This window comes from Ipomoea nil, unplaced genomic scaffold (genome assembly GCF_001879475.1).
Source record: "Ipomoea nil cultivar Tokyo-kokei standard unplaced genomic scaffold, Asagao_1.1 scaffold1576, whole genome shotgun sequence".
Classification (NCBI taxonomy): domain Eukaryota; kingdom Viridiplantae; phylum Streptophyta; class Magnoliopsida; order Solanales; family Convolvulaceae; genus Ipomoea; species Ipomoea nil.
Window position 1 is genome coordinate 1088824 of NW_017618004.1, and position 72089 is coordinate 1160912.

Below are 72089 nucleotides of genomic sequence, written 5' to 3' on the forward strand. Positions count from 1 at the left end.
ACGAAAAAGATATACCAATATATATCAACCAAAAAGAAAATATAATCCTTAGATTATAGTTCCAAAACAACAAGAAAGAACGGATTTTTGCTTAGAGCATAATCCAAAACAAGAAAGAAGGAGAAGGAAGAAAGATTCGTACGAGTTAGGCAAAGTGCCTGTCTTTCCTTAAAACCTTATTTGCCACCTCCCAAAAGTGCTAGGAGCGTTGTGGCCTAGGTTTCCCAGGATAAAACGTACAACGGTTCGACGTTTGAGCACCCAAACGAACGAACCCGGCGAACAAGAGCATGGGATGAACGCAGCTACAAGAAGGGAGTAGGAGCAGAGATTTTGGAGCTGGGAAAACAGAATTTCAGTGTTGTGTGTGTTGTTTTCAGTCTGTGTGTAAACACTGCTGCTACACCCCTTCTTATATAGGAGGTGAGGAATCAATAGCATTTAGTTTAGCATTTAATCCACGATTTGTAACACCTGAAACAGCCACCATTATTGAGATTTAACTCAAAAACTCAAAAGGTGGAATTAATACAAGATTAATCCTGTAACAGTCCAGAACCAACGAATGGTCCGCGCTGTTTCAGCTCAGTTACTTTCGGGATGCACGAAAGTTCGTGCTTCAGTGCACACGAGACTGAACTCTCGTGTGTGCTCACATCACGAGAGTCAAACTCTCGTGTGTGCTCACATCACGAGAGTCAAACTCTCGTGCAAGTCACACGAGAGTTCGAACTCTCATGCAAGTCACACGAGAGTTCGAACTCTCGTGTGACCTCATGACAGCGCACGAGAGATCACTCGTGGTGTGGCCATATAGTGTTGGAAAACTGTACAGAAATTGGCATAACTTAGCCCGCAAGGCCAGCCAGTTTCCGGACGACATTCGTGCCCCCTCTCGTGCAAGTCACACGAGAGTTCGAACTCTCGCGTGACCTCATGACAGCGCACGAGAGATCACTTGATCTCGGGTGATCTCTCGTGGTGTGGCCATATAGTGTTGGAAAACTGTACAGAAATTGGCATAACTTAGCCCGCAAGGCCAGCCAGTTTCCGGACGACATTCGTGCCCCAGGTGCCGGCGCACACGAGCTCGGGCTTGAATCAAGCCTGTTCGATCTCGTTTCTAGTTGGAATTTGATCTCAGGTGATCTCTCGTGGTGTGGCCATATAGTGTTGGAAAACTGTACAGAAATTGGCAGGCCAGTTTCCGGACGACATTCGTGCCCCAGGTGCCGGCGCACACGAGCTCGGGCTTGAATCAAGCCTGTTCGATCTCGTTTCTAGTTGGAATTTGATCTCAGGTGATCTCTCGTGGTGTGGCCATATAGTGTTGGAAAACTGTACAGAAATTGGCAGGCCAGTTTCCGGACGACATTCGTGCCCCAGGTGCCGGCGCACACGAGCTCGGGCTTGAATCAAGCCTGTTCGATCTCGTTTCTAGTTGGAATTTGATTTACAAACCCCCCCCCCCCCGCGCGAGAGAGCCTCTATGCTATACAATTCTACAAACTCCAAAAGGGCTCTTGTATAAAAGGGGGGTGAAATCCTCTTTCCAAATCAATGTGGGACAAAGCTCACTTTTCCCTTACATTTTTCCAACTCAATGGGTCTACTTTGAGAATCAATATCTCATTCACCCATTTTCCGTTTTGAGCGTACAATATATCAATCTCTTTGTCTCACTACGAAGAACCCGAATCCACTTTGACCCGATCCAAATCGGAAGTGGACCCCACTGATAATTGTACCACAAAATAGCCACTTAACATGTCATTTTATGCCATTTTAATGCTATTTTTCCAACAGAAATGGCTCTACAGTAAACTTTTAAAATAAAAATAAAAATATAGAGGTGTTTTGGGAAAATCATTCTAAAAAACGCTAAGTGAAAATATTGTAAATTGCAATGTTTGTATTTTCAGTGATTTAGAACAAATTGTTGCTTCAAACTGTTGAATAACCAAACACTTTCTTTAGCATTTTGATCTTTAGGTTACATCATATTTACCAATTGTCCAATATCTTTGGGTTACATTATAATTAAAAGTAGTATTTTCACCAGTGCAATGCACGGAATGGATTTGTTATAATATATTAAGAATATTTGAATCGATATATAATTATTTAAAGGGATAAAGTACAAATAAGCCACTGAACTATTTGGGAAACAACAATTAAGCCATCGAACTCAAATAACCCTCAAATAAGTCATTGAACCCGGAAAAAAAGAGCAAATAAGTCATTGAACCTTGGAAAAAAGAGCAATTAACATTTTTTACAGGTTAACTCCAGGTTTTTGCTGATTGGATTGCCAAATGCTTATTTTATTTACGTTTATTATTTTTTTATTAATATTATCCACTTGAATAGTATTATATTTTAAAGTAATTATAATCAAAATAGTTTTGTCTTGTCGAGATTTGATTTATTTATTTATTATTATTTTTTCACTGGATCTTTTGTTTAAAAAATAATAATAAATAAATAAATTAGATCTAGACAAGACAAAAACTACTTTGATTATAATTACTTTAAAATATATTACTTTGTAGGTGGATTATAATAATAAAAAGTTCATAAATAAAATAAACATTTGGCAATCCAGTCAGCAAAAACCTAGAGTTTACCTGTTAAAAATGTTAATTACTCTTTTTTTTTTCGGGTTCAATGGCTTATATGGGGGTTATTTGAGTTCGATGGCTTAATTGCTTTTTCCCAAATAGTTCAGTGACTTATTTGTACTTTATCCCTTATTTAAATTAGAACATTAAATATTATATAGTGCAATTAAAGATATGGTTTGGATCGTTTATGTATTTTGATGTTATTATTGTTTGAATGTGCAAATAATTGCTCAAATTAATAGCTAATGTCTAGATGTACGCATGCGGTACTATAACTTTGAAGATTTTATTTATCATTGTTTAGTATTTTCATAAATTAAGCAAATATGCTCGTTCTCTAACAACTTAGTTATAGGAATGAATTTCTATCATAATTCATATGTATGAAAAATATATTTTTTGTCTAGATATATAACAATTTTTTCATTTAAAATAAAACATAATATCACCGATTATATTTACACATTATTGAAATCTTTTTGTAGACAACATTGGCAGTGACAACACAATCTTGTCCATCATCGTCTAGAGCTAACACCTTCGGTCGATCATGACGGGTTACTCGGGTGAAAATATATAATGGTAGAATATCACTCAATTAGTGATCCTTTTATATTTTCAGTCAATTAATAATATCAGATTCATTTTAAGCCAATTATTCTTTTTTATTTTCAGTCAATTAGAATTCAAATGCAGTAATATTTTTACCTAATTTTCGTTCTATTTTTAATTGATGATGTAGATATTATTATTGAAATATTTCAGCGTCATTTTTAATTTACCTTTACTGTTGTTTAAAATATGCATTTACTATTGATGATGTAGAATATTATTATTGAAATATTTTCGTCTAATTTTTAATTTTCGTTCCATTTTTAATTAAAATGCAATGATCTGACCATTTTTTTAGTCAATTATGATCCTCCGACTATTGTGATTTTCCAAAATTAGTCATTGTCTTTTAATTTGAATGAAATAGACCATTGACTATTGAATTTGTTCGATCGTTGGTCCTTCTGTAAATATGGTGTTAGACAACCGTTCAGTAAAGGGGTAGAAGCGTATTTTCCTTATTTATGTTTGTCCTTCCTATTCGACGACCTCAGTAATTTCCTAAATTCAACCGTGGGAGCAGGGGAGGTGGATTTGGCGAAGAAAGCAAAAGAAATTCCGGCAGAAATCGGTGGCAGCGTCAATAAACTTTAGCTTTGCTCAAAATTAGGTCTGATATGGATGCGGTTTTGAGAGACTCGAGCCTTAAAGGCCCACTGTGGGAAGAAGTGTTTGTTTAATTCTTCCATCAGCTCGAGGTTTTCCAAGAAATGCAAAGCGAAGTGTTTTGAGGTGGTCCATATTGCAACATTGAAGTTTGTGTTGTTCCATCATGCAGCATCCCTGAGAAGTGCAATAATCCATCATGTAGTTGACTATGTGGGTATATTGCAGAAGAATGTAGAGGAGGCCTGAGTTGCACTCCTGATTCTTCACACCAGACAACCTCAGAATTTTGAGAGATTGGATCATCAAGTATTGGTTCAGACCTGTTTACTACAACATATGCACTCTCATTGGCAGATGGAATCATCAAGTACTTAGAACAAGGTTCAATCCATGGCAATTGGGATTGGGTGTTGGCCAAAGCTCCCATTCCCTCTGACCCATCATTATCAACACATGTTGTAATTAGGATATGTTCTTCACTTCTTCTCCTTCCCTTCATTGCCGCTTTACATTCCCATTCCCTTACTGGTTTCCACTCTGATCATCCCTGGAAGAAACAGACCCAAGGCCATCATCATCAAAACCATTCACATCAACTGCTGGGATCACTAACACAACTACTTCTCTTATTTGGCCTAACCAGAACCGAAGCCAAAGCCTCACTTGTACTGCCTAACCCAATCTCACTGCAGCTTGCTTCCACTCTGCCTAATACACTCAACCAAATCAAGTTCTCCTTAGTAGTCATCCTATCCTGCAAGCACTTGAACTGTCGAACCAGCCTCCTAATCGTTGCAAAATCCGGAGACATGTTCCTTATAACTGCTGTCAGAACACCAACTTTGAGAACGTGTTTAATTATCACAAAAGGACCAAAGAAGGCCGCGCCAAATCCGGCGACAAGACATATCGTTTCTTCGATTAGCTCGAGGCTTTCCACACTCCTTCACAGGCGATGCCAATGGTGGTCACGGTGCCGGTTGGGAATCCTCCGCCACGACACTGCCTCAGATCAGTTCACTGTTTCATCGGGGTAAAACACTAGTTCCGCATTTCAAGCGCCGTTGAGGCCGGCCTTTGCGCTGATTCTAGCAGCGAACAATGCGGTCCCGACCGGGAACCTCGTCGGACGAGGATATCCAGCGACGGCATCGGAAGAAGCGGAAGTTGAAGGAGTTCTTCGAGAGGGTGATGGGGGACATGATCTTGGAAGTTTTTAGAAGCCCTGGAGAAACAAGAGTGAGATTGGACGGTTAGAGAGAATGCCTAGAGGGCTCAAGAGACCGCGAGGATAAAGTGCGAGCACGATATTCTCCTCCCACATCTGTTAAGGAAATTATGAGTCTTTCTAAACATTTTAGATATGGGGTCAAAATGAGCAGATGGTTTCCCTTTGTTTTTTGTTTTTGTCTTTTTTTTTTTTTTTTCTAATTTTAATTTTATTTTGTATATAGTTTTGTTTTGATTATTATTATATTATTAAATTATTAATATTATTGTTATTGTAATTTTATTATTATAATATATATAATAATAATATTTTTTTTTGAAAAGAGCCTGTGCGGCATTTATTGAAAGTAAGTTGAAATAGAGTCTGGCGGGTCAGAGTGTGAATACATAGCAGCTGAGTAATTAAAAGTCGAAGTTGCTAAAGTGTGTGCTAAGTAATTATCTGATCTAGGAATAAAACTTAATGAAACATAATCAAAGGAAACTTAATACACAATTTTCTGTTAAGAAGTCATCTGTTGTGCAGCCAAACATTAAAAAGAAAAACATTTTTTAAAAATTAAAAAACTAAAATAAGAAGCCATTAAGCTATGGACAAGCAATTATATATGTTTGAAAAAAGAGCATTACTCCTCTTATAAAGAGGAGCTCAAGAACTCCTCTTTCCAAATAATTTCGATGTGGGATCAAAATAATCTCACATCATTTACTTTATATATATATATATATATATATATATATATATATATATATATATATATATAATTTTAACTAGTATTGTCACGTGTGATGCACAGTTAAGAATTGAAGATTTGTTTATAGCATTTCAATTAACCAAAATAAATTTATTTATTAAACGCCCATCCACTACGTTAAAGGTATTTGACGAACAAAAAAAAATAACAATTTAATATTTAACAAAAAGTAATTGTCATTCTATTTATGTAAATAACAAAATATTACACATTAAAACATTTTATGGTAAACAACATTAGTAGTTGACATTAATATTAATATTAATATTATTATTATTATTATTATTATTAACACTTGATTACTTTTAGGTATTATTATTACCACTTATATTATTATTATTATTATTATTATTATTATTATTATTATTACTTTTAGGTATTATTATTACCACTTATATTATTATTATTATTATTATTATTATTATTATTATATTATTTTCCTGTCAAGTTCTGTTAGTATATAATGACCGTGAGGCACAATAATAATATAACCATAATTAAATATTCTTGTATTCTATATATTCTTCTAGGATTTCTATTATCATCGTTAATATTTCCATAGTTTACCATAATTACATAATTTGACCAATACAATGAGTTTGGGCGGGAAAAAATGCTAGAAGGAAGATTTTACTTTTAATTATATATAGATATAGATATAGATATAGATATAGATTTTTACTACATCTAAATTTCTTAAATTATGAACTTCTTTATTAATAATAATTTATTCAACAATAATGGTTGTATTAAATGAACACTAAGCAAAACACCTAAAGAACTGGTACCGTTGATTCATTTATTGATATTGTATATATGTGCATTCATTAAATATATTAGAACATTTTGCAACAAAAATACTTGGTTACTATTTAAAAAAAGTTGGCAGAAGTGTCAAATAGGTTCATCTACTACTGTGGAGTGCTCAATTCCCGCCACAAACTTAATTAAAGTCTAATCAGCCACACTTACCAGCTAAATTTGTTCGATTGACTTTTTTTGCAGGTTGCTAACCCATTTGCGATGATGTGTACCGGTTATGCTTACGTGGCTTGTTTACATGGTAAAAAATAACAAAATAGGCCGGGCCAAATGGCTAACCAGTAACCGGATTACGTTGTTCTGGGCGAAAAGGTCTTTGGATTTTTGGTAATGGGAAGCACGCTCTGACACGCCCCAGGCCACCACCGCCTGTACTTTCATCGGACCTTCTTTGAGAATTTTCGCAAACACCTGGCAGACACCGGCCATGATCATGTGTTCGACGCTGTCCTCGTCATGGCCTAGTAGCCCGATGGCTCTCGCCACGTTTTCTTGGCCTTCCGGCTTGCCTTCCTTTAAGAGCTTTAAGAGTGGCCCGACTCTGCCTTCCTCGATGATCAGCTTCCCATAGCGATCATTGTCGCGGCTCAGCGAAACCAACGACGCCGCGGCGTCGAAGGCGTCGTCGAGGGAGCTGGTGAAGAGTATGGCAATATGTTCCCATATTAGACAGATAATGGGCTCATTGGCGGCTATGGGAGGGATGTCGAGATACTCATCGACGCGGTCGTCGACAGAGGCGGAGACGCGGAGGAGCCACGACACATCCCCGATGGAATTCTCCAAATGGGATTGCATTTTCCAGAAAGCGGAGGCGGGATCAGGGTAAAAATGCGCTTCACGACGTCGTGCGTGCGACACTTGAGGACCAACGCCAGAGCCTTCTCCATAACCTGCTCCGTGTCGTCGATGATCTGCTGCGTGGGGCGCTCGTAGAGGTCGTTGCTAGCACGCGCTGACTGAGGAGAAGGAACGAAGGACGTGTAGGGTTTGAGCGAATATATTCCATGTCATTAATAATATTATTTTTCACGTCAACCAGCTGGATAGGCAATCGGTTAGCAACTTGCAAAAAAAAGTCAATCAAACAAATTTAGCTGGTAAGTATGGCTGATTAGACTTTAATTTAGTTCGTGGTAGGAATTGAGCACTTCGCAGTTGTAGATGGACCTATTTGACACTCTGGCAAAAATGTTTAGTAACAATTATAATGAATCTCTCATATTGCATTGTATTTATATACTATGAGTTACTTATTTAAATAAACAAATTTGACATTAAATTACTTATGTATGAACTTCTCATATATAATTAGGGTGAGCATAATTACCGAAAAACCGACAAAATCGATAACCGATAACCAAACTGACCGATAATTTCGGTTATCGGTTATAAGCCTTAAAAAAATTCGATTATTCAGTTATTTATCGGTTATGAAGGTGTAATAATCGCGATCACCGAATAACCGACACTATTATATATATATATATATATATATATATATATATATATATATATATATATATATATATATATACACACACACTGTAAGTATATATACAAATTTACATTAACTAAATAAGCTTACTGAAAGTTAGTAAGTTTATTTAGTTACTGTAAATTTCTACAAATCTAATAAGAGCCAATAATGTTAGGTCCTTAATTGGAACAAAAAAGTGTCTGTACTTGTTTCTTAAAATGAATGATTCATATTATTTTGATTTTAGTATATTTTAATGATTTTCCTTATTTTCCCTCTATTATATTATTTTTTTCCCCTTAAATAACCCTAAATTTCGTTAGTATAAATTTTAGTAACGAAATATTCCTTTAACTATTTATTATTCTTAACCTACTCATTAATTTATATAAGAAAGGTCTTAGGTTCGAACCTCATCCCAATTATAGTTGGCATAATTGTTAAACATATATTATGAATATGTTAAAATGTATTAAAAAATATATAATATAAAATTTAACATAAACTTTGGTCAAATAATTAGCCCGACTAAATTTCAAAGTTGAGCATCAAAGATTATAAACCAGGAACAACTTTTTTTATTTAAGAGAAGGGGAATACCCACAAGAACCAAGAACTACTTTAAAATCATTTGATTTTTCTTGAATTTTTTTTTTTGAAAGAAAAAAAACAAATTTGGGTTAAGTTTTTTTTTTTTTTTTAAATGTTTAATCAGTCTTCTTTTGATTATTTAGAATAAAACTTAATATTTCAATTGTGTTTTTGCATTATTGGAATGATTTAGGTCATTATGGTATTAATATTTTTTGTATTTTTTTTATAATGGTACAATTGTACATTACTTTACAAATATTATACTATTATTTTTTTTATCGGAAAAAATTGTTCTTACATCATTGTCAGACCTGTGCGGCCTAACTACAAAGTTGTTGATCATAAATATAATTACAAATGGACTCTAAAATGGTAGGATCATTTTCCAATTAATTGAGAATGTTAACATCCTACTAGCTCTAGTTGAACAAGTTTACACATCAAAATTTTATCAATGCATTAAACTTCTAAAGAAAATGTTAAGTTAATTTTTACTATATCATTATATTAATATCTATTGTAACTATATATTTTGAATTATTTATTATCATCCTCTATTGACAGCAATTGTAGCAATTGTCATGGACAAACTCTCAAAACAATTTGTCTCAACAAGAAATGAAAATTAAAAAAAAAATTATTAATTTCATTATTATTGATGAAAAGTATGTACGACACTTTATTACTCTTATTAAATTAAATAAATTAGTAGCTATAACAAAAAATAATACGTATGCATTTAATTAATTTATAATTAGATGTCTATACTGCTTTATTTAAAAAAAAAAATTATTCATTATAAAAAATTTAAAAGAAATATAATTTCATTAGTTATATTATCTTTATTTTCTACAATTCAAAGATTCATTACCTTCAAATTTATTAATTTATTATAGTTACTACATTGTTCATTGTCTTCTTTTTACATTTTTTGTGCTGACTTCTTTTTACATTATCTTGTAATTAAATATCAAATTTATAATACAAAACATGTTATATATATTTATTCACGAAGTATTTTATACAAATATAACAAATATTAATATTTTGTTCAATACTTTCACATGATAACCTACGACACACATCTCACAACACATGAAACATATAGGGAAAAAACTACCACTACTAAATATCAATAAGTGTTTGTAAGATAAAGAGTTCATATTACAACTAAAATCTCAGTGATATACACAGCAAGGCAAATCTAAAGCTTCCTACACCATAATCTCATTGCATGATGAATCCCTCTATGCTGCCACCAGTAACCTAATTGCACATGATACACTACCAATAAAAAAATTAAAAAAACAAAGAGGACATGTATTAAAGATGAAAACAATGACAATGCTACCCAAAAGAGAATTAAGAAGAATTAGAAAAATTTAAACAAGTAGTTTATTTAGACTATTACTTTAAGACTAAGTACTTAGACTAGCGTTATTACAAAGTTGCAACATCTATTTTAGTGACAATTATAATCAATCTCTCATATATTATCTTGCATTTATATACTTTAAATTACGGATTTAAATAAACAAATTCAACATTTATTTACCTATGCATGAAGATCTCCTATATAATATTGCATTGATATACTTTGAAATACTTATTTAAAAATAATTATTGGACATTATTCCATTTGCGCAAAGCTTGTAAAAAGCTAGTGTATATATACGTACAGTAGCTATATATATATATATATATATATATATATATATATATATATATATATATATAGAGTTAGGTTCATATGAGAACACCTCTTCAAGTGAGAACGTGGGAACAAATCTTAGCCATCCAAGCTTTAATCTTAACGGTGTTGATGAATTAGTTATTGCCGCTTATATGTTATGCGTTTAGGGGTTTTTGTGTAATTTAAATTGGGTCTATCTATTTTATTAATGGTAAGCCCTGATTTAATGGTTCAGTATTATTTCTTTCCCTTCACGATTTGTCTATTTGTCTTCCCAAGCACGCGTTTTTTTTTTGTATTCATTATTTGGCTTTGGTGTTTGCAATTATTCTTCTTCCGGTGGAGTCTCGGTGGTTGGTTTCATTTTCGCATCATATTTTGGGACCCAGTATGTTGTGTTTCCAGGGGAGATTTCCATGTCACATGTTGCGGTGTCATTAGTATTTTCGCTCTCACCTGCTACATATCAAAACCAATTCTTTTGATTAAACTACACTTCAAATAAGAGCGACTCACAAATAAAAAAGCAATATGCATTACAAAAAAACAAATCACAACAAAATTGCAAACTGTGAGTCGGAATACTATGTAAATATTGCTTGGTCCATCTTCTTTTATTTTAATTATACCCAAGCTCATTACTAATAGGTTGCACCCGTCGCCTAATCATGTACCACACACCAATAATACTATTTCAACTTTACCACTTCTCATTTGTTTGTAGGGGTAAACTGTGTACCCTCCACCCCAGATTGCACATTCCATATCCTCATATTGCACACTCTCTCCCTAATTATTACTACAGCAATACTGCTCGTTCCGTCTTCTTCTCTTTTTATTATACTATAACTCATTTATTTTAGGTTGCACATGTCGCATTATCATGTACCACACACCAATAATTGTATTTCAACTCTACCACTTTCTTATTTGTTGTTAGGCTTATACCGTCTCCCATCAACATCGATTGCACAGGCCATATCATACCGTTGCTCACACCGCCCCTCAGGTATACTACGTCAATTATGGTCGTCTCTTTTTCATCTATTTTTATTAAACCCTACCTCCTTACCAACAGGTTGCACCCGCACATTATCACTCTGCACACACCAATAATACTACAAACACTTGACCACTTCTCATTTCTGTTAGTATTATACTGTATACCATCACCCCCTGAATGCACAAGCTGTCTCGGCTAGTTGCAAACACCATCCCACACGAATACTCCATATACACTTAGCGTTCCGTTTTCTTATTCCCTCTTATACCCCAACCCATTTCGAACTTGTTGCACACAACCTTTTATCGTTTAGCACAGACCATTAACATTACAAACATTATACCACTTCTCATTATACCCCAACCCATTTCGACCTAGTTGCACACATCCTTTTGTCATTCTGCACACACCATCACACAACAATACAACTACAAACACACAACTACCGCACTCATAAAATCATAAAACTAACTTACATGTGTCGTCGGTCGCAAACGGAGGAGAAGAATCCATTACTACTGTGTTCTTGCTGCTCAACGCCGGTATATTGCGTGATTAATATCAATCATCCGTTTATATACTATTTTTACGATCATAATTATATGGAAATATTATTAAATGCGATTTCAACCATATAAAGATTATTGCTACATTACTAATTTGCCCTCTATAATTATTTCATTATATTCTATTCTATGTTTATTACTCAATCATGACCATTAGATTATATTTCACGGATGCACAGAATGTGTTCTTACGTTCTCACCTAAACTCATGTTCTCACTGGAACCCTACCCTATATATATATATATATATATATATATATATATATATATATATATATATATAATATTACTTGTGAATGTTCGATTATTCGGTTAATCTAATAACCGACCGAAACCGACATAATTGGTTTCGGTCGGTTAAGAGTGTATGTTTGGTCGGTTATGGAGATTTAAAAAATAACATAGGTTATTTAGTTATTGGTCGATTATTAACCGTAACCGACCGACGCTCTTCCCTATATTTAATCTTGAATTGATATACTTTCAAATATTTATTTAATTATAAACATTGAACATTAACTCATTTGCGCAATGCGCGTGTAAAACTAGTACTAGTATATATAGATACAATACAATAGAAGATAGAGGCAAATTATATCGTGCACCAGAGTGCACAATGCATTGTGTACTTTGAGAGTTTATGTGCATTATGTCAAGAGTTTTTGTGCATTACATTAAAAGTTTATGTGTATTACATTAAGAGTTTATGTATATTATGTTAAGAGTTTATGTGTATTATGTTAATAGGTTATGTGTATTATGCATTATGTTAAGATTATTTGTATTATATTAAGAGTTTGTGTATTCTATTACTCGTTTTTTTTACGCACTTTGCGCGAGTAGGATAATGTCCAATGATTATGTTTAAATAAGTATTTCAAAGTATAGGGGATTCATTATACAATGAGATTATAGTGTAGGAAGCTTTAGATTTGCCTTGCTGTGTATATGATTGAGATTTTAGTTGTAATATGAACTCTTTATCATATAAACACCTATTGATATTTAGTAGCGGTAGTTTTCTCCCTACATGTATCATGTGTTGTGAGATGTGTGTCATAGGTTATCATGTGAAAGTATTAAACAAAATATTAATATTTATTATATTTGTAAAAAAATACTTGGTAAATAAATATATATAACATGTTTTGTATTATAACTTTGATATTTAATTATAAGATAACGTAAAAAGAAGATAATTGACAATATAGTGAATATAATAAATTAATAAATTTGAAGGTAAGAAATTTTTGAATTGTAGAAAATAGAGATAATATAACTAATGAAATTATATTTCTTTTAATTTTTTTTATAATGAATAAATTTTTTAAAACAAAGCATTATAGACATCTAATTCTAAATTAATTAAATGCATATGTATTATATTTTGTTGTAGCTACATACTAATTTCTTTAATTTAATAAGAGTAATAAAATGTCGTACATACTTTTCATCAACAATAATGAAATTAATGATTTTTTTTTTAAATTTCCATTCCTTGTTGAGACAAATTATTTTGAGAGTTTGTCAATGACAATTGCTACAATTGCTATCAATAGATGATGATAATAAATAATTCAAAATATATTGTTGCAATATATATTGTTATAATGCTATACTAAAAATTAACTTAAAAATTTCTTTAGAAGTTTTCATGCATTGATAAAATTCTGATGTGTAAACTTGTTCAATTGAAGCTAGTAGGATATTAACATTGTCAATTATTTAGAAAATGGTCCTACCGTTTTAGAGTCCATGTGTAATTGTATTTATGATCCACAACTTTGTAGTTAGGCCGCACAGGTCTTACAATGATGTAAGAACAATTTTGTCGAATAAAAATAATAATAGTAAATATTTGTAAAGTAATATACAATTGTACCATTATAAAAAAATACAAAAAATATTAATACCATAATGACCTAAATCATTCCAATAATGCAAAAGCATAATTGAAATATTAATTTTTGTTCTAAATAATCACAATAACATTAATTAAACGTTAAAAAAAAAAACTTAACCTAAATTTTTTATTATTATTATTATTTTTTTAAATTCAAGATAATCAAATCATTTTTAAAGCTCCTAATTTATAATCTTTGATGCTCAATTTTGAATGCTATATATTTAGTCGGGCTAATTATTTGACCAAAGTTTATGTTAAATTTTATATTATATATATTTTTAATACATTTTAACATATTTATAATATATATTTAACAATTATGCTAACTCTAATTGGGATAAGGTTCGAACCTAATACATTTCTTATATAAATTACTAGTTTTTTACGCGCATTGCGCGATTGGATAATGCCCAATGTTTTTTTTTAAATAAATAGTTTAAAGTATATCAAGGCAAGATTATATTGGATTGTTCATGCATAGATAATTGAATGTTAAATTTGCGTATTTAAATAGGCAATTCTAAGTTTACAAATGCAAGCTAATATAGTTAAGATTGATTATAATTGTCAATAAAATATTTGTATAGATATACTTGAAACCAAATACGGGACATAAGGGAGAGCAAATAAAAATTAGGGCATAAAATATTAAATATATACTAATATTGAAGAGCTAACTGCTGATTGCCAAACAAGGACATTGCGAGATATTTTCCCACTTCAATTTGTTGTGTGATTTGAATACTCTTTTTGTTAATAAATCCCTCAAGTAGTTCATATGATTGGCTTAATTTTTTTTTAAACTATTATTATTATTATTACTATTATTATTATTATTATTATTATTATTATTATTATTATTATTATTATTATTATTATTATGTATACCCTTAGGTCATTTTACATGTTAATCTAAACAGTTAATTTTTTCAAATATCTTTTACCAACAGTTGATATAATTCGTTGGTCAAATTCGCTAATATAATATGCTAACGCTAACCGCTAACTGCTGATTGTCAAACAAAGACATTGTGAGGTAGTTATCATTTCAATTTGTTGTGTGATTTGAATATTCTCTTTGTCAACAAATCACTCAAGTAGTTAATATGATTGACTTTATTAATTATATATATATTTTTTTAATTTTTTCATGGTATTAATAAAATACTTGGTAAATAAATATATAAGATTATTTTGTATTATAACTTTGATATTTAATTAAAAAATAGTGCACAAAAAAGATAATAGACAATGTAGTGAATAAAATCAATTGATGAATTTGAATGTATAGAATTTTTTACATTGGAGAAATATAAAGACAATATAACTAATAAAAGTATTTCTCTTAATTGATTTATTGATAATGAATAAAAAAAATTTTAATAAAGACATTTTAGGGACAATGTAGCGAATATAATCAATTGATGAATTTGAATGTAAAGAATTTTTATATTGGAGAAAAATAAATACAATATAACTAATGGAATTATTTCTCTTATTTAACTTATTTATAATAATAATTTTTTTTTTAAATAAAGACATTGTAGACACATAATTCTATTCTAAATTAAAGAAATGCATATGTATTATTTTTTGTTGTAGCTACTAAATTATTATTTAATTTAATAAGAGTAAAATAGAGTACTAATTATGCCAATTTTAATTGGAATGAGGTTCGAACCTAATACCTTTCTTATTGAAATCAATGAGTAAGTTAACGGTGAACTAACAGAAATTAACGGAAAAGATAATATTTAACGGAAAAGTTAACGGATAATCATATTCATTAAGGATAAATTAGAAAATTTAAAGGAATAAAATAAAATCTGATCAATCTGAGCCATTCATTTGATTAAAAAACTTGACCGCCATTTTTTCTACCCATTATAGACCTAACTCTCTTGGGCTCTTATTAGTATAGTAGATAGTAGAAATGAGTATGTTAAGAATAATAAATAGTTAACGGAATATTTCGTTACTAAAGTTTATACTAACGGAATTTAAGGTTATTTAAGGGAAAAAATAATATAATAGAGGGTAAATAAGAAAAATTATTAAAAATTAATAAAATCAAAATAATATGTACCATTCATTTTAAGAAACAACAACTACTTAGATTTGTAAATATAATTATGTACTAGTATGATACCCGTGCGATGCACGGGTATATATTTGTAGTAGTTAATATATATATTTTTTACATTGTTAAAGTATATTATGTATATTGTAAATAATGGAATTGACAGTTACATACGTTCATATGGAAATAATTATTATATAAATAAATATACTGCAATTCCGTTAAGAATTTTAAAATGATTTAGCAGAATTGAAGTTATGAAATTTGATGAAATTAATTATTATAATATCAAATTGTGTAGATTGGATATATGCAATGATAAGGTTATCTCATATTTGGAATGGTTTTGTTTTTAAAAATGATATAAATTTATTTATCTCATATTTGGAATGATTTTCAATAAATATTTTATTTTACATCAAGATAAATTCAAATAATTTTTACTTATTTTACCGATTTCGTTCATATAAAATATTCGATATTGGTCATATTTGGAATGATTTTGAATAATATTTGATTTTGTTTTACATCGTGGTGTTCGCAGAAATTTATAATTGCACTGTTGATGAAATTAGTTAATTGTTAAATACTGCAATTTGGTTAAGAATTCTAAAATGATTTAGCAGAATTGAAGTTATGAAATTTGATGAAATTAATTAATTATTATAATATTAAGTTTGGTAAATTGGATCCAATCCGCAATGATAAGGTTATCTCATATTTGGAATGATTTTGCTTTTAAAAATGATACAAATTTAGTTATCTCGTATTTGGAATGATTTTCAATAAATATTTGATTTTATTTTACATCAAGATAAATTTAAATAATTTATAATTATTTTACCGATTTGGTTCATATAAAATATTCAATATTGGTCATATTTGGAATGATTTTGAATAATATTTGATTTTATTTTACATCGTGGTGTTTGCAGAAATTTATAATTGCACTGTTGATGAAATGAGTTAATTGTTAAATACTGCAAATTGCAAAGTGTTTTTATTTTTGTTATTTTGTGTTATTAATTGTTAATAACTCTACTGAACAGTTGTGCATGGTGATAGTTTTCATTTTTATTTTATCTTGTGTTTTCTTGATTTTCATATGTTAATTGTGCAAGGATGGAACGCAAGGAAACTGTCCTCATTTCATGTATTCTTTCTGCAACCAGTCAATCATATTGTATGTGGAATAGGTATGTTTTATATTTTTGTTTATTATGTTCGATAGTGCTTGCTTTGTCCTACATAGCTAATTAATTTATAGCCTAAAATAAGGTTGTTAATTGAACTAATTATTCATGTATAATAATTAATAAATCTTAGACTAAAATATAATATATTGAAATAAAAAAAATTAATGCAACATTTAACAATAGACTAAATCGTTGTGTATAAAGCACAAATCTAAACCCAAACATTATTCAAGAACATCAACAAAAAATACAACTTTAAAAAATTTCTCATAAAAAATCCATAAATAGTCCACCAATTCCCAATTAAACCCGAAACTTATGCAATTTCAAGATTTCTCTAACTTCACAATGAATTTGGCTTTCTTCCCCACATTTGATGAAAATGAATAATCCAGTTTACGCTTAACGCTGTGTTGGAAGATCTAGATTCAATTATTTCAATTTCAGCATCTTGTTGGGGTTGTTATTTTACTGGTGTGGTGACCTCACCCCCAGAAAATAAATCTTAAAAAAAAAAACAAAAACAAAAACAAAAAGTGTACATAATTTTTTATTGACCAATATTTACGAAGTTAGAAGAATAAATATAAAAATAGTTTATTAAATTACAAAGAGAAATTACCTCAACACGGTTAACTTGTCAAAGTTGTAATGTGGAAAATGCATATGAATCCTATAGAAGAAAAGTACACATATTATTTACTTTTTATTATTTAAAAGTAATAAATTATAAACTATTAAAATTTAAATAATTGAAACTTTAAGATATTTTCAACCCGATTCTCTAGCAACATACTATCACGAACTTTTGAAATAAGTTCTAGTTCACGACAAAGTTTCATCACGAACAAAGATTCATACATATTTAATATGTTTTCTGGCTTTACTTGAATCTTAAACAGAACGTGTTGATCAACTATAGCATCCATTTCAGGTGGAAATGAATTCATTTTGTCCTAAACAATAAAGAGTATTCAATTAGTACAAAAAGAATAAAACAAAATAGTATATATATATATATATATATATATATATATATATATATATATATATATATATTTAAAAGAAACATAATATAATACAAAAATTATTTATAACCTCCACATAAGTTTTTTATAATTCTGATGCAGATTTTTCAAACAACTCAGTACATTCACGATCCCATAATTGGAACGATGCATTCCCACGGCCATCAGAAACCCTTATGGTAACTTTATATTTAAAGGTACCATTCGAGAAATATTACAAATACACCAAATTTTCAATGATCATATAGTTTTTTTTTTTTTTTTAAATGTAATAGTGCATCAAAAAAATATAGATTTTAATAATTTTTTTTTTTTTTAAATGTGGTGATATGTTTATTTTTCATACTGTTTGATGGAAAAGTATAAAAAATTAAAGAATTAATGTATGCCTTTTAAGGACAGATTTCAATATGCCAATACATTTACATAATTAAGATATTATTATGCCAAAACTCAAAAGAATATCAAATGTAAATAACAGCATATACCTCCACATCTTCAAGCACATATTCTAAAGTTGCTCCGCGGTTATTCTTGACTTCGCAAAGACGAATAAATCGTACTTTTATTGCCTACGCAGCATTGTAAGCGTTTATTTTATTCAATAAAATAAAATTAGGAGCCATTATATTATATGTAGATTATTTTATATGGAGAATATGTATCTGAACCAGTGAGATTCAATGAAATATATGAAATTGGTAGTGGTAATATGTATCTTGAAATGCTTGATTTATATAGTGGTAGTGATAGCATAATTGAAGTTAGGAAATTTGATGAAATTAATTATTATAATATTATATTTGGTAAATTGACAATGATTTTTGTATAATTGATTTAGCATTTTTGTAATTATGTATTATGTATATAATGTATATAAAGTATATGTAAAATAAATTAGCAGAATTGAAAGAATTGAACTAATTTGAATTTTTGAAATAACAAATAAGGAGAAATTAAATTAATTATTATAATATTATATTTGGTAAATTGGCAATGATTTTTGTATAAATTTTTTTTTTTTTTTTGAACACAAGAACGAAAGTTGTATTACTGATCAAAACAAATGAGCGATACAATCTGGTGGAACACCAGACCAAACTCCCGAGACAGACATAGAAACGGTTGCCCGAGCAAGCTCATGAGCCACACGGTTCGCTGATCTCTTGACATGGGATACAGTTACATTCCCAATGTCCCTAGCAATCGACTGACATTGCTTAACAACTAAACCGACATACGAAAAATCAGACAAACAAGAATTGAAAGCATTACAAAAATTTAAACAATCAGATTCTAAAATGAAATTATTATGAGATTGGGATTTTGGCCATGTCAATGCTTCCTTGGCACCCAAAACCTCGGCCATAAACGGATCCCCTTCACCCATTAGACGCCCACTCATTGCCGCCACAAAATGCCCCTCGTGATCCCGGATCACACTGGCGAAACCAGCACCATCCCCTGAGACAGCTGCGTCAGTGTTGCATTTTAACGTACCTCTCGGCGGAGGAGTCCAATCAACCAATGGCCTAGCCGACACTTGTACTGAGCCGTTCCTCACAAAAACTTCTTCCCACGTTCGTTGCAAATTGCGCATACGCTCAATTGCCACAGCGCTTGTTGATGTCCTATTCTGCCACACAACTTCATTTCGTATGAGCCAAATAGTCCATAAGGTGGCTGCCAAACGAATACCTGACTGAGTAGACGTCCCGCCTATAGACTCGGCCATAAACTGCAAAAATTCACGCCCCTGACGTATGTCTGCATGACTCCAAAGTTGTTGTGCGAAGCCACAATCACAAAATAAGTGATTCATTGTCTCCGCATTAAAACCGCATAGCGGGCATCCTCCACCAATCCAAGCCCTCCTCTTATGAAGATTTTCACGTACTGGTAGTATACCGCGAGCACAACGCCATAAAAAATTCTTGACTTTGGGGGGAATGGACAATGCCCATAATGCCTGCCACGCCTGGAAACCATCGCTGCAGCTGTTCGGAAATTGATCTTCCATTAATAATCTGTACCCGTGTTTTACGGTATAGCAGCCGTGTATGTCGCCTACCCAACGCCAACAATCCTGAAGCTGGCTACTCACGGGAGTGGCAAGGATTTTAGGGACATCTTCAGGGAGAAAAATATCATAGATAATGTCTGTATCCCAATTGCCGTCCTCTGTCATTAAATTCTGCACTCTTGCCTCGCGAAGATAATCAACGCACGGAGTAGCTAGCTGCAAGTTGGATGAACCGGCTACCCAATTCCAGCCCCATACCTTCGTATCTCTACCGTCCCCCACTCGCCGGGCAATACCCAATTGTAATACATTTCGTCCAGCAAGTATGCTTCGCCAAATGAAACTGGGATTCCCACCTAGCTGTGCCTCCATAAAACCAGTCGTAGGAAAATATTTAGCTTTCATGGTTCTGCTCACCAATGACTCGGGTTGGATTAATAATCTCCAACCCTGTTTGGCTAGCAATGCAATATTGAATTGGTGTAATTTTTTGAAACCAAGTCCACCTTTCGCTTTCGGCGTACACATCTTCTCCCAACTTAGCCAGTGAATCCCGCGGTTTCCTGTATTCCCACCACCCCACCAGAATCGGTTGAACAATTTTTCCAGTGTATCACAAACTCGCAGCGGTAATAAATAGACCGACATGGTAAAAATGGGAAGGGATTGCGCAATACTTTTGAGTAAAACTTCTTTACCTGCGCGAGATAGTAACTTATTATGCCAAGCCCCCATTCTGGTACGCACGTTCCCTTCAATGTATTTAAAAATCGCAATTTTGCTTCGTCCCAGTGCCGAAGGAAGACCCAGATACCGTCCCAAATCCAGAGCTTCGGGAACTCCAATAATCCCAGACACCAAGTTCCTGATCGGAGTACTCGTGTTGTGGCTAAACACCGCAGTAGACTTCTCATAATTTATTAATTGTCCCGAGGCCAAGCTGTAAATATCTAAACAATCCTTAATTTTTAACGCCTCCCCTTCTTTGGCCCTGAAAAATAAAAGGCTGTCGTCAGCAAAAAACAGGTGGGTAATGGCCGGTGCACCCCGCGCCACTCTCACCCCGTGAATGTCCCCCCGGGCCTCTGCTTGCTGCAGAAGGATAGACAATCCCTCGGCGCATAAAATGAACAAATAGGGCGATAACGGGTCTCCCTGTCGGATACCCCGCGTAGGCCGAACCTGCCCCGCAATCTCCCCATTCACCAGAATTGAATAGTTTACAGTAGTAACGCATAGCATGAGTAAGTCTACCCAGTCTCTCTGAAAGCCCAACGCCTCCAACATTCCTTTTAAAAAAGGTCACTCCATCCTATCGTACGCTTTAGCCATATCTAGCTTTAGCGCCACCCACCCCTGACAACCCCCTGTTTTCCTACGTAGGTAGTGTCCTACCTCACCGGCAAGAATAATATTATCCGTGAGGAGCCGGTTAGGAACGAACGCACTTTGTGACTGAGACACCACATTATCCAAACACCCTTTAAGCCTATTAGCCAGCATTTTAGCGAGTACCTTGTACACCACTTTACATAGAGCTATCGGCCTGAGATCCGAGACCTTTTCCGGGACCGATTTCTTGGGAATGAGAACGATATTAGAATCATTCAATCCATGTGGGAACTGTTTATGCTCCACACAATTAATGATGAACACTGATAAGTCGTGTCCGAGAATCGGCCAGAAGTGCTGAAAGAACGCCGGTGACAAACCGTCCGGGCCAGGGGCCTTTTCCGGTTGCATGTCAAACAAGGCCGTTTTCACATCATCCACTGTGAACGGCTGAGACAGCGAGACTCTATAAAAGTGTATATAAAAAAAACATTCATGGACTTTTATCAACTTTTTATTTTCAAAAGTCTACAAAAGTCAATGAAATTCTAAATTGAATACATCCTTTCAAACTTTCAATGATTTTGATTCTTAATTATCATTTATAATTTTCTTACAAAACATTTAAATATATCACAAAATTCTTCTTATTATATAGTTCTTCACCCACATCAACATTCTCAACATTATTATTTATATCCATAGTATGTTGAGACTTATATGCTAATTACTTGTATATATTATTAATAAACATCAACAAAAAAAAAAAAAAAAAACTATTTCATTAGAAATTCATAACAATATTGAACTATAAAATTTATAATAAAATAATTGATCAAATAAAATATTTAAAAATATAATTACAAGTTACATAAAATAAAAAAATAAAAATCTAATATTAATAATATAAAAAAAATTATACTTGATATATTGCTAGGCATCACGCAAAGAACTATTATTTGCAATAGCAATTTGAGACTGCGAACAACAACAAGGTGATACTGTTTGCAATCCCAAATTGTTGTTGCGAGCAGTAGTTCGCTATTCGTAGTAATCTGTTGTTAAAAAAAAAAACAATATAAACAAGCAATAATGAAGTAAAAATAATATTATTTCAAATTTTTAGAGGAAGATTGTAAAGTTTAGGAGAGAGAGAAAAACTGGTAGAGTTTAGGTATGAGGAAAATATAGGATAATGAAGAAAAAAATAATTTTATTAATTTTAGATATGTTTATAAAGTTTAAATAGAGAGAAAAAATAGAGTTTAAATAGAGAGAGAAAACATTCAAAGTTGTTAGAAAGAAAATTTTGAAATCTTGGGGTTGATGGTTGGATTTTAACTATATATATTTAAGAAGGAAAAGTCTACAAAAGTCCTAAAATTAAAAAGTCTACAAAAGTTCAAAACTTTTTGAATACCACATGACTTTTAAAGACTCTTTAAAAGTCTTAATCGAATACCACATGACTTTTAAAGACTCTTTAATAATTTTGATTGAATACCGATGACTTTTAAAGGCTCTCTACAAGTTTGAATTGAATACCTCCAAACTTTTAAAGTTCATACAAGTCTTTAAAACTCTATGAAAGTCATGATTGAATACACCCCCCTTACACTCCAGACTCAAGACCTCCCCTGCATCATTCTTGAGCTTGATTCTTTGTCTTAAAGGTCTTGACGTATCCATGCAGATTCTCAATCTTATAAATTCAATCCAGGTTCCATCGATGAGGAATATTGTCTGATAGATTCAATAGAACTGAAACACAAGAGATAAATAACAGTAGTAGTAGAGTCCTAGTAGAGTACTACAATCACATTCCTAACACTTCCCCTCAAGCGCAAGGGTGGCAGGAACAACATTGAGCTTGCCTCGTAAGAAACTGAATCGCGGCCCGGCCAACGCCTTAGTGAAAATATCAGTTAACTGGTCCTTCGTAGAGATAAAGTTGACCTGCAGCTCCTTTTTGGCAACCTTGTCACGAACAAAGTGGTAATCGATCTCCGCATGCTTGGTCCGTGCATGGAACACCGGGTTCGCACACAGGTACGTAGCACCCAAGTTGTCACACCACTACTTCGGAGAGGAGGACGGCGGTATACCAAGTTCCTTCAAGAGAGACACCAACCAAGTGACCTCAGCAGAGACATTCGCAAGGGCCTTATACTCAGCTTCAGTGGAGGAACGGGCCAAGGTGCGCTGTTTCCGACATGCCCAAGACACAAGATTGCTGCCCAGAAAAACAGCAAACCCACTCGTCGACTTGCGATCCTCCGGATCACCGGCCCAATCCGAATCAGAAAAGGCATGAACCTCAAGCGAAGCAGACTTATGAACACGGAGACCATAATGAACCGTGCCCTTAACATACCGCAAAACGCGTTTTAGCAAGCACCAATGCGCCGTGGTTGGAGAGTGCATGTGTTGACACAATTTGTTCACAGCAAAAGCGAGATCCGGACGCGTAACAGTAAGATACTGAATTGCACCCGCTAGACACCGATAGTGAGTGGGATCAGCATACAACGTCGTAGTAGATTCGTCAACCTTAGCCACAGAGATAGGCATGACCAAGGCCTTGCAATCCACCATGCCAGCACGCTTCAGAATGTCCGTCATATAACGCCGTTGAGACAAAAGAACACCATCACCATGCGGGACCATCTCAATACTGAGAAAGAACGATGGTGCACCCATGTCCCGAACCTTGAACTCACGAGCTATCTTAGTCACCAAATTAGCCACACGCTTAGAGTCTGAACCCATCACGAGGATGTCGTCCACATAGACAAGCAAGTACAATCAGACCGAACCAGCGGAATAAGTGAACAGAGACACGTCCGTCTTAGACGGATGAAAACCAACCGTGAGCAGAAAATCATGCAACCTGGTGAACCAGGCCAGTGGCGCCTGCTTAAGGCCATAGAGAGACCGCTGCAAAAAACAAACATAATTAGGAAAAGATTTATCCTCGTAACCCGGAGGTTGACGCATGTAAACCGTCTCGGACAGATTGCCATTCAGGAATGCATTGTGAATGTCCAACTGCCGAACTGACCAGCCCCTCGAAACCGCCAAAGAAAGGAGCAATCGCACCGTGGTAGGCTTCACAACAGGACTGAAAGTTTCAAAGAAATCATGCCCGGCAACCTGATTGAACCCCTTCGCAACCAAACGAGCCTTGTGACGTTCCACCGAACCGTCAGCCTTCCGTTTAGTACGGAAGACCCACTTGCAACCAACCACGTTCATACCGGACTCAAAGGGCACCAAACGCCATGTATTATTCTGCAACAAAGCGTTAAATTCAAGATCCATGGCCGCTCGCCATTCCGGATGAAGCACCGCCTGAGAGTAGCAAGTAGGATCCGACACTGCAACCTGAGCAGCCAAAACAGCCGGATCACGCGACCGGAGCGCCATGGAATGAGACCGAGGCAGTCCACGCTGCTGGCGTGAACCCCGCAAACGACCACGACCACGGCGTACTGGCTCGGGAGAAACAGACCGCGAGGCACCGCTGGACACCTCACCAGACGAGGTTGGACGATCAGATGGCGCAACAGAAGCCGGACGCACGGGAAACTGCCGCAGAGGAACTGGCGGCACACCAGGAGAAGCCACAGCCACTGGCGCAACACCCCACGGCTCCGGTCAACAATCAGCAGCCTGTACATTACAACCAGAAGCAAACGGAAAAACGGCTTCATCAAAGCGCACATGGCGACAGATGAATACCTTGTTAGTAGTCAAATCCAAACATCGATAGCCACAGAATGACTCGGGGTAACCCAGAAAGACACAAGGGGAGGAACGGTATTGTAGCTTGTTACGGTTGTACGGGTGTAACAACGGAAAACACAAACACCCGAACACCCGTAAAAACGAGTACGAGGGAGAAGAATGAAACACACGAAAGTGGGGACTCTCATTATGAAGAACACTAGTAGGCAATTTATTGATTAACGAAACAGTGGTCTCAAACGCGTAGTCCCAATAACGAGTGGGAATGGACGCCTGAGCCATCAACGCCAAACCCGTCTCAACAATGTGACGGTGGCAACGCTCCACCCTCCCATTCTGTTCATGTGTGTAGGCACAAGATTGCCGATGAACAATTCCAAGGGAGAGAAGGGTGGAGTGTAATTTTTTGTACTCACCCCCCAAGTCAGATTGAACAGAGACGATTTTACGCGAAAAGAAACGCTCAACTTGTAAACGAAAACGATCAAATATTGAATATAAATCTGTTTTCGCACGCATAGGATAAAACCAAACAAATCTAGTATAACCATCTACGAATAACACAAAGTAACGATGGCCATTCGTAGAAAGTAAAGGCGCAGGGCCCCAAATGTCTGTATAAATTAACTGAAGTACACGCGAACTAGATTGATGGACACGCGGTAAAGGAAAGCGAGAGGCCTTCCCAACCTGACAAGCAGAACATAAAGATGAACTAAGACTAGAACGAATAGACAAAGAATGCAAAATCTGACGAAGGACACGAGCATGAGGATGCCCCAGCCGATTGTGCCAGACAGTAGAGGTGACACGCGCAGCTAACGCAGTCGGACCTGGACTCGGAGCCGACCAGGAATAGAGACCACCCGAGACACCACCCTTATGCAGGACCTCCTTGGTTAAAAGATCCTTCACAAAGAAACATTCGGGGTGAAATTCAAAATAGACACGGTTGTCTCTTGCGAAACGTTGAACCGACAAAAGGGAAGCAGATAAACCAGGAACGAATAAAATGTCAGACAAATTTAAGACTCTAGAATTGACGGCTAATGAAGATGAACCGACACCAACAATAGGCATACCTGTGCCATCTCTAACACGCAACTGATCAGACCCAGTATAGCTAGCAGCAGAAGACATCATAGAAGGATCTGGAGTGGCGTGATTAGTAGCCCCCGTGTCCGGGAACCATTGTTGCGATGAGACCGAACCAACAGCATCTCCTGAGTAAGCAACATGAGCTTGCGGCGCCGGAGCCCCCGAATAACGCTGGAAGCAATTCAAGGCAGAGTGGCCAGGCCCATCACAGATTTGACACCGCAATCCACCGCGGTCGCCACGGCCACCGCGACCACGCCCTCGCTGCCGCCGACCACCACCACGTTGGTGCGACTGCCCGCGACCACGCTGAGCAGCCAACGTGACATTAGCCGCCGGACCAGCACCATCCTGGCACAGATAAAGTCCTGTGCGACGAGGAAGTCCGAAAGCTCGGTGAGAGTCACCGGGTCACCAGTTGTGAGAGTCGCCACCAACGGCTGATACTTCGGCCTTAGTCCATGAAAAATGTACAAATTCTTATCATCTAAACTCACCGGACGCCCTGCCAATGCCAAGTCCTCAATGATCAACTGAGCCCGTCCAAGATAATCCGGGATGGAAGCATCCCCCTAACGGAGAGCCGGTAGCTGACCGAGGAGACGCAACGCACGGGCACGCGTAGCCAACCCCAAAGACTGCTCCACCGAAAGCCACAACTGCCACGACGTAGACTTCCCGACTGCCAAATGCATGACCTCCTCAGACAACGAGGAGATTAACATCGACAGTATAGTTTGATCTTGTTGAAGCCAGGCAGAACGCGCCGCCAACAATGAAGCAGAAAAACCGCCATCAGAAGGGCCGGGTGTAGGGGCCGCAGGCAACTCAGGACACGCAAACGAGCCATCAACATACCCCAGGAGCCCCTGACCACGCAGGAACGGGAGTAATTGGGTCCGCCAAAACAGAAAATTGCGAGCCGTGAGCTTGAGAGAGACAAAGTGATGCGCAGACGAGAGAGAGTTGTCAACGACAGGGGCAGAAGCCGTAGCCTTAGACACCGTGCGCTCCGAAGAAACGCCAATTGAGCCGTCGTCTCTGATCGTCGCCATGGGAGAGAAAACGAAAGAGATGGATAACACCCGGTAACTGATACCAGATGAGGAATATTGTCGGATAGATTCAATAGAACTGAAACACAAGAGATAAATAACAGTAGTAGTAGAGTCCTAGTAGAGTACTACAATCACATTCCTAACACCATCATAGTTTGATAAGTCAACCTTGACAAATACTCCTAGTTGAGCACCTATGAACTCCGCCATCTTTAGGGTAATCATCTTCCTTGGTATTTTGTGAATTTGCACCCAGAACTCAGCCTTAGAGAGATCAACATCAAGGGGAGATTCGTTATCTTGAAGCTGATATAGAATGTGGAGGTGTTGTTCGAATGACCATGGTCCGTCTTCAAGCATGTTAGTGTTTTGAGTCTAAAACCCCAACATGTAATTGGCAAAATTATTATGGCAAATTAGATAGGTTTTCTATTTTAGAGTCTGTCAGAGTTTGAAGACTGAAGTTCTGATTGATCAGATAATCCGTCAAAGCGTCTCAGAATCAAAATCGTTGGAGATCTTTTATTGAAGACGCGTATGAGCTGGCAAACGCGATTTTGAGGTGATATTTCAAGAAAGAATATCAGTAAATCATCTCTCCTTAGGTATGGACGAAATCTCCTTAACAAATCAAGATTGATTAGCTATACAAGTCCTACCTTTTACAACCAGAGCTATTTTTGGAGAGAATCAAAGACAAGAAGTATTTATGCATACAATACTTCACAAGTTAGGGTTGAATGCCTTGAAGCCAACACTCTAAATATTAAAAGAATACACATCTCTGGCTATTCCATTCCTTCTCAAGAAATACAGTTCATGGTGCTTAAGAAGATGAACTTGAGAAGAATCAATCATGCTTAAACCAGTGGACGTGAAGATCACTCAGTTGCGGGAACAACGTGGGACTGCGTCAGTGAAGCGGACTGCATCAGAGTTAGCTCTCCATTGAAGGGATTTCATTGGACTTCTGGATGCGCGGCTCTCCGACTTCAACAATTCACTAAACCTCTGTAGACTGGGTACTGACCTTGTGTGGGGCACTTGGGTGAGATCGTTTTTCTCTACCTTTGTACATTGGATTATGAGTTAGTGGATTGGACGCATCAGTGATCGTCCCCCAGACGTAGATACACACTGTATCGAACTGGGTAAACAATATTTTGTGTCTTTTATTTCTGTTTGATTTAATTTCCGCACCATGACTATTCACTGATCTACGACAGTGTTAAGTCAATCACTCAAACAGAATTATACTGAAATATTATCTAGACACAATATTTAACACAAATACAGAAATTACAAAGCACCCTGCCAATGTCTTTTTCATGAAAAAACTGGAAGATAAACAAGTTTGTCGCTATCTCCTTCGCCATCATCCCCTTCACTGGTCTCAATACGGTTGCCATAGTTTCCTTTCGGAAGTTAAACTTAACAGCTTTTTCCTTCAATAATGTGCCCACCAAGGTATAGACTCCTTCACCATTAGCATTCCAAGTATCATCATCATCAAATGGCATATCCACCTCCACGTCGTCCTGGATATTCAATGATGCATACTGAGTCTCCAGAGGTTCCTTGCCTCCTGCTCGACGCCATCAGGTAAGAGAGAAGGGACAGAGAGCAGGTGTGAGAACCAACAGCTCAAGAGAAAATCGAAGGGAGTTTGGTTTATGGAGAAGAAACACTAAAGCCCTGACCTCAGGGATATATAAATGACAGCCAACAACCAACATTCATTGTCATAAACAGGGTTGGTAGAATTCTTCAATAATGAAGCAGACCCCCAACTACACACACCCGGAAAAGACCGAAATAAAAACTTGTAAAGATACAAGAGGAAAAAGCTTGTTAACTAGAACAAGAGGAAGAAAGATGCCAAGAGAATGATTAACCGGGAACGTTGCCGGAGCTACTTACTCCATTTGTCCAATATTTAAATTCAATTATTTGTTCCAACTTGACTTGTTGCCCCCTTGCTACTTTTTTGTTTCATACTTGCATCTTCAGGGCTTAGCTTCAGAAGTTAACCGATGGAGGTGAAGTTTTTAGGATCTAGTAGTGGAGTTGGTCTGATGAAGTGCATCATGATTATAGCAGCAGTAGTTACCATTTCTTGCCCGCAGAATCTTCCGACAGCCCGTGCTCAGATCCAGATCGCAAACGCTACCCTTGATCCCTCTGAAGGTGCGCAACATGCTCTCAATTCCTGTATTTTTCCATAACATTTATGCATATTCATGGGGGCATAGGGGCAGTCACCCCCTCTCCTCAAAATACCTTGTAAAAGTCTCATATTTTGGAATAAAAAACTTGGAGTTAATACTAGTTGTGGATCAAATGATAGATTATAGTCTACTCAAATCAGATGAAGTAGAAAAATTGAGTCCATGTAATGTTACGAGAAAATTCTGTCTCAAGTCTCAATTCTTTCTCTTCTACGATATATCTACTATTGATATAATATCAATTATGAAGTTAAAAAGTATTGAAAAACAAGTTGAGCATTACTTTTGGAAAGTTTTTTGCACTCGCATTTTTTGTTTTTGGCCTAAATTCCTAAGGATCGGAGCACTTCATATTAACTTAGCCAAGAAATTCAACAATGGATACTGTGCTGCAGCTAGTATTTTGAACTCCGTATTCCAACAATGGGGGATTTGGCGGAACAATTGGTGGGACATGGCTGTAAACATGTGCACTGGCGCCGCCATCGATTCTACCAGTTTGCAAGAGCAGTTTTTCAATCCGGGAATCAAATGCGATTGCTCTTCCACCCCTTGCCACATCACTGCCCTGTAATCTACCATCTTCTCCACTTTCTTCTCTGCAATTCATCAATTGTTTATAATTCTTTTTTATTTTTTCGTATTTATGGAGTTCAATGCATCATGATGTATGTTTTTTCTTCGCAGGAAAGTTTACGCTTTAGATGTCGTTGGTCCGATTCCGGATGAACTTTGGAAGCTAAATTTCATCACTGATCTGTATGAATTCTTTCTATATAGTGTATAATTTGGACCGTAATCATTTTATGTGGCAGTTTCGACAAGCTCATTTGATTATATTATTAAGATTATTGATTGAACAATCCGTGTTCTACACTTAAGTAACTTGGGATTTGGTAATGGATTATTTACAATTCATAACCTGTGTGTATGTATGTACGGAGTAATATATAATTCTCTTCTAAGTCCAGACACCTCCTCATTTTGTTTGTAGAAATCTGGGCCAAAATTACCTGACAGGCACACTATCCCCTTCCATTGCAAATATGAGTGGTCTGCAATACCTGTAAGTCAACTATATCTTCGGTATTTCACTTGATATAGTTATCTCTGTTTCATGTTGAGTACATGTGTTAATGCATATATGACTCTTTTTTCATTGTCACCAGAAGCTTAGGCATTAATGCATTGTCAGGGGAGCTTCCAAAGGAACTTGGATTGCTGACTGACATGAGATCCTTGTAAGACATTATTAAAGTCATTCATGGATATTATGATTCATTATTGATGTGTATGATCAGGATATTATTGGACATTTGTTTGCACAAAATTGAAATTTGCATGTGTTGCAGTTCAATTGGCTCAAATAACTTCTCTGGACCTTTGCCTTCGGAGCTTGGAAATTGGAAACGCCTTACACAAATGTAAGATTGATTCAATGCTTTTAACAATAAGACTTCTGGATGCCAGCTACAGCTTTCTCTTTATATTGATAGATTTTTTATTCAATTTCCAGCTATATAGCTAACTCTGGTGTTAGTGGTGCTATACCTCCAACATTTGCAAATCTTCTTAACCTAGACACAGTGTAAGTTCCCTTGGTTTTTATTTTTTTAAAGTAAAAATCAGGTCAATTCTGTAATCGCGTTCAATGGAGTGAATTTTGTTTCTTTCAGGTGGGCTTCAAACACTGAGCTTACAGGGAGGATACCTGATTTCATTGGGAATTGGTCAAAGCTTACTACCTTGTAAGACTGTTAATAAGATTATTATCCATTCCAAACAATCCATTGCACTTGATATCTAGATTCAATGGAAAATCATTCTTAATCCATACCCATTGCTGGTTCTCTACTTTCCATTGTTTATGATTGGCATCAATTGTATTTCTGCAGGAGGTTTGAAGGAAATTCATTTCAGGGCCCAATTCCATCTACACTTTCAAATTTGACCTTAATGATTGACTTGTGAGTTTTATCCAAACTCTTACTTTTTTTTTTATGTGTGTTACAAAGTTTGTTTTTCTTGTTAAGAATATTCTAATGTCTATTGCACTGGATACTTGCAGGAGGATAAGTGATCTTTTGAATGGGAGCTCTTCACTGGACTTCATTAGGAATATGACGAATTTAAGCAGTCTGTAAGGAGATATAATCAGCTCCAATCTGCAAAGTTTTATTATACTCCTGTTTTTTCCCTCACCCCCCCCCCCCCCCCCCCCGCCCTCTTTGAATCTGACCGATTGTAATGAACTGATTGCTTGATCCTCAGAATTTTACGGAATAACAACATTTCTGGTTCCATCCCCTTGAATATTGGAGAATATCAGAGCTTGTCACTGCTGTAAGTTCCGGTTGAAGTATGCTTTTAATTGAAATCTTGAGTGTCTACTTCTTTTGTTTGAAATGAGTTATGTTAAGATTAATAAGAACAATAAACAATAATAACTGTTGAAAACTAAATAGATAGATTTATCTATAGGGTTGTGTCTGTTTATGAATAGGTGTAAGTTATGAATAGTTATTTACAGTTATGTATTTGTGTATATATATGTACTCTATTTCTGTATTAGAAATAGAGAGAATACTAATATAATTTCAGTCTTATATACATTTCCTAGTCCTTGATTCTTCATATTGCTTCCGCCTAACTGGCGAGTGGTATTATTCTCCACCCGCCGGGCCATTCCATCCTCCAAATTCAACATGGTATCAGAGACTACTTTCTTAGGGCATTCCAAACATCAAAATTGTTTTTCGAACAGTAAAGTTACTGTTCACGCAAACCCTAATTTTTTAAATTACTTGCTTTTGGTGAGTTCTTTTGTCAAATTAGTGTCACCCATCCCTTCTACTGTCTCTGGCGAGCCAGACCCCGCAAGCGGCATCGCCATCTCCTCCGCCACGCGCCGCCGCCATTGTCGGACTCCGGTCGCACGCACCAGCGCGTGTGGCTGTCTCCGGCGGCTTTTTTTTCCGGCGAAACTCTCCAGTTCTGCTCGTCGGCTCTCCTCCATTCCTTCTGTGCATATGATGTATTTTTCCGGTGAAAATTTTACAGATTGTTGGTTTGCCCTTCTTTGGACATGTTGGTGAAGTTTTAAGGCTTTTTGGGTTTATTGCCAACTTCTTTCCAGGGTTTTTTGCTATAACTGTATTCAGTATACCATATTTATTCCCTAGGGTTTTCAAGTTTGGTACCTTTTGTTTATTTCCGGAAGTCTCTTTTGTTATTCACTTATCCTATAAGGGGTATAAACAACAATCATATGTGGTGCTCCCGGTATTCATACTTCACTCTTTGGGTGTACTTGTCATTACTTTGGTGCTCTTGTTGAGAGGCTGGAGTGTGGTGGGAAAGGGCTACCTGGAAGAGGACTACCCGCTGCTTGATAAGGTTCAAAGGAAACCGAGAAGAGTCCGGAGCGAAAGCTATCCAGAGTGAAGTCGTCCACTCATCCGGTGCCGGTCTAGCGGAGGGGGCGACCTAGAAAAGGGCTACCGGTACTTGATAAGGTCTGGAGTGAAGCCATCCAAAGGGGAAAAGGGCTACCTGTGACGAGAAGAGTCCGGAGTGTGAGCCATCTAGAGTAAGCTGCCGCGGACGTCGGCTTCTCAAGAGAGTGCTTATGTTGCTGTGAGGGTGTTCGTGTTAATCGCCCATGGTGCCTTCATTACGAAGGATTGTGTATAGCATTGTCCCTCCGAAGCCATCTAGCACTGTTATTCTCTAGCTGCTTTTAATTTTCATTTGTAATATAGAGTGTATGTTTAATCCAAGCTTGGAACTTCTAGATGTTCCAGCTTGAGGGGGAGTGTTGAAAACTAAATAGATAGGTTTATCTATAGGGTTGTGTATGTTTATGAATGGTGTAAGTTATGAATAGTTATTTACAGTTATGTATTTGTGTATATATGTCCTCTGTTTCTGTATTAGAAATAGAGAGAATACTAATATAATTTCAGTCTTATATACATTTCCTAGTCTTTGATTCTTCATATTGCTTCCGCCTAACTGGCGGGTGGTATTATTTTCCACCCGCCGGGTCATTCCATCTTCCAAATTCAACAATGATGGCAGAAAGGGTAAAGAAGACAAGATTTACGTGGTTCGGCAAAGTGCCTACATCCACAGGAGTGAAACAATACTCTTATTCATAGTGATGGTGATTGTGGTGACAGAACCCCTTAGAGATACAACCAATATATTTATAGGCATCTAATCTCAGGTCTATCCGTTTCACTCCTACCCCTAGTATGAGAAAAACTCATATTCCTAATCCATATATGAGACAAACTCAACAATCTCTATGTTCTTTAAGAGAAAAGATAACTCAACAAATCTCCACCTAAACGAATATGCTCTTTAGGAGAAAAGACTCATCTCACCATCTCCACCTTTACATACATGCCCTTTAGGAGAAAAGACTATCTCCACCTTGGCGAATATGCTCTTTAGGAGAAAAAGATAACTTAACAAATCTCCACCTTGGCAAATATGTCCTTTAGGAGAAAAGACTTATCTCATCATATCCACCTTCACAAATATGCCCCTTAGGAGAAAAATACTTATCTCACATATACACATGGGTAGGAACAACCATGGTCATCCCAACTAGCAAGCCACATGCATACGAATTTATGTGTCATGTGCACTGTGGACCCTAGTGCATATGTATAAGTCTTATGTTGTAAATTTTTGTGTCTTGTGTTATGAAATTCTGTACATTAAGAGTATGAATTCTATACTTGAAACAAATTAATAATTGTGTCTTATGTTATGAATTTATGTGTCATGTGTTTGTGAAATTCTGTGCCTATGAACACAAATTATGTACCTAAATCAGATTTAAAAAATAAGTAAAATATATAACATGTGTATGTGTCTTGTGTTGTAACTTTTTATGTCTTGTGTTATGAAATTCTGTACCTTACGAATAAGAATTTCGTACCTCGTTGTTTCGATCCAAGGTCCATAATACTACGTGGACCTGATCCATGATATAAATTGCCATATACGCTATGTTATTTTAGTGACATGTTTGAATCTTTGATTTATTTGGGCAAATTATGTTGTGCATCCGTATGCACCATGCATGGTGCATACGGATGCAAAAACGACGTCGTTTTAATAAAACGCGCGTCTTCCCTTAAAAAAAAAAAAAAAAAAAATCAGGTTCGATTCTCAGCAACAACATATGAAGTAAAATTCCATAATCAATGAACTATATTTCCATAATCGATGAACTATAATTCCATAATCGATGAACTATAATTCCATAATCTAATCTATGAACTAAAAATTCCAGAATGAATGAACTAAAATTTCATAATCTATAAACTAAAATTTCAGAATCGATGAACTACAATTCCATAATCGATGAACTATAATTCCATAATCTATGGACTAAGATTCCAGAATGAATAAACAATATAATGTTGTTGCTGGGAATCGAACCTGAATTTTTTTTAAAGAGGAGACGTGCGTTTTTTTTATAAAACAACGTCGTTTTGACATCCGTATGCACCATGCGGATGCACAGCATAACGATTGATTTATTTGCAGATGTAATACTTAAATAATTTTATATTTTCACGCACACTTAAATATTTTATTTTGGTTAAGCCCATGAAAAAGCTACTATGAGCCGCCTAGCCCAAGTATATATTTCAATATTCGACCGTTAGAATTTCAAATCTCAACCGACCGTTTTAAAACGAAACGCTCCCTCTTTACTGTTTGCTCCGTTGTTCTCCAAATCTCTCTCTCTCTCTCTAAGTCTCTCCGTCTCTCTATAGAAGCGCCGAAGCAGCATAAAAATGGCAGATCAGAACGCTACAACAACAACATCATCATCCTCAATCATGGAGGCGAAGCCCATTCACCCGCTGCACCAAATCTCCGAGAGCCCGACCCACAAGCTCCTCCTCAAGCAATGGCTGAAGGAGCAAGACCTAATCCTCAACAGAATCGTGGCGAAAGAGACTCAGATCGACTCCGTCCGGAAAGAGATCACGCAGCTCTACATCTTCTTCTTCCTCTTCCACTCGATCTCCCTCACCTTCCTCTTCAGCTCCGCATCGCAGCAGAGGAAGGCCGGATTCTACTGCCGCAGATCGTGGATCCCGTCTCTCTGCTCCCTCCTCTGCTCCATGGGGATCATCTGGGCGGTGCGGTACAAGACCGACACGGAGAGCCACCTGGAGAAGCTTCTGGAGAGGGAGAAAGAGGACGGGAAGCTGTTGGCGAAGTGCGTGGAGGAGCTGAAGAAGAAGGGCGTGGAATTCGATCTGTTGAAGGAAGTTGACGCGCTTAGAAGGGCTAAGAGTATGAGAGTGGAAGCTAAGATGGTGAGGAAATGGTCTGCTAGAGACTTTGTTACTCTCTTCTTCTTCACCGTCTCTTGCATTGTTCTTGGTCTTACGAACCTCATCTTGTGCGGTTAAGTTGTTGGGATTCTCTATTCATATATATTGCTACCAAATTATTTTGATAATGTTTTCTGGGATTGGTTTACAGGGACAGGGGTTGTAACTTGTAATTTGCAGAATATGCTGTTCTGCTTTTGTAATTTTGGAACTATTATGGAGTCTTGTGCAATAAAAAGAAATTGTTTTATCTATACTAGCTCGATAATCAAGTAAGAACCAACTTTAATCAGCGAACTGTGAACTTGTGAAGGATTGCAGTGCACTTACTACATTATTGCATCCCAAGATCCTCCAAGCATGTCTAGGAGCCGTAGCAGTGCAATCAATCATATAGTAGTTGCAGTACAATCCTTCACAAATTCACAATTCGTAGGTTAAAATTGGTTACTATTCGTCAGTTATTGGTCCGTTCTGACAGGAGTTCTGATACGAATTCTCAAATTTTACTCTCTCAAACTCATGATAGAATAAGTTTAAAAGTTCTACTCATAGATAATAAGGAATAAAAATTGAGAGTAAATTTGAAAATATACATAATATTTTTCTTATGACAGTTATTAATTAAATAAAAACTCATCAATTTGTACAAAATTTACTCTATATGTCCATCATTTGTTTGATTCAATGATTCACTGGCGCGAAAGGCAATTTTAGAAAATGAAATAAGTGAAAAAAGTTACGGAGTATAAATTTTGTAGGAGGGAAGTTGTTAACTATGACAATTTTGGGGTATGCAGAACCATATTAAGTTTGAGAGTGGTAGAGCGTCGCAAATCGCAACGAATTTTAGAAGTGATGAAAAACAACACAAACTATATTTTGGTAATGTGATTGCAGAAATGCAAAATATTTTGAGCAAATATATAAAATAACAAATTGTACCATTTTATATCAGTATAAATTTTAAGTTAAAATAAAAAGTATGGTTAATTTGGTAACAAAAATAGGCAAAAGGGTCTGTGGCACACATGACATGAGGGGTGCATGGGAACCAATTGTTATACCATAGACCAAAATTCACCTTACATTGTGGATCATGGTCTAAAACGACATTCAAATTATGTACATGTAATTAATAAATTATGTATCTGCTACAATTACCATATTATTATAAGCTTGTAATTAATAAATTATGTACCAACAATTAATATATTATATGCTTTAAATTTATTTATAGGTACATAATTTGTTATTTATAGACATATAAACTGAATATTATTTTGGATTGGGATCCACAATACAAGGTGATAATTTGCGGATTAATGACTGAAATAGGAACACTTTTGTGATGAATGATAAAAATGAAAAAAGTATTAAAAAATGTACAATTTCGAAAAAAAAAACTCATTTGAGACATGCCTTTCTGATAAAAACGCATGTCCCAAATGAGTTTTTTCCAGAATTGTATAACTTTGAAAAGTGTCCTATTTTGGTCGCTTATTCATTTTACAGTACATTTCTGTCAATTACCCATAATTTCAATGGGAACACATTCTTAAATTGACCTTATTTGGCCCTCTCCAATGATCTCGTGAAGCAAAGGTCTGGATGCATTTAGATTTAGTGGTGAAGAATTTAAATCTGTTGTGACGCTTGTAGTAGTAGCCACTGATGGATCATCCTGGGAATCATGAATACTACTACTAGTGATGAAGCTGGTTAGATCATTGAACCTCCAGTCAGTGAGGTAGCTGGGCCTTGTAGTTGCACCTACTATCTCAGTGTCTCCTGAAAGCATTGCCACCACTCGGGACATTGGTGGCCGAAATACTGGGGATGTTTGGGTGCACAAAAGCGATACCCCTATCACTCGTTTTACTTCATCCTCATTGAATTCGCTTTTCAGATTTTCATCCACCAAATCAACCTCCCGCTTATTCTCTAGCAGATTCCAAGCCTAAAATCAACAGCAACACTCAGGATCAAGAGAGCACTTAGTTTTTACAATGGTTTTTACAAGTTTATTTCAAACAATATGCTTTTTCAAATTGATATTAGTGATTGATGATAAAGACAAAGCATATGGCATACCCATTCAAGAAGATACATCTTGTCTTGTTCCAAGCTCGTGTCATAGTTTGGCCGGCCACCAACTATCTCCAAGGCAACAACTCCAAAACTAAACACATCGGCCTTCTCAGTAAGGTGGCCAAGCATGGCATATTCCGGTGCAAGATACCCACTACATCAGCAATTAGTTTAATAAGTACTCCGTAATAGTAAAATATTGGATAGAAAGTGAAATTGCATGAAAAGGATATATAGGGTTAAAGATCTTACAGTGTGCCTGCAATACGAGTGCTAATATGGGTCTTTTTATCATCATAGAGCTTGGCCAACCCAAAATCTGAGATTTTAGGGTTGAGGTCTGAATCAAGTAGAATATTACTAGCCTTGATATCTCTGTGTACGATTCTTAGTCGAGATTCCTCATGTAGATAAGCTAGACCTTTTGCTATTCCCAAGCATATTTCAAAACGTCTTGGCCAATCAAGAAATAAGTTACTACATCCTGGACAAAGTTTTAAAAAATAAATCACCATCCTTTCTATCAGAAACAAGTTATAGGAACTAAAGGAGCATAAAATTCTAAGATTACCAAATAGTGCTTGATCAAGACTCTTGTTTTCATGAAACTCATACACAATCAACCGTTTGTCTCTCTCATAGCAGCAGCCATACAACTTCACTAGGTTGCGGTGCTGGACAGCAGAAATTGTTGCAATCTCTGCCACAAACTGGCTCTTCCCTTGGCGGGAGGCCACAGAGAGTTGCTTAACAGCAACAATTCTCCCATCCTCGAGTGTTCCCTGTTTATCATAAGCTTAAACAAATTTCAGTTCACATGTTTCTCAAGAAAATGAAGAACTATGACAATGTGCACAATACACTGTGGACCCTAGTCCACGATATAAATTGCCCTACTTTTTGAGTGCGAAATTGAGGAAAAGTTTCTTCAGCACTTCCATTGTGTTACGAGTCCATATTGATAAAATAAGAGAGAATATATGGGTTTGTCTTATTATATGGGTTTATAAGGCAATGGGTTAGACTAGCTAATTGGTTGGATTCAATCTTTTATTTGGTTTGACCCATGTGCATTATAGCCCAATTTTAGATTATAACACATTGAAAGAAAGAATTACCTACTTTCAAAAAAAAAAAAAAAGAAAGAAAGAATTACCTTGTATACAGGTCCAAATCCTCCCTCTCCAAGCTTATTAGAAGGACTAAAATCACTCGTTCCAGCTCTTAATTCAGCGTAACTAAAAGTATATGGCTTCACATCCATTCCCAAGAACTCTGCACATTCAATAGGAAAAGATGCTAAAACTAATCATACTTTACTAATCAAATGGCGTACATAACATAATGACTTCTTTCCTACCCCCCAAAAGAGAATAGAAAGTAGAAGAAATGTTCTATTCTTATAGGAATGTGTAACAAAGGTAGCATGTTAAGAGCTCACGTTACATACAAGAAGCACAAAATAAAACAGAAGAAAGTATCAAGAATAGCAACTGGAAATGGATTTATTAAAAAAAAAAAAAAAAAAAAAACTTTGTTTACTTGGGATCCAAAAGTCCCTTGCCCTCTTAATTGGGATTAAATTCTGTTTGTCATAAATTTTAAATACTTTTCCCTTTTATGATAGGGCAATTAAATGATTCCCAAAACTAAAAATGATTAATTATTTAGTAGTTTCCCAATAACTAAACTATCTAAACTAATTTAAAGACTAAGAGTAATAGGCTAAATAACTATTTAGTAGTTCCAGATAACTAAACTAAGTAATGGTAATAAATTAAGACTTCTCCCATCCCAACAACTTCCTAAATCACAACACCTCTTGCTTTGGTTTATTTCTGTCTGAATAGCTCCCCCTAGAAAGCATCATTACACCCCTCCTAGACATCAAATTTGCCTTCAAGCTTGAAATTAGGGAACCTTACATGTAAGTTTTCCCATGTTTCCCATGAAGCATCTTCCTCTATTAGTCCCTCCCATTGAACTAAGAACTCTTGAATACCTCGATTGAGTCTAGCTTTCAACACTGCCACTGGATGAAGGATGACATGCCCCTCCATGGTGGATGGTAAGGGCCAAGGGGGGAATATCAGTAGGGGTGGACCCCTTTGTATTCTTTAGCAATGAGGTGCGGAATACATTATGCACTAGGGCCCCTAGAGGAAGATCCACTTGATACACCACTTTCTCTATCCTTCGTAGAATTTGGAATGGTTCATAAGAACTTGTGATGTAGTCTCCTTGAAACTAATGGTAGGCAATACGGCTGTAATTTCACCCACACCCATTGGCCTTGTTCAAAACTCACATCCCTATGATTGTGGATATAGGTTTGTTCCATTCATGACTCTGCCAATTGAAGGTGATAACTGGCATCGCAGAGCACCTCATCCCTATAGGCTATAGTTCAAAATTTCATCCACTGCCTTGAGTTTAGATAATCCAGGTTCGTATAATAAGAGACCAGGCAGAAGCCATTCATACACCACTTGTAATGGCATGGCATGAAGAGATGAATGGTAAGAGGTGTTGTAACAATATTCCATCCGTAGAAGAAACTCCACCCATTTATGAGGGTGATCTCCAACCAAACACTGTAAATACATTTTTATTATTCAGTTAACCCCCTCTGTTTGACCGTCAAATTGTGGGTGATATGACAAGGAAAAAGTTCAGCTTTGCTCCACTCAACATAAATAGCTCTTTCCAAACTAATTTGAAGAGTAAGAGCATAGGCTAAATAACTATTTAGTAGTTTCCAAATAACTAAAGTACTAAACTAGCTGTAATAAAATAAGATGTCTCCCATCCATCAACTTCCTAAATCACGGCTCCTCTTGCTTTGGCCTATTCCTGCATGAATAGCTCTTCCCCGAGAATGCATCATAGCAATACATGAATCTAAAAGATGTTCGTCCATAAACATTATATTCCTCCTTGCTAGCCAATTTGTGCTCCCTACTTCCACTTTTATGCCTATATGAGATGACATTGTAAAAAAAAAAATGCTAGCAGCCTTTCCAATATAACTGATCCTAATCTGCTTTGATCTATAGCAAGAGTTCATAAACCAATTTTTACATACTTCTTGTTGTTTTATCCAGGCCCAGCTATGCTCATATAGTCACAAAATAATGTCTCAAAAGCACAAGCAAAAAATAACAGGATTTGCAGTCAATTTTTTACTTACCTTCATCATCATATGTGTCCTGCCTTTTTCTTCTCTGAACAAAACAATACACAGCAAATACAGAAAGAAAGCTCAACATTCCAACTCCAAAAACAATTCCTACCACCATGCCAGTCCTATTCTTCTTTTTGTCAGAGGGAACAAAATCTGCAGAGAAGTTTTAAAAATCTTTGATGATACATTATTACATTTTACTCAAAACAATAATGGGTGATGGTCATATATACCTCGGGTCGCACTAATCGCTGAAATCAAAGGTCCATAACTACCTTGTGAAGGTACACAGCAAGTTCCTTTCCCCGCCCAAAACAGATGGATGTCCAAATGATTTTCAGATACTTGAACCTTGTATTCCCTTGAAATAGCAGTGAATGATTCCACAGCTTCTTTTTGAATATCAAAATCTTTCTCCTTTAGATTGCCCTGAAAGAGACCAAAAACTCAGCTAAACACCATCATAAGTGAAGATAGCACAAGATATTAGTCTTAGAAAATTTTCAAATTTGACTCTAAATGCATCATAATTAAACAGTAATTATTTTTCCAATTTTGTGTGCAATCTCATCAGAGTAACCACAGTTTATCATTTATAACAGTTTAACTGAGCGTAGCCTTAATCCTCATCTAGGTCATACACACACACACACACACACACACACACACAAGTATGTATGTATAATGCATTATATTAAGCTCAAATTCTAGAACACATACCTGTATATATATATTAAAGACACGCCTCCCAAGAGTCTTCCAAGAAGGAGGGCTAGATTTCAGGATTACTGACTCTGCAAAGTGGAGGGTCACAGTGTAATTACCATTTTCCAAGCCCAAGCCATAGTACCTTAGCGATCCAGCTGAAAGTCTTGCTGTCTGGAAGAGTTCAGAGTCCAAAGTATTTGTAAACTGTGACGAAGTGGAAGTTGTGTATTTTGGACTATTGCTACCATAGGGCAGTCCAACATTGCTAACAGCCCACCTGCCTGTGCTTGTCATGTAATGTGTTGCTGGACCAAGAGTCTCGTTATCCCTCTCATACAGTATTTGATTAGATGACACAATTTGTTGACCACCACACTTGATAGCAAAGCTAGAATCTGAGTGAATAGTGATAAGCAAATATGAAAGTATTAAAAGAACTCCATCCAAAAATGCATAGAAACAGAATAGTAGTCATGTAATAATTTATAACCTCAGAATTTAAGCATGCACAGAGTACAGTGGTAACAGTGCTTCATGAGTATCATGTGTTGACACATATTTAGCAGGTGGGGTGGTAGATTAGGATTTTAGCATGTGACCTTTGGCATTTTAGTATGTGGAGATTACTAGATTACTCCTTTCTTTGGAGTTCTAGCATGTGTCTGTCTGTCTGTCTGTCTGTACAGTGCAAATTATCATCAATGAAAAATACTGCCTTCTTCTATAATTCACATCAAGTATCAAAACTCAAGACAAATATATTTTTCTGTTTTATTTATTTGGCATCCTTTTCGTAGTATGCAGTGTGCAACATTATACAAAAACCAAAAAAAAAAACAAAAAACAAAACCAAAAAAAAAAAAAAAAAAAAAAAAAAAAAAAAAAAAAAAAAAACTAGAGAACAGAAATGGGAAATGAGTAGAAATTCATCTTTAAAGTTAAAAACATTACAAAATTCACCATATTTGTTTCAAGCATAAACTATCAATCAGTGAAAATATTTTGGTTTAACTTACAAATGGGAGTTTCTCGATTGCATTGGAAATTCTTCTGAAGACAATTCAATCCTGAAGACAGAGCACTGAAACGAGAAAGATAAACTGAATCAGATTAACATCAAGTTTAAAATTTGTTTAAAATATCTAAAAATAAGTTTTCAACTTAATTTGCTTCACTCTAGGCCTCTGGAAGAAAAACTATAAAAAAAAATTCTGAGAAAACAGTAGCCTGACATAGGCATGACAAAATTTGTCTCAAACCAGTTACCATTCTAACCAGAACCTTAACCAAGATCCTAAGGTCCTAGCTAAGATTCCTCTGTTTAAGGAATAGAAACCAGAACTGTCCTGATGCGCTCTATAATTTTTAATATTTATCAGTTCAAAAGTATTTTGAACCAGAACTAGAACAGTGACTGGTATTGTACGGTTTAGGTTCTAGTTCCAGTACCGCCAGTTCTTACCTAGAACCAAAAAGTAGTACCAAACCATGGAGATGAGTAGTCTAATGTAAATTTTAAATTGAACTAAACATACCACTAGATTTTTAATTTTTAGAAACATATTTATTATCTATTAATAGATCTATGGCCTGTTAAAATTAAATGGACAATAAAAATAGAGGAGAGTGATTTTCAAAACATGATATATATGGTGAAGTGTAACATCACCGGTCGTTAGAGCTCTCAATGGTAAAGTTATTGCCAACCAGATTCCTGCAAATTATATATCAACACATGGCAACATTAGAATTCATGAAGACACCCCCTATTATATTAGGAAGTGAAAATCTTGAAGCAAAAGGACAGATTAGGAAGGAATATTACACAGTATGTGACATTTGTACTCTATTCATACTTACAGTTGTAAATCTTGTCCACCAGTCCAAGAAGGGAAGCCCCCAGATAATTCATTGTATGATAAATCTCTGAAGGTAAAATATTGACAATGTTAAATAAAGCTAAGTGTTAATGATACTCAACATCCAATAACAGAGAAATATATACCAGAAACATGCCAGATATAATAAGAGTAATTGAACAATTAATAATTGTTATATAAATATAAATCTAAAAGGTTACTTAATGCCTTGAGCTAAGTCGGGATGAATATTTGGACTAGTAAAGTTTACCTTTCTAATTAAACAGATATAACTTACATAATCTGCAGATTTTGGCTCTTCTGTGCAGGCAAAGAACCCGTTAACTTGTTACTACCGAGAAACCTGGAGATTGGAAAGACAACATGTAAAAGTACTATAATGAGATGGTGTCAAAGTAAAAGAACTTTTAGGATCATTTACAAATTTCTGAGTGGACTAAGATTGAAAAGTTGATCTGGAACACGCCCTGTCAAATTATTGAAGCTCAAATCACTATAAGAAAAAAATAAAAAGGACAAAAGGTTAAGTAGTGCTTTTTATGGAATGATAAATAAAATTTTCTCTAAAGTATGCAATTATAATGAACCATTTGTCTTTAGCTTGGGATACAAAATAAGCATCTATCTCTGTTCAAAACACTAGTAGACAAACATTTCAACTAAGAATATCCTTAAACCAGAGGACTTACAACCATGACAAGCTCTGATATTCTCCAATATTAGAGGGGATGGAACCAGAAATATTGTTATTCCGTAAAACTCTGAGGACCAAGCAACCAATTCATTATAGTAGGTCAGATTCCAGAAAAAGAAAAGGTAAAGAAAGAGTATAATAAAACTATGCAGATTGGAGCTGATCATGTCTCCTTACAGATTGCTTAAATTCTTCAAATTCCTAATGAAGTCCAGTGAAGAACTCCCATTCAAAAGATCACTTATCCTCCTGCATGTATTCATCGCAGTAGACATTGAAATATTCTTCACACAGAGAACAAACTTCGTAACACATAAAAAAGTAACTGGTAGGCTAAAACTCACAAGTCAAGCAATGAGGTTAAATTTGAAAATGTAGATGGAATTGGGCCCTGAAATGAATTTCCTTCGAACCTCCTGCAGAAATACAAAATTGATCCCGATCATAAACAATGGGAAGTAGAGAACCAGCAATGGGCATGAGTAAGAATGATTTTCAATTGAATCTAGAAATCAAGTGCAATGGACTTTTTGGAAGGATAATAATCTTATTAACAGTCTTACAAGGTAGTAAGCTTCGACCAATTCCCAATGAAATCAGGTATCCTCCCTGAAAGTTCAGTGTCTGAAGCCCACCTGAAAGAACCAAAGTTTGCTCCACTGAATGCCATTATAGAATGCACCTGATTTTTACTATAAAAAAATAGCCAAGGGAACTTACACTATTTCTAGATTCAGAAGATTTGCAAATGTTGGAGGTATAGCACCACTAACACCAGAACTATCTATGTAGCTAGCAATTGAATAAAAAATTCTATCAATATAAAGAGAAAACTGTAGCTGGCCTCTAGAAGTCTTATTCTTAAAAGCATCAAATCAATCTTACAGTTGTGTTAGTTTTTTCAAATTTCCAAGCTCTGAAGGCAAAGGCCCAAAAAAATTATTTGTGCCAATGGACCTGCAACACATGCAAGTTTCAATCCTCATGCAAACAAATGTCCAAGGATAATCCCAATTATATATATCAACAATAAATCATAATATCCATGAATGACTTTACGAATGTCTTACAAGGATCTTAAGTCAGTTAGCAATCCAAGTTCCTTTGGAAGCTCCCCCGACAAAGCATTAATGCCCAGGCTTCTAAAAAAAGGAATAATATATCCCTTAGCACACATGAAACGCAGATAACTATCAAAGTTATAGCCACAGATAAACTCACTCACAAGTATTTCATACGAATCAAATTTCCAATGGAGGGGGACAGTTTGCCTGTCAAGTAATTTTGGCCTAGATTTCTACAAAAAAAAAAAAAAAAAAAAAAAAAAAAAAAAAAAAAAAAAGAGGAGCAGCCTGGACTTAGAAGAATTAATAAATATACATGCATACATACAGTTATGGATTGTAAATAATCCATAACACAATCAAAAGCTTTGCCGATTGCGTAGAACATAGGTTGTTCAATCAATAATCTTAATAACCTACGGAGTAATTAAAAGGAACTTTTCGAAACTGGCACATAAAATAAATGGTCATGATCCAAATTATACAGTATATAGAAAGAAACCATACAGGACTTCGAGGAAAGTTAGGTTCCAAAGTTCATCCGGAATCACATAAGCAGGGTCTAACGCGTAAACTTTCCTGCGAAGAAAATTTTTGAAAGCAACAACCATTACATCATCATGCGTCTAGAATGAACATCATAAATATACCAAAAGAAATAAAAAGCACATCTTCCCATCTATAATTGATGAACTCCAGAGAAGAGGGTGGAGAAGAAGGTATATTACAGAGCAGTGATGTGGCAAAGAGTGGCATTGTTGTAGGAGCAATTGCATTTGACTGCCGGATTGAAAGATATGTCATCAATGGACGTAGAATCGACGGCGGCGCCAGTGCACAATTGTACACCCTCGTGCGAGTTCTGCCAAACCCTCCATTGTAGGAGTATGGAGTTCAAAATGCTAACTGCAGCAAAGCATCCATGGTTGAAATGTTGAATTCATTGCCAAGTTCTAAGTGATGGTGTGCTAAAAAAAAAAAAATTCAAAAGTAATTTTGAATTGGATATCTAAAATTTTGGGTGATGATAAAAACAATATCGAGAAAAGAGTCAAATAGACTCCTTAACTTTTCACGAAAAGTCAATTAAACTCTTGAACTTTTAAAAAGGTCAATTAAACACATAAACTCACGATTTTAGTTCATTTAACCCCTTTTACCGGTTACTCTTCCAGTTACTTCCGGTCAAAACTTACATGGCAAATTACTTAACAAAAATATTAATATTTGTCTTGCCACATAAACATATGTAAAAAAAGTAAATCAAAAATAAAAATCATCCCTAATGTTCTTCAGCTGCTTCTTCTGCAGACCATCTGCGTTTTATTTTTACAGAATTGAATCTACCATCAAAACTTACTTCACCCATTTCTTCTCCCTCTAGCATGTTCTTCACCTGCTGAAATGGGTTCACCACCAACATCATTTCGTGTTCTTCACCTGCTTCTTCTTTCCATATAAAATAAGCTCTAATTTCACCCATTTTTTCTCTCTATAGCGTGTTCTTCACCTGCTTCTTCTTCCCTAATCTTCTTCTTCTTCTTTTTTCAACGTTCAGATGATAAGTCGAATTGTGCGTCAATTGGAAGAATTTTAGCTTTGAATGCGGCTACATACAGAGCGAAGAGCGAAGAACGAGACCGAGCATAGCGAATGCGAAGATTGAAATCAATTTGCTGAAGCCGATTGTAGATAAAATATGGATAGAGATCACATCGGCGGAGGAAGAGGATAAGGGCTTTGGCAGAGGATTGAATACGAATTGATTCCTGCTTTATTGTTCTAGGTGTTTTAGATTTGGAATGAAGTGTAGAAGGGGGGGAATTCAAGATTGGTTCCAAGGGATGGACTGGCAGGGATGGCGGAGGAAGAAGCGGTGGCTCAAGAAAGGTTGGCGGCGACTGCTACGGTGGCGAAGTTGGCAGATGTAGAGGAAGAGGATGGCCGGAGCAGCTCTCCGCCGTGTGGTGCTCGACTGAGTGATGCGGGTGGGATGGAAAAGAAGAAGAAGAAGAAGTCGAGACGAAGCAACTAGTGAACTGAAAAACGAAGAAGATTAGGAAAGAAGAAGCAGGTGAAGAACATGCTAGAGAGAGAAGAAATGGGTGAAGTAAATTTTGATGGTAGATTCAATTCTATAAAAATAAAACGCAGATGGTCTGCAGAAGAAGCAGCTGAAGAACAATTAGGGATGCTTTTTTATTATTTTTTTATTATTTTTTTTTACATATGCTTATGTGGCAAGACAAATATTCATATTTTTGTCAAGTAATCTGCCATGTAAGCTTCTACCGGAAGTAACTGGAAGGGTAATCGGTGAAAGGGGTTAAACGAACTAAAATCGTGAGTTTATGTGTTTAATTGAACATTTTAAAAGTTCAAGGGTCTAATTGACTTTTCGTGAAAAGTTCAGGAGTCTATTTGACCCTTTTCTCAACAATATCCAAATCAAATATAATACTCCTTTTAGGTCTCATTTTCTGTCCCTAATTTAATTAACTAGACTTGACTTGATAGATGTTAATTTTATGTGTCTCATTTGATTAACTAGACTTTGATTTCACAGAAGTTATTTTTAATTTAATTTTAAATGATGTTAAGTTTTTTTTTTTATCAAGGAAGAGGGAGAAACATAGAAAAAATCGAAAAACTAATTACAAAGATTTCTTACAACGGGTATGCGCCTAGAAAACTGAGCACCATGGTCTACCATCTCTAATAGGTAGAAACAGAGTAGAAACAAGAAGGACATATTTGGCTTTATCAAGAAAAAAAGTGGTGGAAAGGATTAAGAGTTGGACAAACAGATTCCTTTCAAGGGCCTGGAGAGAAATCCTTTTTAAAAAATGTAATCCAAGTCATTCTTACCTATGCCATGAGTGTATTCCTTTTGCCTTTGGAAATGGGGAGAGAAATAGAGATGATCATGAATGCCTTTTGGTGGGGTTGTGAGGGAGAGAGGAGCAGGGGTATAAGATGGAAGCGGTGTGATTCCCTTTGTATTCCTAAACAATGGAGTGGTATGAATTTCAGAAAAAATACATGATTTTAACATTTCCCTTTTAGGCAAACAAGCTTGGAGGCTGATCCAATTCCCCAATTCCCTGCTATCTAAACTTTACAAAGCTAAATATTATCACTTAAGTTCTTTTTTTTGAAGCTACTCTGGGCAGTAACCCCTCTTTTGTTTGGCGAAGTATCTTGGAGGTTCAGAATGTCTTACAACAAGGGTGTAGATGGAGAGTTAGTGATGGTTCCTCTATTTATGTTTGGAAAGATCATTGGCTTCCAAACCATAATTCACCTTATGTGCAAACCCCTATGCCTGAGTGTCTGACTCTCTTGAAGATTTACATGTGGATTCTCTTCTTAATATTTCAAAAACAGCTTGGGACTCAGATCTTCTTGATGCTTTATTTGCTCGTGATGATGTTAAACTCGTTAAAAAAACATTCCTATTGCAGAGGTTAAACATCAAGACAAGATTATCTGGATTGGAGATGAGAAAGGTGCCTATTATGTCAGAAGTTGCTACAAGAAGCTGCAAGGTCAGCTGAGTTCTGAGGATATCCTTTTCTGGACAAAATCTTGGAAGCTAAAGCTCCCTCCCAAATCAAACTGTTCTTCTGGCAACTTTGTTCCTTTACACTCCCAACTATGGATCTTCTAAGGTCAAAACGAGTTCAAGTCCCCTCCACTTGCCAAATGTGTAACCTTGATGATGAAACTGTCTTCCACTTATTTGTCACTTGCCCCCTCGCTCGCAGCTGCTGGAACTATCTTGGCTTTGTTATTTACCAAGGCTGCACTGATCTGCTTGGATGGTTAGAGACTAACTTCAAATCTCTCTCTGATAATGAACTTTGCATTATGATATCTATCTTCTAGAAATTATGGGCTGCAAGAAACGATAAAGTGTGGAACCATGTTATGTCTTCTATGCACACTATCATTAATGAGGCTCAAACATTTGTTTATGAATGGCAACAGGTTAATCTTGGAGTGGAGCATTCTGGAAATGATCCTAGTCATGTTGAAAGATGGTCTAAGCCTCCGGATGGGTGGCTTAAGCTCAATATTGATGCTACTCTGGACCAAAACAGTTCGAAAATGGGTTTCGATTTTGTCCTCCGTAATTTAAATGGTGATTTTATGTAGATCCCTTACAATGGTTTATGTAAACCAGACAAGGCGGAGGCCATGGTAGTTCGTGAAGCTCTTAAATGGATAAAGGCTCAAGGATTTGATCATGTTCAGTTGGGAACCGATTGCATCAAGGTCATTCAGGGTCTTCAAAATTAGTCAATGTTTTCCTATTTTGATCTTATTTTGTATGACATTAGAAATATAGCTAGAGAACTCTGTAATCTCAGCTTTTCGTTTGTTAAATGATATACGAATAGGGTCGCCCACTTGCTAGCTAAGGAGGCCTTACTCATGTCTAATCGTATGGACTGCTTTTCAGTCCTCTATCTCTTTCTTGTTCATGTTTTGGAACTAGATTTCCTTTAATCTATGCAGTTCGTTTCTCTCAACCCATATAGATGCGCACATGAATAAATTTCATTTTCATCATAGAAGTATTTCAAGTTATGTTTTGACTAGTATGTACCATGAGCTTTATCGTGTCTATTTAAAATTTTTTTATAAATGAATGGTTGAAATGCATTTTTTGAAATAATTTTAAAGCTTATGCATGTGACTCATATCATAAAAATAAAATATCTTATTTCTATTTTTTTTCTTTTAATAGTGTGACTATGTTAAACATTCTTATAATTAATCCATAGGTGCATTTCTTTGTTATTATTATTTGAATCGATAGATATGCGACTACTTTTTCTTTTCGAACATTTTTCAAATATTTGTATATGTCTGATCTTTTTTTTTTTTTTTTTGAATGCTAATGGTTCTATTACAATGTAGTATTTGTTTAGAGTTAATACCCAAAATCGTCCTCGATTATAGTGGTTTTTCTCAATTTCGTCCTAAACGACTTTGGTGACCTAATATCGTCCCAGACTTTTGTGTTTCGCTCAATTTAGTCCTAGACTTTTGTGTTTTTACTCAATTTAGTCCCTCATTTGTTATTCTGTCCATTTGGTGTTAAATAAATAGACAATTCAGTAATTTTAATATTGGCATCTCTTTACTCATAGACATGTGAACTGCGAAATCCTTTTTTTTTTACGAATTACTCCCAGAATTACTCCTAAAACTGCGAATATAAAATTTGATTTGCAGGTCCGGGAGTAATTCTAGGTGTAATTCGTACAAGAAAGAGGAATTCCGCACTTCACAAGTTGAAAGTAAAGAGAGATCAATATTGACATTACTGAATTGTCCCTTAATTTAACACCAATTTGACGGAATAACAAATGGAGGACTAAATTGAGCGAAACACAAAAGTCTGGGACGATATTAGGTCACTAAAGTCGTTTAGGACGAAATTGAGAAAAACCACTATAGTCGAGGACGATTTTGGGTATTAACTCTATTTGTTTACATACTTTCTCAGCCTACTAAAACACAAAGAACCAATAACGCATCCACTGAAGCTCGAACTCACAACCTTCTAAATAGAAGTCCAACCCGGATACCATTTGTATATGTCTGATCTAATACTATTAATTTTATAACTTTATAAACAAATAATGTTTATAACGTGACAATGATAATTAACATGACAAAATGTATGATGTGTCAATGAAGTACTATATATAGTACAATAATAAGAATATGACAAAATATATAATGTTGAAATGATAACGCATAAATAACATAGATAATATTTTTGAAATAAATTTACAAGTACCCTTAAACAAAAAATCAAGGAAAAAGTATCAAATTGGTCCCCTAAGTCGAGTGGATAGTGCAATTGAGTCCCCTAAGTGAAAAAAGTTCCATTCAGATCCCCTAAACCTGTAAAATTGTTCAATTAAGTCCAAGTTGACTTGTTTATCAGATTAAATGCATACGGTGTTGACACGTGTCCTTATTTTATTTTTTAATTAAAAATATTATTTATTATAATTTATTATAATAATAATAATAATTAAAAAAATTAAAAAAAATTTAAAAACAAAAAAACAAAAAAAAAAAAACATCGACTGTCTTCCTTCTTCAAGGACAACCGTGGCCGTCCAGCCATGGCCAACGAAGGAAGACGACCATGGCCGTCTTCCAGATCTGGACGAGAGCTACGACATTCACCGCCGCCCTCGTTCCAGACGGAGGGGACCTCCACCGGCTGTCCGGCGTGGACAGCCGGTGGTTGTTTTTTTTTTTTTTTTTAAATAATAATAATAATAATAATAAATTTATTATTATTTTAATTAATTTTTAATAAATAATATTTTTAATAAAAAATAAAATAAGGACAGGTGGCAACACCGCATGCATTTAACCTGATAAACAAGTCAACTTAGACTTAATTGAACAATTTTACAAGTTTAGGGGGCCTGAATGGAGCTTTTTCACTTAGGGGACCCAATTGCACTATCCACTCGACTTAGGGAGCCATTTTAACATTTTTTCCTAAAATCAATTTTAGATAAAGAACTAGTGTAATTCATGCACGTCACTTGGATAAGAGTCAAATAGGCAACAAAAGCACAAAGTGTGGGGAAGCACAAAGTGCCCTCACACTAGGATTTGACCCTAAGATCTCTCATTTGAGAAGCCACATCTATGCCATTCAACCACAAGTCCTTTGGCATATAGATCTTCAATTTCTTTTATTTTTGAAAGGATAGATCTTCAATTTAGTTTTAAATAAAATGTCTAATTTTAGATTTGTGACAATACACAAATATCTAAAAACATTATATGTATCAATACAAGTTATGTCACTACTTTTTGTCTTTTTTTTTTTTTTGGTGTGTGCTGATAAAGGTATACATTACACTCTAAATCTTGTACATTTTATTTTTATGGATAAAGTTGTCCTTATGACATTTTTATTAGAAAAAATTATTATTAAATCATTATACCATTGTTGCTATTTAATGAATTCTAACATTGATGACTTCATCACTATTAACATACACAAACAATATATATATATATATATATATATATATATATATATATATATATTTGGGTGTTAGCTTAGTATTATAGATGTTTTTTATTTTTTTATTAAAATATAAATTTTATAAATATTATTTGCACTACTATTAAAATATATAAAAATTATTTATTTTTCTTCTCTATATATTTTCAGATATGATAATTAAATTTTACCACTTTAAGAATTTGAAAATATAATTTAAACTAAAATTATTTATCAATATTTTAATATTAGAGATAAATTTTTGGCCCCGCACTTACAAAATGCTAGTAATAATATATAGATAATGAATTGTTATTCAAAATTAAGTGTTATATAAATAACTAGTTTTTCTACGCGCTTTGCGCGAATGAGATAATGCCCAATGATTCTTTTTAAGTAAGTATTTCAAAGTATATCAATGCAATATTATATAGAAGATGTTCATGCATAGGTAAATAAATGTTGAATTTGTTTATTTAAATCAGTAATTTAAAGTATATAAATGCAAGATAATATATGAGAGATTGATTATATATAACTGTCACAAAAATAAATAGAATAAGGTTCAAATTGGCCACTAAACGTAATCTGAAAATGTAATTAGGTCACTGAACGAAATAATTTTTAATAAATTTTGAATAATTTTTAATAAATTTAAAAAAATTAAAAAAAAAAATTGACGGGGTGGCCGTCGGCTACCCCGTCTGTTTTATTTTTATTTTTTTTATTTAAATTTTTCAATTTTTTTCTAAAAAATTATTATTAAAATTGATTAAAAATTATTTAAAATGCCAACTCAGCTGTTACGTGAGTAGGTAACCTGCTACAGTTAATGGTAACCTTCTATCCGGTGAAATTGCATACATTTGGAGTGCTCAATGGCTTAATTGCACGTTTTTTAGTATTCGGTGGCCTAATTGCATTTCATGTTACGTTCAGTGACCAATTTAAACCTTATTCCAAAATAAATGTTTGTAACTTTGTAATAACGCTAGTCTAAATACTTTGTCTGATAGTCTAAATAAATACAACTTTTGGTTTAAATTTCTCTAATTCTCGTTTGGGTAGCATTGTCATTGTCTTCATCTTCAGTACATTTTTTTTTTTTTTTTTTGCAGTATGTCATGTGCAATTATGTTATTGTTAGTAGCATAGAGGGATTCATCATGTAATCAGATTATGGTGTAGGAAGCTTTAGATTTGTCTTATTATGTATATGAATGGGATTTTAGTTGTGCTATGAACTCTTTATCTTACAAGCACATGTTGATATTTGATAGTGGTAGTTTAATTTCCCTACATGTTTCGTGTGTTGTGAGATGTGTGTCATAAGTTATCATGTGAAAGTATTGAACAAAATATTAATATTTATTATATTTGTATAAAATACTTGGTAAATAAATAAATAAATAAATAAATAAATAAATAAATAAATATATATATATATATATATATATATATATATATAACATATTTTGTATTATAACTTTGATATTTAATTACAAGATTACAAGATAATGTAAAAAGAAGACAATAGATAATGTAGTGAATATAATAAATTAATAAATTTGAAGGTAAGGAATCTTTGAATTGTATAAAATAAAGATAATACAACTAATAAAATTATATCTCTTTTTAATTTTTTTTAATGAATAATTTATTTTAAATAGAGGCATTATAGACATCTAATTCTAAATTAATTAGAATTATATCTCTTTGATATTTTTTTTAATTAAAAAAAATTAATTAAATGCATATGTATTATTTTTTGTTGTAGCTACTAATTTATTTTTTAATTTAATAAGAGCAATCAAGTGGCGTACGTACTTTTCATCCACAATAATGAAATCATTGATTTTTTAATTTCCATTTGTCGTTGAGACAAATTGTTTTGAGAGTTTTTCAATGACAATTACTATCAATAGAGGATGGTAATAAATAATTCGTAATATAAGATTACAATATATATTGTTATAATAATATAGTAAAAATTAACTTATAAATTTCAATTCTTTTGAAGTTTTCACGCATTGATAAAAGCATAATTGAAATATTAAGTTTTGTTCTCAATAATCAAAATAAGATTAATTAAACGAAAAAAAAAAAAAACTTAACATAAATTTATTTATTTTTTTAAAAGAAGGAAAATCAAATGATTTTCAAAGTTCCTGGTTTATAATCATTGAATGCTATGTATTTAGATGAGCTAATTATTTGATCAAAGTTTATATTAAATTTTATATTATATTTTCTAATACTTTGTAATATATTAGTAGTATATGTTTGATAATTATGCCAACTCTACTTGGGATGTGGTTTGACCCTAAGACATCTCTTATAGAAATTACTGAGTAAGTTAAGAATAATAAATAGTTAACGGAATATTCCGTTAAGAAAGTTTATACTAACAGAATTTAAGGTTATTTAAGGGAAGAAAATAATATAATAAATGGTAAATAAGGAAAATCATTAAGAAATACTAAAATCAAAATAATATGAACCATTCATTTTAAGAAACAATTAGGACCGATATTTTTTTTTATTTCAGTTAAGGGCCTAACATTATTGGCTCTTATTAAAATTGTAGATTGTAGATTGTAGATAATTATTTGTATCTAATTCAAAATAAAACCAATTTATTAGTGAGTACTAAAATTTAACCAATAATGATTTTGGAGTAAGTAAACAATCCAAAATGATCTTTAAATCAATAATTGAAAAGGATAAAATATTGCATTGTACTTTTTAATATAAAAGTACAAATTAATAAAATAGTTTTAAATACTTTTTAAATTTTGAATTAATATTAATATCTATTTTCATTATCAAATAAGAAACTAACATATAAGGTTTACTATTAATAATCAATTTTAAAAAAAAAAAAAAAAAAAAAAGGCTTTACCAACTCTATTCAATAAGAAAGTAAAATGTAATCATTATTAACAATCAGATAATGTTGCACCATCAGTAAAACTATTTATACACATTAAAAAATAAATATACTTTTTAATCAAATAAACATCATATATTATCATGATAAAAAAAATTGATAAAACCTTTTGATTCATGTAGTATTACCCTATCAATCAATCAATCAAAATGAGTTACAAAAACTCTCTATTACTAAAAATGCATTATTACTAGCACACACAAAAAGGGAGAAATATTTGAGAAGGTGTTGCGCACCTTCAGAGGGATCGAGCGTGGCGTTGGTGGTCTGAGCCCGAGATGTGGGAAGATGCTGCGGCCAAGAGATGGCAATTGCTAAAATCATGATGATGTAGAAGTTGCAGGTGTCGTACTTCATCAGATCACCAACTCCACTTGATACCTTCATCTCCATTTGTAAGAGAATTCGGTGAGTCCAACAACTCTTAGACAGGTTCTGAGCACTTAAAATTAATTTAGGTTGAAAAACTTAACGTATCAAGAAAAAAAAAAAAAAAAAAAAAACTTTGAAAAATGGAGAGAAGAAGTTGTGAGGCGTAAGTAATTAAGTGATAATTCAACGGTCTTTGAAGAGTGAGAAACTGAGAGAAAACTTGTGGAGGGGCAAATACCAAATCAGCTTTAACAAATAATTGAATATGTCAATATACCAAGTCAATTTTGACCAATTGATTGAATAGAGACATATAATGATATTATAATTATAGTATATCAATAATATGTGTCCTAATTCAAACATGAGTATTGATTGTAGCTCATGTGACAAATAAACTTTTTTTTTATGGGTGAAGAATTATGAGATAATTTCTATTTAATTTTCACAAGTGATGATTTTCTTTGAGCCAGCCTCATTCAAACAAAACAAATATATCCTGATGTATTATTAGAAATCAATAAAGTAAACAAACCAACTCCCCATATACTTATAAAATGACGAAATATTGCTAAATAATGGTGGTAGCTCAAGTGCTCATCAATGACCATAATGGTGGTAACTCTATTTTCCTTGATCCAATTTTTTTTTTTTAAATATTGATTTTAGGAAATATAAGCATAAAGCATATGTGTTTGTGATTTATTGTTATACATACACATTCTCTACTGTATATACATATAGGTTGAGCCGTTGAGCTTGGATCAAAACTTAAGGTTCGGTGGCTGGTAATGGCCGGCGGCATCTCGCCGGCGGACAGAGCTACCAGCGGTTAAACGCTACGTTGTAGAACTGTTTCGGCCGTGCCTCAAGTGGCTGGAACCAAACAGGCTTCCCGCCTGGTTCCGGCGAGAGAACGGAAGTAGCAAGGAACAAGTCTCGTTCTCCGGCAGTCAGGTAGAAGAGATGAGGAGAGTCGCATACCTTGTCCTCTCCGGCTGTTGGTTCTTCGCTTCGCTGTCGATTTACGGCAGTTATAAGACACCGTCGGTGCTGAATGGAGCTACTACGCCCGATTGCCGGAGGTTGTTGGTGGAAGGCGTCGAAATGGTAGGTGTTACGTTGGTGCTGTAGCGAAACGAGGAAGATGGAGACTAAAGCTCCATGTTTTGAGCAAGCCGGGTGGCCCAAGAAGATAAGGCTTATTATGGTGGGCTGGTTTTGCCCTTTTCGGCCGTGGAGCTGTCAAAATGAGCCCAATTGATAGGGTTGAGCCTATTTTGTTCAATCGTTATACCCGCACACGGTTGCAAAAACGACGTCGTTTTGACTAAAAATGTGCGTCTCACTTAAAATAAAAGAGTTCAATTTTGATTCCCGTCAACAATATTATGTTGTGCTCATTCATTCTGGATATTTAGTTTATTCATTTTGGATATTTAGTTCATTCATTCTGGATTTTTAGTTCATTCATTTTGGATATTTAGTTCATTCATTATAGATTTTTAGTCCATTCATTCTGGATATTTAGTTCATTCATTGGATATTTAGACGGAAATTGAAACTGATTTTTCATTCATGCTAGATATTTAGTTCATTCATTCTGGATATTTAGTTCACCCATTCTGGATTTTTAGTTCACTCATTTTGGATTTTTAGTTCATGCATTCTGGATATTTAGTTCATTCATTATGGATATATAGTTTAAATTATGCACAACAAAATGCTGTTGCCGGGAATCCAAACTGATTTTTTTTTTAAGTGGGACGCGCGTTTTTAGTCAAACGACGTCGTTTTTGCAACCGTGTGCACCATGCATGGTGCACACGGATGCACAACATAATTTGCCCCTGCACCACGGCGCGCATAGCACTGTACGCCCCGCGTCTCCCAAAACGACGTCGTTTTGGTAATAATGCATTGTGGTCCAGACATAAAAACGATGTCGTTTCTTTTAATGAAAATAAACGACACTTGTTTCTCGTCATTTCGCAAAAAGTAACTCTGATCTGTTTGTATAACATATTCAGTTTCATTTTATATACACTGCAGTTTCAGTTCGATACAACTACAGTTTCAATTCGATATAACTACAGTTTCATTCGACAATATACACTCAAATATGTGAAACTGTTATTCAGTTTCATTTTATATACACTATAGTTTCATTACAACACAACTAAATTATCATTTCGATATAACTACAGTTTCATTGGACAATATACACTCAGATATGAGAAACTGTAATTCAGTTTCATTTTATATACACTGCAGTTTCATTTCAACAGAACTACAGTTTCATTCGACATTATACACACAAATATGTGAAACAGTTATTCAGTTTCATTTTATATACACTATAGTTTCATTACAATACAACTACAATATCATTTCGATATAACTACAATTTCACTAGACAATATATACTCAAATATGTTAAATTGTTATTCAATTTCATTTTGTATACTTGCAGTTTTATTCCAATTCAATTACAGTTTTATTTGATAATATAAAGATAGTATGTGAGACAGTTTCAATTTAGATACACTATAATTTCATTTTGTAATTAATACACAAAAGACACGCGCTTCTTTAAGCCGTAACGGCGACCGTTTCTTTACTTAAAGAAACGGCTCCATTTTTGGACCATGATCCACAATATAATTGTTGATTTGCCACTCCCACCACCACTCGCAACTTTATCCAAATATATTTTAAATTTAATTGATGTTAGTATTTAAAACATTATTTAATTGATAATAATATATATAGTTAATACTCGTTTTACTTAATTCAGCCCTTTACTTTAAATTATTTAATTTGGTCCTCTAACTTTTAAAATCGTACTCAATTTTGTCCTTTGTCAGAAATCTATCCAAACCTTGTTAAGTTGAATGGAAAAATTGGCAATCCATTGTGTTTGATGCATTTAAACGGCATTTATGTTCTTCTTATGACGTTCTTAGGCAAATTCATTGACGTTCGCCGACAACCGGAGAAGAGGGGGTGTACGATGACTTTCGGCTACGACCATTCCAATAAAAATTAGGGTCATGTGCAATATCTTAATTTGGGACCTTGTTCACAGGTATCCAAGGATCGAGGCACCTTAGGGGGGAGGGGGGCCTTGGCTCCCCTCACTCCCACCCCACCCCTACCCTCACCCTAAATTTTTTAGTAAATATGCATGTATATATTGATATAGTAGGAATAAAATACACTTTTGGACTCCCTCTAATTTTTTTATAAGAAAAATCTATTATGCTTATATTAAATAAATTCAAAATATATATTAAAGTTCAAATTCATTAAATAAAAAGAAATAAATCAAATAATTAAAGTGATCATTTTTCTTTATTATCTTATTTTTTTTTATCAAGATTTTAATAATGAATGGCATCAAGTATACATTTTAATTAAAAAAAAATCTCCAAATTTGAGATATATGCTTTGGTTTTATTAGTTATACTAGTAATTCACCCGCGCGATGCACGGGAAAAAAATTATGTTATTATAAATATAAATAAAAAATAAAAAAACTAAAATATATTAAATTGTTTAATATAATAATATTTTTGAGCTTCTATTGGTCAAGTATTTATTATTTTTATAGAATACAAAATTATAATTAAAATTTTGTATGGTTAATATAATCTCTAATTATGTGCATATTCAAATAAACTTATACAGAGAATTTACATAAATACATTGATTTATTTTTAATTGTATTTCATCTATATTATGGAGTATAATTTTCACAATACGAATAATAACTAAGATAATTACATTTGGAAAGCAAATTTCAAATTTTGTATGAGTAAATTTAAACTCTAATTGAACACATTTTTTTATATGATTTATAATATATAGCTATTTTATTTTTCAAAAGTACATTTTTTATATGATTATATAATATATAGCTATTTTATTTTTCAAATGTTGTGCTTTTTTTTTTTTTTTTATAATAAAGGATGTTGTGGCATTAATTGTAACATTAATTACTTCCCAAACCATATAGCTTTATTATAGTTAAGATATGTTGATTAATTAATTAGTGATTTATTGTGTGTTTTAATTATTTATTTACATTTTTAAAATGTACATTTACTAGTTTAAATGATTAGTTTTGAAATTGACAAAAATTAATATTGATTATTTAATTCATCTCGATTTTTGTCTTTATCTCTCAAATTTTAAAATATTCAGTTAACCAGTAAAATGAATATAAGTTAATTATGACAAAATTTGGTGACAAAATAATTGACAAAACTTTTTATTTGATGTTAAGTGACAATCTAATTTTAAATAAATGTTGTTGTTATTGTTATTATTATATTTTGTGTTATGTAAAAAAAAAATTCTAAAGTAATGATCGACACGTACTCATATAATTATGTATTTCATAATTTATTACACATAGTATAATTAGAAATCATTATCAATAATAATTACAATAATGTATGATATATATAATAATATGGTGCAATTAATTATAATGTCGACTAACATTGTAAATTTTCTTTATTACATCGGCCCCTCTCCCACTCAAATTTTCTGGCTCCGTCCCTGCAGGTATCATAATATTTTTCTTATGCACTACTATCACTATAACGTTTTCTATACTGAAAAGGTTAGGCTTTGAATATTAAATAATAAAAGGAAGAAATCTGTTGTGCCTACTCCATGTTATTTTGAACCTTTTTTTTTTCTCATTAACGTTATCTCACTCTCTGATTGCTAGACACTGAACTAGTTCAGTTAATCATTTTCTTCATCTTGGCTTTGTAGGGATATTCAATCTAGCAGTATCCTTCTTGATGATAAATACGAGGTCAGGCTGGGAAGTCTGAGCAAAGTTTGTGTTCGGGGCAGCGATAATCATGAGAATATGCTACCACAGTAAGTAGTTCAATGAAAAGATAGCATATTTCTACATTGAATAATCCAATCTTCTGATTTGTGATTCTGTACTTAGATCACATTGCTCCTCAAATTCATTCAATTAAGAGTCTTAATCTTATATGATTATGATTTTTGGTGGTAAAGAGGATAGTCATTCAGGGTAATTTGGTGGTAAAGAGGATAGTCTTAATCTTAATGAAGAACGTCTTAAAAGCACTGGAAAACCCTTTGAAGGTTGTGAGGCAAGATTTGATTTTAGCTCAGGAAAGCTGAGAACAGCTTCATCCAGGATATCAGCTTTCTTTGGATAGTACAAATGCGAGCGAGCCAAGGGAGCAAAGAAGGTTTTGAATGATACCAAATATTAGCAAAACGGTAGATTCTTGATTGGGGCAACTCTTACTAGCTTACCTTTGGGACCGATTGCAAAACCAACAAGCTAAGCACCAGAAAAATCTCAGATAGTTCCTTTTGTAAACAACATCAAGAAGAAGGTCTGCAAGAATTTGAAAAGCAAGACAAGTTTGGTAAGAAACACAGAGAGAGTGCCAAGTACAACATCAAGAAGAAGGTCAAAATAAATTTCAAATATAAATCCAGTTGTCGAGCTGGACAATTAAACTAAAGTTGAAAAATGAGAGTAGGCATCCACATTCGGTAGAGCGAAATGAGTTTTAAAAAAAAAAATCATCCACGATGTTGATGAGTTGAAACGGGGTAATGTTAATAAAATTATGTTTAGTATATATATATATATATATATATATATATATATATACACTAGTAATTCACCTATGCATGAGAAAAAATTATGTTATTATAAATATAAATAAAAAATAAAAAAACTAAAATATTTTAAATTATTTAATATAATAATATTTTTGAGCTTCCATTGGTCAAGTATTTTTTATTTTTATAGAATACAAAATTACAATCTATACTCTATACTATATATAAAAACAAAATCCTGAAATTTTAACTTCCCGCCTAATTCCTAAAAAATCTCTCTTCCTAATAAAATATATTGATTTCTACTTTCCCTAATAAAATATATTGATTTCTACTTTTCCATTCGTACAATAATTCTACGTTAAAATTCTATTCTAATATTATAAAATAGTGTAATACAATGGTTACTTCTATCTATACTATATATAAAAACAAAATCTTGAAATTTTAACTTTCCGCCCAATTCCTAAAAAATCTCTCTTCCTAATAAAATATATTGATTTCCACTTTTCCATTCGTACAATAATTCTGCGTTAAAATTCTATTCTAATATTATAAAATAGTGTAATACAATCTATACTATATATAAAAATAAAATCCTAAAATTTTAACTTCCCTCCCAATTCCTAAAAAATCTCTCTTCCTAATAAAATATATTGATTTCTACAATAATTCTGGGTTAAAATTTTATTGTAATATTATAAAATTGTGTAATACTATTCCTATTCTAATCTATATCTATTCTATATATATATCAGTGTTGCAAAAATCGTGTCGCTGGCCGCGGCGAAGAAGGCCGGAATCGGCCTCCTCAGCGGCCGCCTCGCCGGCTGAACCGACCTTTAATTTTTTATTTTATTTTTTAAGTTGTAAAGTGTCCAAAGATCGGCAAGGCATAACTTTTGACTCCGTTGTCCGTTTTGGACAAATGTTTTTTTGAAATCGCGTATTTTTTCGAGATCTATCCACCGCAAACTGCCGTAGGCGATTTGGCCCACCAATTTCTAAAAAAAAATACTTTATTAAAGAGTTTCTAAGAAAAAACTATGAGAACCTTTTATTTTATTAATGAATTTTTAAAATTTTTAATTAAACAATTGTCCCGTGCATTATTTAATAATCTTTCTTTATAATTGGTCAAATTATTTAATTATAGTAAATTTGAGAATAATTAATGATGGTAATAGAAATCCTAGAAGAATATAGAATTGAACAATATTTAATTATTGTTATATTATTATTGTGACTCATGGAATACAAGTAATGTCATTTTTGGTCCTAGACTTATTGGGACATTGACACTTTTCATCCTCCATAATAAAAATTGTCACTTAGTAGCCACTGTTATTGATCGTTGGACAGTTTTGATCCTCCGTCAATGACGCCGTTTGTTGACCGTGAATTAGAAGGGCTTTTCTATCTTTTTATGTTCTAATCCTTGTATTCTCCATCCATTGGTCACTGCTACATCCATTTCTTCAAACTGAGGTTATCAGCTTCAGTCCTTTCTAACATTAAGAAACCATCTTCACCCAACTAACAATCACGAATTTTACATTTGACATCAATCTCAAGATAATGGAAACAAGTGCAGTTGGAATAGAAAGGGCATTAGTCCATGCCTGTGGAAATTTTGTCGAGCATACAACATAACTAGCAAAGTCAGGAATATCACCCAACCCCTCCCTTAACCTTTCTGCATCAACTATAATAGGTATGCCCCTACTCTTTGCCTCCTGCACTATAATCAAAGCAGTCTCATGCAGCCTTCTATCTAAGTAGACAATATTTACTCCAAGCGCTGAAGACAATTTTGATTTGGGTATGTAAACCCTCATATATCATGGGTGGATATCCTGGAGTGAAAATGCACATACGAGTTTTTTTTTTTTTTTTGGTTGTCAACAATGACATATGTGAATGGTGAGTTTCCTCCTTTGGACACCACCATAAAAGATGTATCAACACCATCCCTTTCAAGCTCATCAAGTATTCTTTCGCTATGCGAGTCATCAGCAACCTTAGATATGATCCTTGGATTAAGACCAAGACAAATTTTATCATCCGGGTTTTATCAAAGCATTGCCAGTGTTACCACCTCCTTGAACCTCAAAGCTGGTGCTCCAAATTTTATCATCCGGGTTGGGGAATGAAGCTACAGCAGCCAGGAAGTCAACACCGACCATTCCAACACCTCAGACAATGCGATTTTTGGGGAGCGGCGGATTCCACATTTTCAGCTTGAAACTTCAATGAATTTCAGGTAGAATAACAGAGTTTTTGAAGTTGTGCACCAAGTAGTTGTGGTCAGAGAGAGAGAGAGAGAGAGAGAGAGAGAGATGGGAAGGATATTTGTGGTCAATATGGAAGGGAGGACTTACAAGTGTAAATTCTACATCACGCCATCTACAACTGCTATTTACCATAGGAGGGTTCGCCGACCTGCTGCCCTCTCTGCTTCGCCGGAACCAAAAACCACCGGTGAAGGCCCCAACCTCGCCGGATCTGTTGCTGCACCGCCAGATCTGCCTTACTGATCCGTCGCCGGAAGGAGTTACTGCTTCGTATGCTCGCTGCCGTACCCACAACTCGCCGGAGAAGAACCTCGCTGCTACTCACTACTGACGGTTACTACTTAGCCGCCAAGTCTCGCCATCTCGCCTCACAGGAGTCACAACAGCGCTTGTCTAAACAAGATTAGAAGAATAAGACATAAAAAGACAGAAAAGCCCTTCTAATTCACGGTCAACAAACGACTTCATTGACGGAGGATCAAACTGTCCAACGACCAATAACAGTGTCTACTAAGTGGCAATTTTTATTATGCTGGATGAAAAGTGTCAATGCCTCAATAAGTCTAGGACCAAAAATGACATTAACTCCGGAATACAATACAAGAATATTTAATTATGGTTATATTATTATTGTGCCTCACGACCATTATATACTAACAATACTTGAAAAGAAACTAATAATAATAATAATATAAGTGGTAATAATAATATCTAAAAGTAATTAAGTGTTAATAATGATAACACTATATAATATTTGATGTTATAATTTATATAATTATATATATAATCTTATACTTGTCATAATTCGATCATATATTCGGGTTGTATAATCTGGACCCCCGGGTTCATATAATCCATCAATATATCGTTCCAAATATTCTTAAAATATTATAGTAAATTCATTCCGTGCATCGCACGGGTGAAAATACTAGTTAAAATTAAAATTAAAATTAAAATGATAATTTTGTATGGTTAATATAATCTCTAATTATGTACATATTCAAATAAACTTATAGAGAGAATTTACATAATTACATTGATTTATTCTTAATTGTATTTCATCTATATTATAATTTTCACAATACGAATAATAACTAAGATAATTACATTTGGAAAGCAAATTTCAAATTTTGTATGTGTAAATTTAAACTTTAATTGAACACATTTTTTATATGATTATATAATATATAGCTATTTTATTTTTCAAAAGTATATTTTTATATGATTATATAATATATAACTATTTTATTTTTTTAAATGTTGTGTTTTCTTTTTTTATTTATAATAAAGGATGTTGTGGCATTAATTGTAAATTAATTATTTCCCAAATCATATAGCTTTATTATATAAAGGATATATATATATATATATATATATATATATAGAGAGAGAGAGAGAGAGAGAGAGAGAGAGTAAATGCGGTAATAGGCTTCAAGTAAAAGATGAGGTTTAATCTTAGCCCTTGATCTAATCAAAATTAATAGCCCAGATTGAAGAAAACTTTTTTTTTTTTAAAAGGTGGTAATTTTTTTTTTTTTCTTTGTATTGGTTAAACTTAAGGTGCGACGTTCTCCTTCTTAACGTGCGTCAGTTCTTCAGTTGAGAATTGTGAATTTTTTGTTGAAACTTTAAAGTGCATCAGTCCAAAACTTTAGGTGCGTCTTTCCATAGCTTAAGGGGCGTCGTTTTATTTCTTAAGGTGCATATATTTAAAACTTAAGGTGCGCCACTTTTATAGTTTAAGGTGCATCAGTTTAAAGCTTTAGGTGCGTCTTTGCATATCTTAAGATACATCATTTTCCTTCTTTAAGGTGCACATATTTAAAGCTTAGGATACATCATTTTCCTTCTTTAAGGTGCACATATTTAAAGCTTATGATACGTCGTTTTCCTTCTTAAGGTGCGCATATACGTTGTTTTCCTTCTTAAGGTGCGTATATACGTAGTTTTCCTTCTTAAGGTACACATATTTAAAATTTAAAGTACGTCACTTTTCTAGTTTAAGGTGCATCAGTTTAAACTAGTACATTGTTTTATATGTTAAGGTGTGTGCGTGGGTTTATACATTAAGGTGCGTAGTTTTTTTTTTATATAATTTTTCTTGATTTGAACTGATATAGTTTCTCTTGATTTGAACTGTTGATCTAGATTAAATCGACAACTCAGATTTTACCCCATCTTTCACCATATATATATATGGAAAAAGTGTCAAATTGGCCCTAAGTCGAGTGGATAATGCAATTGGGTCTCCTAAGTGAAAAAAACTCCATTCAGGTCCCCTAAACTTGTAAAATTACAGTGTTGACACGTGTCCTTATTTTATTTTATTTTACTAAAAATATTATTTATTATAAATTAATTAAAATAATAATAATAATTAAAAAGAATTTGTCCTTGAAGAAGGAAGACGACCACTGTGTGGTTTTTTAAATTTTTTTAATTTTTTAATAATAATAATTATTATTATTTTAATTAATTTATAATAAATAATATTTTTATTTAATTAATTTATAATAAATAATATTTTTAATAAAAAAAATAAAATAATAACATGTGTCAACACCGTATGCATTTAACTTAACAAGTCAATTTGGACTTAATTGAACAATTTTACTGGTTTAGAGGACCTGAACGAAGGTTTGCATTTAACCTGATAAACAAGTCAATTTGGACTTAATTAAACAATTTTACCGATTTAGAGGACCTGAATGGAGATTTTTTCACTTAGTGGACCCAATTGCACTATCCACTAGGCTTAGAGGGCCAATTTGACAATTTTTTCCCCTCTCTCTCTCTCTCTCTCTCTCTATATATATATATATATATATATATATATATATATATATATATATATATATATATATATATATATATATATATATATAGCGGTAACCCGCGACAAATTATGCTATGCATCCGTATGCACCATATGGTGCATACGGATGCAAAAATGATGTCGTTTTATTAAAAACTCTCACTTTAAAAAAAAAATCAGTTTTGATTCCTAGCAACAACATTATATTGTGCATAATTTGAACTATATATCCAGAATCAATGAACTAAAATTTCAGAATCGATGAACTACAATCCAGAAATCTATGAATTAAAATTCCAGAATCTATAAACTAAAATTTCAGAATCGATGAACTACAATTCCAGAAATCTATGAATTAAAATTCCAGAATCTATGAACTAAAATTCCAGAATGAATGAAATAAAAATTCATAATGAATGAACTAAATATCCAGCATGAATGAAAAAAATTAGTTTCGAAAATTCACGTCTAAATATCCATAATCAATGAACTAAAATTTCAAAATCAATGAACTAAAATTCCAGAATCGATGAACTAAAATTCTAGAATCTATGAACTAAAATTCCAGAATGAATGAAATAAAAATTCATAATGAATGAACTAAATATCCATAATGAATGAACTAAATATCCAGCATGAATGAAAAAAATCAGTTTCGAAAATTCACGTCTAAATATCCATAATCAATGAACTAAAATTTCAGAATCTATGAAGTACAATTCCAAAATCTATGAACTAAAATTTCAGAATGAATGAACAACATAATGCTGTTGAGGGGAATCGAAACTGATTTTTTTTTTTAAGTGCGATTCGCGTTTTTAATAAAACGACGTCGTTGTTGAGGGGAATCGAAACTGGTTTTTTTTTAAGTGCGATTCGCGTTTTTAATAAAACGACGTCGTTTTTGCATCCGTATGCACCAGCATAACGATCCGTAACCCATGGCTTGCGCCATATATAGCTCGCATGGCTAACGGCTAACCCTTGTAATGTGCTAAGTCGGCAAGGCTCACCTAGAAATAATGTGTTGCCACTCATGTCCATTGCAATTAACGGCGAATATATGTCTAGTTGTGGAAAAAAATTTAGAATTAATTCCCAAAATAAAGGATAATACCCTGTATAAAGGCGAATATATGTCTAATCTGTAAAGGTGCCTAAAATAGTAGATGACACTAAAAAGAGGAAGATATACTAGGTAAGGATCGGATGACAAAGCTACTTCATCAAGTATATAGTGCTTCACATTTTCCACCTTGCCTGTTTCTTTCATTCAAGACAGCTACCTACCTTTGGGTTTATCAAGCAGGCCGGTGCTTTTGTAAGTTTTGTTGGTGTTGACGCAGGCGCTTTTGTTGTAGTTTTTGAATCATGTTTTGAAAGTCTTGGTAGTCTTGATATTGTTGAAGCAGGCGATTTTGGAAGTTTTGGTGTTGTTCAAGCTGCTGCTTTTGTTGTTGCTCTCTTTCTCCTACCTGCTTATCTCCTAGTTTGAGTTGGTCCACACATTTTTTGAGCTCCTTCCCCCGGCTTGTCAGCAACTCGTCCAATCTATCCATTTTAAACCCCATCTCGCGCACCGTTTCTTGCATCCTCTCTTGTTCGGCCTTGTTGCTCTCACTGCTCTCCTCATTCAGCTTTAATACTCTTTCGTGCTCTGCCTCCGACCTGCGCACACACACAAATATGCATTGTTGATATGAAAGCAATGAAACTGTGAGTGTGCCGATTAAATTACCTAATGAAGAACTTCAGTTTCTCTAAATCCTGATTAAATTACCTAATGAAGAACTTCAGTTTCTCTAAACCCTGATTAAACTACCTAAGATCCTGATTAAACTACCTAATGAAGAACTTCAGTTCCTCTTAAACTACCTAATGAAAAACTTCAGTTCCTCTAGATCCTGATTAAATTACCTAATGAAGAACTTCAATTCCTCTAGATCCTGATTAAACTACCTACTTAATGAAGAACTTCCGTTTTCAAAATCAATATACTACCGACCGACACCTCCACTCAGACCACTTCTAGAAAATTAAAGAATCTAGCCCCCACAACCGGGATTCAAACCTATGATTCTATGAACATCCATTTGAATGGTAATTGGGTTGACAATCCTCATATAATTTATGTATATAAGTATATAATTTTTTTATTTTTTATTTTTTATTTTACAATTTGGGGCCTAATTGTAAAAAAATAAAATTATGGTCCTATTTGTAAATAGATGTTAGCTAATAGATTCGGTAAATTAGCTGTTAGTTGATAGTTGTTTGGTATAATTTATTTTCTCAAATAGCTAATTGAAAAAATTAGCTTTGAACAACTTTTTGGAGTTACAAAAAACTTATTTACCAAACATCTAATAATAGTCAAATAAACTAAAATTAACAGATAAGCTAATTATTTTACCAGAGCCTATATATATAACTCACATAATATATGTTCTATAATTTTGAATATGAAGCTTAAAAATTATAAATATATAACTTAATAATTATAAACATATAGTTCAGTAATTATGAACACAAAGTTCTAATTATGAATATAAAGTTTAATAATTATAAATATGAAGTTTAAAAATTATGAACATATAATTTTATAATTATGAACATATAATTTTATAATTATAAACATAGAACATAAGGTGGACATAGTTCCACGACATAACGATTGAACTTCATTGTTATTGAGTTGTGTGAAGTAAGGAATGTTTTCCATTCCATATATTCTTGATATTTAATAATCTTTTACAATGTTTTCCAATGTACTTATATATATATATATATATATATATATATATATATATATATATATATATATATATAAAAGTTGAATGAATTCATTTGTTTATTGTGTTCTTATTTATTTTAGAGGTTCGCTGAAAAATATTCGAAGGGAAATGGAATTGAAATTCTATGAAAATAAATTCTAGAAAAATTGATTTAATTCTTTGGTTGGTGAAAATGAAATTACTATGAATATGTATTCCATTGTTCGGTGGGGTTTAGAAAGATAAAGGAATAATAAATATAAAACCAATATGTCCAATGAATGAATAAATAGGTGCCTGTGTAATTATATACTTTCACAAGGGTAACAGTTGTTATTTTTCTTTCCAATCCTTGTGTAAAACAAAATCACACCCCTTTGCAAAGAATTCATTTTCCTCAACTTTGAGAAATTCATTTTTCAATGAAAAATATTTTCCATCCAACCAAACAACATAAACCAACATTTTCCTTCACTTTTAAAAAAACATTTTCATCCAACCAAAAGCCCCCTTAGTAACTCTTATTATTTATTTAATATATTTATATTTTAGGATTGTTTTTGAGATGATGAGATGGGCATCGCAGATCTACTTCTGGTCATCGTTTGAAACCAGAAAACAATTATATTAAGACTGATCTAGAAAATAAAATGATGACGGTAAATACAACATATGGATTAAATAAATATAGAGTTTTATAAGATTTTGGGTTTGGAAAAATAACCCTGATGATGAAATAAATGGCAAGATAAATGTGTAATTTTATAGCAATTAAATACTGTAATATAAAAACCTGGGCATTGCTCTTGCTGCGGGCTGTCGGCGTTTACAGAGGAGAAAGGCAGACGAAGTGAGACTGTGAGAGAAGTGTGAACTGAAAATCTGAAGGGATTTGTATGCTTAAATATAGAGGGTTAAGGATTGTTATTTGTTAGTGATTGGTTTCTAGAGGATTAAGGATTGTTAGTTACAATTTATTACTTATTTATTTATTTATTTATTGCTACATTAATTATGTTTTCTTTACTTAAATCTTTATTTAGATTAGTGACATAAAATTCATGAATATTTTCTATAAATATATATACATATCCGTTCAGATTTTCAGTTCTTAACCGTCTGAACGGATTTCTATGCTTAAATATATGTGTAATTTGTTAGTGATTGGTTTCTTATGTGTGATATTTTAATTTTCAATCAATATAGATTAATCAGTTGTATATTTAATGTTTTTTTTTTTTGAAAATAGTTGTATATTTAATGTAATTTGTCTATTCATTAATATATAAATTCCAATTAATTGTATCCAATCTTATATGTATATATAATAATTCTTACCATAATAAAATAATAATAATAATAATATTTATGATCTTTAGTTTGTACATCGCATGGATATGATGCTAGTTTTTAAATTGTACTGAAGGTACATTATACAAAATAATATATTTTCAGTACTAAAATAATATATTTTCCATAAATATAATGTACATTTTTAATATATTAAAAATATATTATTTGTGTACTGAATGTATATTATTTGATAATATGGTCCACACAATAATGATCGCAGATTTTTTTGTTTGCTCTTAAGAAATAGTAGGACATTTGGGCTATATATATGTAAAAAAAAAAAAAAGTTACAATTAATTAACCTTCCATTTAAGAGTGACAAGTTACATAGAAGTATCTACATTGGCAATCATTTATTTAATATTATATATTTTAAATTAATAGTTTTTATAGATTCTTATAAAGTTCGCAAAAGTTCAGAATGATTTATAAAAGTTACTAAAATTTTATTAAAATATATAATTTTAAAAATTTATAAAAGTCGTGTGTTTACAGTGGAAACAGTAGGGACATAGAGACGGTTTGACGTTTTTATGGACGAACAATGTGGAAGTGAATGTAACTGGCTATTCTCCCAATCACATTGACACAGAAATAGCACTGGACGTGGGCAGTCCAATTTGGTGACTGACGGGCTACTACGATTTTCCGGAGAGACAACGGCGGAAGGGAGGCATGGCAAATGTTGTGGATGCTAGCATCTCAATGTTCGTTACCTTGGCTGATCATGGGCGATTATAATGATCTCCTTGATCAGTCTGAAAAGCGAGGCCAAACACCGCACCCAGAATGGCTCATTAACGGGTTTAAAGCAGTTGTGGCAGATTGTGGCCTGCAAGATGTACCCTTTAGTGGGAACCAATTTACTTGGAAAAGATCTCGTGGCACTGATCATATGGTGGAAGAGAAGCTAGACCGTATCCTAGCATCTGATAGTTGGATGAACCTGTTTGAGGGATATTGCCGAGACTGCTCTTCATCTCTTCGTTTACTGCACTAAGGCAGCCCGCATTTGGAACAAGCTAGGCATAATGGCGCACCTATCCACCTTCACTAGTAATCATATTAGTGATTGGGTTTTTTTTGGTGCGTGGATTCCTTGAATGCCGAAACCTTGCCTCACTATGTTATGGTCTGCTGGGGTTTATGGTCCAGTAGAAATGATAGCGTGTG

At 33.9% G+C, this 72089-nt stretch overlaps 4 protein-coding genes across 4 annotated transcripts; 2 read left to right on the forward strand and 2 right to left on the reverse strand.

The window, feature by feature from the left end:
• Window positions 1-29331: 29331 nt before the first annotated feature.
• On the forward strand, window positions 29332-32066 carry LOC109190490 (probable LRR receptor-like serine/threonine-protein kinase At1g56140). The gene is made up of 11 exons (XM_019340974.1): window positions 29332-29643; window positions 30080-30254; window positions 30372-30443; window positions 30679-30750; window positions 30854-30925; window positions 31037-31108; window positions 31201-31272; window positions 31361-31432; window positions 31580-31651; window positions 31753-31824; window positions 31956-32066. The coding sequence occupies exons 1-11, from the start codon at window positions 29490-29492 to the stop codon at window positions 32029-32031; spliced, it is 981 nt and encodes a 326-aa protein (XP_019196519.1). The 5' UTR covers window positions 29332-29489; the 3' UTR covers window positions 32032-32066.
• Window positions 32067-35394: 3328 nt separating this feature from the next.
• On the forward strand, window positions 35395-36306 carry LOC109190491. The gene has a single exon (XM_019340975.1). The coding sequence runs from the start codon at window positions 35504-35506 to the stop codon at window positions 36128-36130; it is 627 nt and encodes a 208-aa protein (XP_019196520.1). The 5' UTR covers window positions 35395-35503; the 3' UTR covers window positions 36131-36306.
• A 1157-nt stretch (window positions 36307-37463) lies between these two features.
• On the reverse strand, window positions 37464-47156 carry LOC109190300 (probable LRR receptor-like serine/threonine-protein kinase At1g56140). Its single transcript, XM_019340774.1, has 23 exons — window positions 47021-47156; window positions 46402-46579; window positions 46181-46252; window positions 45680-45751; window positions 45495-45566; window positions 45330-45401; window positions 45173-45244; window positions 44954-45025; window positions 44787-44858; window positions 44605-44676; window positions 44337-44408; window positions 44193-44258; window positions 43896-43961; window positions 43705-43749; window positions 43052-43116; window positions 42048-42430; window positions 41561-41756; window positions 41334-41480; window positions 39300-39418; window positions 38715-38925; window positions 38396-38627; window positions 38147-38297; window positions 37464-38012 (listed from the first exon to the last, which is right to left on the reverse strand). The coding sequence occupies exons 1-23, from the start codon at window positions 47154-47156 to the stop codon at window positions 37611-37613; spliced, it is 3045 nt and encodes a 1014-aa protein (XP_019196319.1). The 3' UTR covers window positions 37464-37610.
• A 20737-nt stretch (window positions 47157-67893) lies between these two features.
• On the reverse strand, window positions 67894-70498 carry LOC109190493 (nucleoporin GLE1-like). The gene is made up of 2 exons (XM_019340977.1): window positions 70357-70498; window positions 67894-68457 (listed from the first exon to the last, which is right to left on the reverse strand). The coding sequence occupies exons 1-2, from the start codon at window positions 70362-70364 to the stop codon at window positions 68091-68093; spliced, it is 375 nt and encodes a 124-aa protein (XP_019196522.1). The 5' UTR covers window positions 70365-70498; the 3' UTR covers window positions 67894-68090.
• Window positions 70499-72089: the final 1591 nt, after the last annotated feature.

Excerpts from the sequence above, each read along its gene's own strand:
- LOC109190490 (XM_019340974.1), top strand. The coding sequence starts at position 29,490 with ATGGAGGTGAAGTTTTTAGGATCTAGTAGTGGAGTTGGTCTGATGAAG. Across the intron at positions 30,255-30,371 it reads CCTTGCCACATCACTGCCCT|GAAAGTTTACGCTTTAGATG; the intron begins GTAATCTACCAT and ends TTTTCTTCGCAG. Across the intron at positions 31,109-31,200 it reads TGGAAACGCCTTACACAAAT|CTATATAGCTAACTCTGGTG; the intron begins GTAAGATTGATT and ends TTCAATTTCCAG.
- LOC109190491 (XM_019340975.1), top strand. The coding sequence starts at position 35,504 with ATGGCAGATCAGAACGCTACAACAACAACATCATCATCCTCAATCATG.
- LOC109190300 (XM_019340774.1), bottom strand. The coding sequence starts at position 47,156 with ATGGGTGAAATTAGAGCTTATTTTATATGGAAAGAAGAAGCAGGTGAA. Across the intron at positions 41,757-42,047 it reads TCTTTAATATATATATACAG|GGCAATCTAAAGGAGAAAGA; the intron begins GTATGTGTTCTA and ends GGTCTCTTTCAG. Across the intron at positions 38,628-38,714 it reads TCTTGATCAAGCACTATTTG|GATGTAGTAACTTATTTCTT; the intron begins GTAATCTTAGAA and ends AACTTTGTCCAG.